The following is a 72,089-nucleotide window of genomic DNA, read 5'->3' as shown; positions in this document are numbered from 1 at the left end:
GTCACCGGGCTGCATGTGTGTTGAACGCGGAGGCACCGTTGTTAGGTGCTTAGATCGGATTCGGCCGCGATCTGAATCGCTTCGTGTACGACTCCACCAACCGCGTTCTTGCAACGCTTCCGCATCGCGATCTTCAAGGGTATGAAGATGCACTCCCCTCTCTCTCGTTGCTAGTTATTCCATAGATTGATCTTGGTGATGCGTAGAAAATTTTGAATTTCTGCTACGTTACCCAACAACAACGACACCCCTGGAGGGCCCCGTGCCGCCTGCGGGGGGCCCAGCTCTGTCTTTGGATCTGGCGACATGCGGCCGGTCGTCGGGCATGCGAACGACGCCGCTCTCCAGGCTCTGACTGCCAGGGTGATGCTAGTGCTCACGGACCGAGGCCCGGGTCCTGTCCGCGACCGGGCCGCTGTTCGCCCGTAGTGGTACGGGCCGTTCGGGCCCCGACGAGCCGATCGCCGTGGCCGTCTTCTTCTTGGCAGCCATGGCGATGAAGAAACGCTAGGCTAGCTACTAGACCAAATTCTCACAATTGCGCCCCCTACCTGGCGTGCCAAAGATGTCGGTGTGGAACGACACCTATGGGATCACAAGAATCCCTACTATGGTTGTCGGGGCGTAGGGTTGCAAGAAGAGCAGGATCAGTAGTCAGCACAAGGATCATTTACCCAGGTTCGGGCCGCGAGGATGCGTAAAACCCTAGTCCTGCGTTGGTGGGTGTATTTCAGGGAGTTCTTGAGCTCTCGAACTAGCTATGGTGAGTGCGTGGTTCGAAAGAGCCGGATCCTCCTCCAGTATGCCATGGGCCTCCTTTTATTGGCGAAAGGGGCTGCCACAGTGGCATACAGGAGGTGGAAAGGCGTACAGTATTGCGAGCTTATCGCTCGTATTACAGGACAAGTCGCATTTAATGCGCCGCTGAGGTGTCCCCTAGCTTTATCGGGGACGGGGGCGAGACCCGTCCCGTCCGCCGCCGCTCCTCCTTGCTTCGACACGCGCCCTGGCCAGCGATGCGTGCGGCGCCATGTAGGCAGGCAGCTGAGGTGGCGCGGTGGTAGGGTCTTCACGAAGATCTGCATGCCACCACGCAGGCGCCTGTTGAGTTGGCCTGGAAGCGGCATGTTGCCACACAGGTGCCTACCCAGCTGGTTTGGGCTGGCAGCTGCATGCGAACGGCGGTGGAGACTTGGCTGGTGCGGGCCTGGCAGTGGCCCTGCTGGCGTCTTCGGCGAGAGCCTTGCTGGGGGGCCCGGCAAGGGTCTTGCCGTGGGGCGCTGTCGTCCTCGGCAAGAATCTTGCCAGGGGTCTCGTGACTCTCCTCGGCAAGGATCTTGCCGAGGATCGTTGTCTTCTAATCCTCATCTGATCTTGAATATGTCTTCATAAAGATCTGCATGCCACCACAGAGGTGCCTCCCGAGCCCTGGCCCCACGTGGCTGATGGTGTTGGGGACGTGGGCTCAAGGGTGGCTCGCCCTGTTGGTGTTTGGGCGCGCTGCCCCGGCAAGGGTCTTGCCGGGGCTAATGCCAGGGGAAACTGCTCTGCCCCTCTGCTTCTTTGCGTTCTTGGTCTTGGCGTTGCTCTGGCTGTCTTGGGCCTCGGTTTTGCCTTGGTTCACCTCCCCTGCTCTGCTTGGTGTGGCCGCGGGTGCGGCTCCGACTGCCCGTGCATAGGTAAAGGGGTACAAAGGTGCGCCCCTTCTTTTGTACACCGACATATATGAATTGCAAAAGCAATGCATTGCCTGTATTTCAAACCGCTCTCACTCTATGGATCGATAATATGAAATAAACACATGCACATGTTAGAATTCAATAGAGTATGGGTGTCTGATAGACCAATTTTCGTTCATACGCAAATTACAAAATTCATGATCTCATCCAAAAATAATAATGCCATTTATATTTTAATTTAATGTGTAGAACCGCCTTTTACACGTAGATGCACTATGCCTCGGCCCGTTCTCACAAACATGCTATATATCTCTCTATCTAACGCATAAGTGCACACACTTTATATACATGGACATTTCTCTTTCACACATGCTCACAATCTCTCCCGGGGTGTCGGTGTGTCTCACGCACACACTCTCTTTGTATCTCTCTCTCTCTCTCTCTCTCTCTCTCTCTCTCTCTCTTTCTGACTACTATGTACCACTATTTTCACTAATCTCAGTTGGAAAACACTATTTCTCTCACATGCATATACACACACGCACGGTCTCTACTAGCCCTCTATACGCACATATATGTGCCTACGCGTCTCCCGCACGCACATTATCTTTAGGCCTCTCTCGCACACATCCCCCCACAGACACACCTCTCTCTTAGTAGTTGGCAGATATGATTCCATCAGATCATTCGGTAGGATATCCCTGACTGTTAGGCTGGATGGTAATATGAGGCAAGGTTTTACCCAAGTTCGGACCCTTGCAGTTGAGGAAATAGCCTACTCCTGGTACTGTATATTAGTGATAGGGGTGTGTACAAAGTACACGTGAATACCAGGCATTGTGCGTGTGTGTATACTATCGACGAACTAGTCCCCATGCTTTTATAACATACTCGGGGCCTAGGGTTACAAATCATATATAGTCGGCTTATCACTAGTGAGGATAGAGTCCTCCACGACTCTGGTAGCTTCATGTTTTACACCGACTCCTCCACATGGGTCTTCGTATAATGCGTCTCGGTCCAACCTATGTGGCGCAGGATGGAACCGACCCATGAGTCCTCATGTTGACCCACCACAACTAGAAATGATGTGCCCACCCCAACTAGAAATGATGTGCCCGCCACACCACACACGCAATCGGCCACTAATACATGAAAGTTAATTGCATGGTGCATCCAAAAATATTTGTTCTGCATTGTGAATGTTTGTATTTTCTCCTAAAATATTAGTCACGGGAAAGAGAAACGAAGGGCATATCTCTCCTTGTCTCCATTGGACACCCCCTCTTTCTACACCACTTTCACGTACGCACACAAACTATCTCTCGTCCCTCTAAAAGTATGCATGCACATGACACATTCACGCGTGATGGTCACTGTATTTCAGGCGAAAGCACTATACGGTCGGTGGGCTTCAGAATATGCTCATTACGGTCACCGTATATATTCTCATGGTGATCATATGGTATCTAACTCATGATACGTCTCCGTATTTTGTTGATGACACTGACGGACATTGTATTTGATGCGTGCTCCGTATTTTGTTGATGACACTTACGGTCATTGTATTTGAAGCGAAAGCATGATATGGTCACTGGACTTCAGAATAAGCTCATCACGGTCAGCACATACATTTTGTGGTGCTAACCAACAAGTGGCTGGATGGTTAGGAGGACAATGGTTTCTCGAGCCCACCAGGGTTAAAGTCCTGGTGCTCGCATTTATCCTGGGTTAATTTCAGTATTTTCTGGCGATATGCGTTCAGTGGGAGGAGACGTTCCACTCGACTACTAGGCACCTATGGCGACTTCGTAAAATCTCAAGATCATATGCTGGCTCACTCTCTCGAAGGTGCTCATAGGGGTAGGGTCTGCGTGTGTGCGCTTATAGCGGTGAGTGCTTGCGCGTATATATGAGCGCTTGCGTCTGTACCGTGTTAAAAAAATGCATGTCGTGATTATACGGTCACTGGCTCACCCGTACAACTCCGTATTTTGTTGATGACACAATCAATTGACCAGTCAAACATTCCACGTGGTGCAACTAGTGTTGCACCATCGGGGCGCGTAACCGTGGGGCCCACCTGTCAGTGCATATATGAAAGAAAGAAATGGTAGTTATAGTCTGTACTGTGTTAATAAAATACATTTTAAGGTGATCATACGGTCACTGGCTCACCATACAGCTCCGTAATTTGTTGATGACACAATCAATTGACCAGTCAAACGGTCCACATTCAGCAGCACACATTACCATAGGGCCCACCCGTCATCGCGTATATGAAGGATAGGAATGGTAATAAATTAGTGGTCAGTGGGGATTCGAAGTTGTGAGACCTCTGGTTGGCAGTCTCCGGCGGTGGGAGCGCGGTGATTGGGCGGTGGCGTGGGGATCGCCGGAGAAAAAGCTCGGCACGGCCGGGGGCCTAGAGGGATGGCCGGGGCGGCGGCGGACCGGCAGTGGGGAGTGGTTTCGGGGCGGGCGGGGCGGTGTGGTCGCGCGGGCCGGCCGCGGGTGGCGGCGGCCGGCGGTGGCTGGTGGCTCAGGGGGTGGAGGTTGAAGATAAACTGCAGGCCCTTGATTTCGTATCCAACGATTGGAAAATCTACTGACCAAAGATGAAAAAGTCAGTCGACCGAGGTGTAGCCTCACCCCGAACGTACACATGCACGCAGGCAACACTCGCACGAACACACGCACGCATGCATGCATGCAACACTGACACGTACACATAACGAACACACGCACGCATGCAGGCGTGCAACACTGACACGTACACATGCACTCACGAACGCACGCACGTACGCACACATGCATGCAACACTGAAACGTACACATGCGCGCACGCAACACTCGCACACCTGCATGCACACCGGCGACACCGCACACGACGCAAGACACACGCTCAACCTATACGTGCAAGCACCCTTTGTTAAGGACATGGATTGTTACGGGTATTAATCAATCTTATCTTTTTTTTGCAAGGTTTAATCAATCTTGTCTGTGATAAGCAGAACATTGATGTTTGCAGCGGTCTTTATGAATCACAATGTATCGAACGGGCTATCAACGTATATATGAAAAATTTAAAATTCTCTTACATTATATAGTAGGCTTATCTAGATGAAATAGATGACGTCACACTCAATGAACAATCATCGGTTTATGAAATGCCCGCTTCTGACCGCCCTGGCCCACCAAAAGTCCCTCTGCCGTGCGCTGCCTGCGTTGGGTCACTTACATGCAGGCCATGTACCCAAAGAGCCCACACGTCAATGGATACGTCAGAGTCGAGGGCGCCACTTGATGCACACCCGGTTGAACACGCCTCCTTGCTGCATTCAAACGCCTCCATGAAACCCGTGTGGAAGCCGAGAAACCCACTCTGGACACACGTCCGTTCATGACCGGGCCGGCACTAAACGCAACGCCGGCCAAGCTCCTCCCGTTCGCCGTCTATTCAATCTCCTATTTAAACGAGGCCAAACGCCGGCCAAGAATCGCACCCCTCCGCCGCTCCCCTATCTCCTCCTTCACCATTTTGTCCACTCTTACAATGGCTTACGAAGAGTAGTTATCCCGCATCCAAGCCGTCTGGGTAGCCCGCCGAGCCCGCTGGATACGAGCTATGCAGCTCGCTGACCCACCTCCCTCCCCTCGCCCGACGGAGTCAGTTGCCACCTCAAGTCGGCGTGCGGTTCAGCAAGTCGCCGCTCCAGGCCAGATCGATGAGGAGCCGCGCACGGGCGTCGTCGCTGTCGTCCATGCCGCCGCCTCGTACCGCGTTGATGTCTACTATGCAACCTTCTTCTTGTAGATGTTGTTGGGCCTCCAAGTGCAGAGGTTTGTAGGACAGTAGCAAATTTCCCTCAAGTGGATGACCTAAGGTTTATCAATCCGTGGGAGGCGTAGGATGAAGATGGTCTCTCTCAAACAACCCTGCAACCAAATAACAAAGAGTCTCTTGTGTCCCCAACACACCCAATACAATGGTAAATTGTATAGGTGCACTAGTTCGGCGAGGAGATGGTGATACAAGTGCAATATGGATGGTAGATATATGTTTTTGTAATCTGAAATTATAAAAACAGCAAGGTAACTAATGATAAAAGTGAGCACAAACGGTATTGCAATGCGTTGAAACAAGGCCTAAGGTTCATACTATCACTAGTGCACGTTCTCTCAACAATAATAACATAATTGGATCATATAACTATCCCTCAACATCCAACAAAGAGTCACTCCAAAGTCACTAATAGCGGAGTACAAACGAAGAGATTATTGTAGGGTATGAAACCACCTCAAAGTTATTCTTTCTGATCAATCTATTCAAGAGTCCGTAGTAAAATAACACGAAGCTATTCTTTCCGTTCGATCTATCATAGAGTTCGTACTAGCCTTAAGACACAAATCAACCAAAACCCTAATGTCACCTAGATACACCAATGTCACCTCAAGTATCCGTGGGTATGATTATACGATATGCATCACACAATCTCAGGTTCATCTATTCAACCAACACAAAGTACTTCAAAGAGTGCCCCAAAGTTTCTACAGGAGAGTCAAGACGAAAACCTGTGCCAAACCCTATGCATAAGTTCACAAGCGGAACCCGCAAGTTGATCACCAAAACATACATCAAGTGGATCACGTGAATATCCCATCGTCACCACAGATAAGCACATGCAAGACATACATAAAGTGTTCTCAAATCCTTAAAGACTCAATCCGATAAGATAACTTCAAAGGGAAAACTCAATCCATTACAAGAGAGTAGAGGGGGAGAAACATCATAAGATCCAACTATAATAGCAAAGCTCGCGATACATCAAGATCGTATCACCTCAAGAACACGAGAGAGAGAGAGAGAGAGAGATCAAACACATAGCTACTGGTACATACCCTCAGCCCCGAGGGTGAACTACTCCCTCCTCGTCATGGAGATCGCCGGGATATGAATATGGCCACCGGTGAGGGATCCCCCCTCCGGCAGGGTGCCGGAACAGGGTCCCGATTGGTTTTTGGTGGCTACAGAGGCTTGCGGCGGCGGAACTCCCGATCTATTCTGTTCTCCGATGTTTTTATGGTATATGGACATATATAGGCGAAAGAAGTCGGTCAGGGGAGCCACGAGGGGCCCATGAGGGTGGGGGGCACGCCCAGGGGGGCAGGCGCGCCTCCCTGCCTCGTGGCCACCTTGATGCTTCCCTGACGTCTACTCCAAGTCTCCTGGATTGCTTCTATTCCAAAAATAACTCTCCCGAAGGTTTCATTCCGTTTGGACTCCATTTGATATTCCTTTTCTTCGGAACACTGAAATAGGCAAGAAAACAACAATTTGGGCTGGGCCTCCGGTTAATAGGTTAGTCCCAAAAATAATATAAAAGTGTTTTAGTAAAGCCCATAAACATCCAAACAGATAATATAATAGCATGGAACAATAAAAAATTATAGATACGTTGGAGACGTATCAACATCCCCAAGCTTAATTCCTGCTCGTCCTCGAGTAGGTAAATGATAAAAACATAAATTTTGATGTGGAATGCTCCCTAACATAATTTTCAATGTAATCTTCTTTATTGTGGCAAGAATATTCAGATCCATAAGATTCAAGACAAAATTTTAATATTGACATAAAAATAATAATACTTCAAGCATACTAACAAAGTAATCATGTCTTCTCAAAATAACATGGCCAAAGAAAGCTATCCCTACAAAATCATATAGTCTGGCTATGCTCTATCTTCATCACATAAAATATTTAAATCATGCACAACCCTGATGACAAGCCAAGCAATTGTTTCATACTTTTGATGTTCTCAAACTTTTTCAATCTTCACGCAATACATGAGCGTGAGCCATGGACATAGCACTATATGTGGAATAGAATGGTGGTTGTGGAGAAGACAAAAAGGAGAAGATAGTCTCACATCAACTAGGCGTATCAACGGGCTATGGAGATGCCCATTAATAGATATCAATGTGAGTGAGTAGGGATTGCCATGCAACGGATGCACTAGAGCTATAAGTGTATGAAAGGTCAACAAAAGCAACTAAGTGGGTGTGCATCCAACTCGCTTGCTCACGAAGACCTAGGGCATTTTGAGGAAGCCCATCATTGGAATATACAAGCCAAGTTCTGTAATGTAAAATTCCCACTAGTATATGAAAGTGACAACATAGGATTCTCTCTATCATGAAGATCATGGTGCTACTTTGAAGCACAAGTGTGGTAAAAGGATAGTAGCATTGCCCCTTCTCTCTTTTTCTCTCATTTTTTTTGTTTTTTGGGCCTTGTCCTTTTTTTATGGCCTCTTTTTTCACTTCTTTTATTTTTCGTCCGGAGTCTCATCCCGACTTGTGGGGGAATCATAGTCTCCATCATCCTTTCCTCACTGGGACAATGCTCTAATAATGATGATCATCACACTTCTATTTACTTACAACTCAAGAATTACAACTCAATGCTGAGAACAAGATATGACTCTATATGAATGCCTCCGGCGGTGTACCGGGATGTGCAATGACTCATGAGTGACATGTATGAAAGAATTATGAACGGTGGCTTTGCCACAAATACGATGTCAACTACATGATCATGCAAAGCAATATGACAACGATGGAGCGTGTCATAATAAACGGAACGGTGGAAAGTTGCATGGCAATATATCTCGGAATGGCTATGGAAATGCCATAATAGGTAGGTATGGTGGCTGTTTTGAGGAAGGTATATGGTGGGTGTATGATACCGGCGAAAGTTGCACGACACAAGAGAGGCTAGTAATGGTGGAAGGGTGAGAGTGCGTATAATCCATGGACTCAACATTAGTCATAAAGAACTCACGTACTTATTGCAAAAATCTATTAGTTATCGTAACAAAGTACTACGCGCATGCTCCTAGGGGGTTAGATTGGTAGGAAAAGACCATCGCTCGTCCCCGACCGCCACTCATAAGAAAGACAATCAATAAATAAATCATGCTCCGACCTCATCACATAACGGTTCACCAAACGTGCATGCTACGGGAATCACAAACTTTAACACAAGTATTTCTCAAATTCACAACTACTCCACTAGCATGACTCTAATATCACCATCTTCATATCTCAAAACAATCATCAAGTATCAAACTTCTCATAGTATTCAATGCACTTTATATGAAAGTTTTTATTATACCCATCTTGGATGCCCATCCTATTAGGACTAAATTCATAACCAAAGCAAATTACCATGCTGTTCTAATGACTCTCAAAATAATATAAGTGAAGCATGAGAGTTCATATATTTCTTCAAAATAAAGCCACCGCCGTGCTCTAAAAGGATATAAGTGGAGCACTAGAGCAAACGACAAACTACTCCGAAAGATATAAGTGAAGATCAATGAGTAGTTTAATAATTATGCAACTATGTGAAGACCCTCTAACATTTAAGAATTTCAGATCTTGGTATTTTATTCAAACAGCAAGCAAAACAAAATAAAACAAAATGACGCTCCAAGCAAAACACATATCATGTAGTGAATAAAAATATAGCTCCCAGTAAAGTTACCGATGAGCAAAGACGAAAGAGGGGATGCCATCCGGGGCATCCCCAAGCTTAGGCTCTTGTTTGTCCATGAATATTACCTTGGGGTGCCTTGGGCATACCCAAGCTTAGGCTCTTGCCACTCCTTATTCCATAGTCCATCGAATCTTTACCCAAAACTTGAAAACTTCACAACACAAAACTCAACAGAAACTCGTAAGCTCCGTTAGTATAAGAAAATAAATCACCACTTAGGTACTGTTGTGAACTCATTCTAAATTCATATTGGTGTAATATATACTGTATTCAAACTTATCTATGGTTCATACCCTCCGATACTACACATAGATTCATCAAAATAAGCAAACAACACATAGAAAACAGAATCTGTCAAAAACAGAACAGTCTGTAGTAATCTGTATCAAACACAAACTTCTGGAACTCAGAAAAATCTGCCAAAATAGGAAGACCTAGATAATTTGATTATTGATCTACTGCAATTGTAATCAGTATTTTATCACTTTCTGGTGATTTTTAACAATTGTTTTCATGAGCAGAAAGTTTCTGTCTTTTTCAGCAAGATCAAATAACTATCATCCAAGAAGATCCTATAGGTTTTACTTGGCACAAACACTAATTAAAACATAAAACCACATCTAACCAGAGGTTGGATGATTTATTTATTTATTACTAAACAGGAACAAAAAGCAAAGAACAAAAATAAAATTGGGTTGCCTCCCAACAAGCGCTAACGTTTAATGCCCCTAGCTAGGCATGATGATTTCAATGATGCTCACCTAAAAGATAAGAATTGAAACATAAATAGAGCATCATGAAGAATATAACTAGCACATTTAAGTCTAACCCACTTCCTATGCATAGGGATTTTGTGAGCAAACAACTTATGGGAACAATAATCAACTAGCATAGGAAGGCAAAACAGGCATAACTTCAAAACTTTAAGCACATAGAGAGGAAACTTGATATTATTGCAATTCCTACAAGCATATATTCCTCCCTCATAATAATTTTCAGTAGCATCATGAATAAATTCAATAATATAGCCATCACATAAAGCATTATTTTCATGATCTACAAGCATGGAAAATTTACTACTCTCCACATAAGCAAATTTATTCTCATCAATAGTAGTGGGAGTAAACTCAACAAAATAACTATCATGTGAAGCATAATCCAATTGAAAATTAAAATCATGATGACAAGTTTCATGGTTATCTTTATTATTTATAGCATACGTGTCATCACAATAATCATCATATATAGGAGGCATGCTTTCATCATAATAAATTTGCTCATCAAAACTTGGGGGGTAAAACATATCATCTTCATCAAACATAGCATCCCCAAGCTTGTGGCTTTGCATACCATTAGCATCATGGGTATTCAAAGAATTCATACTAACAACATTACAACCATGCTCATCATTCACATATTTTATGCCAATCATTCTATGTAATTCTTCTTCTAATACTTGAGCACAATTTTCCTTCCAATCATTTTCACGAAAGATATTAAAAAGATGAAGCATATGAGGCACCCTTAATTCCATTTTTTTGTAGTTTTCTTTTATAGACTAACTAGTGATAAAACAAGAAACAAAAAATTCGATTGCAAGATCTAAAGATATACCTTCAAGCACTAACCTCCCCGGCAACGGCGCTAGAAAAGAGCTTGATGTCTACTATGCAACCTTCTTCTTGTAGACGTTGTTGGGCCTCCAAGTGCAGAGGTTTGTAGGACAGTAGCAAATTTCCCTCAAGTGGATGACCTAAGGTTTATCAATCCATGGGAGGCGTGGGATGAAGATGGTCTCTCTCAAACAACCCTGCAACCAAATAACAAAGAGTCTCTTGTGTCCCCAACACACCCAATACAATGGTAAATTGTATAGGTGCACTAGTTCGGCGAAGAGATGGTGATACAAGTGCAATATGGATGGTAGATATATGTTTTTGTAATCTGAAATTATAAAAACAGCAAGGTAACTAATGATAAAAGTGAGCAGAAACGGTATTGCAATGCGTTCAAACAAGGCCTAAGGTTCACACTTTCACTAGTGCACATTCTCTCAACAATAATAACATAATTGGATCATATAACTATCCCTCAACATGCAACAAAGAGTCACTCCAAAGTCACTAATAGCGGAGAACAAACGAAGAGATTATTGTAGGGTACGAAACCACCTCCAAGTTATTCTTTCTGATCAATCTATTCAAGAGTCCGTAGTAAAATAACACGAAGCTATTCTTTCCGTTCGATCTATCATAGAGTTCGTACTAGAATAACACCTTAAGACACAAATCAACCAAAACCCTAATGTCACCTATATACTCCAATGTCACCTCAAGTATCCGTGGGTATGATTATACGATATGCATCACACAATCTCAGATTCATCTATTCAACAAACACAAAGTACTTCAAAGAGTGCCCCAAAGTTTCTACCGGAGAGTCAAGATGAACGTGTGCCAACCCCAATGCATAAGTTCACAAGCGGAACCCGCAAGTTGATCACCAAAACATACATCAAGTGGATCACGTGAATATCCCATTGTCACCATAGATAAGCACATGCAAGACATGCATCAAGTGTTCTCAAATCCTTAAAGACTCAATCCGATAAGATAACTTCAAACGGAAAACTCAATCCATTACAAGAGAGTAGAGGGGGAGAAACACCATAAGATCCAACTATAATAGCAAAGCTCGCGATACATCAAGATCGTATCACCTCAAGAACACGAGAGAGAGAGAGAGAGAGATCAAACACATAGCTACTGGTACATACCCTCAGCCCCGAGGGTGAACTACCCCCTCCTCGTCATGGAGATCGCCGGGATGATGAAGATGGCCACCGGTGAGGGATCCCCCCTCCGGCAGGGTGCCGGAACAGGGTCCCGATTGGTTTTTGGTGGCTACAGAGGCTTGCAGCGGCGGAACTCCTGATCTAGTCTGTTCTCTGATGTTTTTAGGGTATATGGACATATACAGGCGAAAGAAGTCAGTCAGGGGAGCCATGAGGGGCCCACGAGGGTGGGGGCGCGCCCAGGGGGGCAGGCGCGCCTCCCTACCTCATGGCCACCTCGAAGCTTCCCTGACGTCCACTCCAAGTCTCCTGGATTGCTTCTGTTCCAAAAATAACTCTCCGAAGGTTTCATTCCGTTTGGACTCCGTTTGATATTCCTTTTCTTCAAAACACTGAAATAGGCAAGAAAACAACAATTTGGGCTGGCCTTCGGTTAATAGGTTAGTCCCAAAAATAATATAAAAGTGTTTTAGTAAAGCCCATAAACATCCAAAACAGATAATATAATAGGATGGAACAATCAAAAATTATAGATACGTTGGAGACGTATCACGCGTCTCCCATTTCTGTGGCCGACACTCCCATGCCGCCGGCGGTCGCGCCATGCAAGCAGAGACAGAAGCCGGGTGCGCAGAGAGCGATGAGTCGGTGGCCAGCGCCTCCGCGTCCGCCGCCATCATCGAGGAGAAGTAGACCATGGGAGGCCGCCGCTGCTTGGGTCCCATGAAGGCCACTGCGGAGGCGATGCCGGCGTACACAGCAGGTGTCTTGCCGGATCCTTTTGTTGCCAGGACCTTCGTCGACCCCGCATGGGCTCCACGGAAGCAGAGAAGCCCCCTTCCGCCATCATCTTGGGCATCAACCAACCATATCAGTTGGGCAGCGGGGAAGCGAGCGTCCTTTGCGCTAAAGCATATACCCCCGGGGCTCCCGGCAGTCCGGTGATCATGCTGCCGGACATGAGGAACACAAATGGATCGCGGGCGACCATTTAGGCCAGGAATTATATACCTATGCTGTCCAGAACTAGCACCGCTTAGTTGATTTAAATGTAATGAAATCCTTCATGTTTGTATGAAAATCCGTTATTTTATATGAATTCCGTCATTGTTTATGAGAAATATCGCCGTGTTTGCATGAATTTTGTCCGGTTGGTTGAGTTGCTGTCAGAATGTGTGCGGCTACGGTTGGATGGCGTAATATGCGGGTCACTGGTTGGTCTGCGGCCGGCTCGGGCGGGGTGGTGGGACAAAAAAAGCACAGCTCGTGCGAGCTCGTCTCCAACGTGCGCGCTGGAGGATGCATGAGCACCCGAGCCATTCTTCGTTCATCGGTGGCAAAGGCACCGGTGGACAAAAGGGTCGTCAATATTTTGGCTACCCCGGGCAAAATCCAAACAGCCCCTCCCAGCAGATTCAAATCCCTCGTTCGCCGTGAAATTTTGCCATGTGTTGTTTTCATGGACTAGCAAGATGCCCGTGCATTGCAGGGAACATCAATATGCTTTTTTCACAAAACACCTGTTGTGATTGACCCATGCAGGAGTAATCCCATGTGTAAAAACTAATGACATCTCGAGAATTTTATCAGAAAAATGGTATCTCGAGAATTTCATCAAAAAATGATATCTCTACTCCTATAAAAGACTCAGTTGGTGATGATGGTGTGTCTGCCATCCGTCATTTCTGACCATTAGATCTACATCTAATGGCTGCGAGGTAAGTTGTGGCAGTTTTGCAACAATAGCCCACTTCTCTGCTCCAATTTGAGGAAAACCCCTTATTATCTTGAAAGCAACCACATCCCTCCCCTGCCTCATCAAAACAAACTGAGAAATATATTTTGAGTGAAACGTAATATATTTTTAGTGGTATATATGTATATCAAAACAAGAGTGTTTTCTTTCAAGTTTGTGAACAAGTACTATTCTACTTTGGATCCATTGCTAGTCTCGAGAAAGATGAGAGATAAGGTGAGGAGGAGTGGGGCGTGGTGGTGACTGGTGGTCAGACTGGGCGGAGGCATGGGGATGGACGGCACATTATGTCTAGGTTTGTATCTCTCTCACACACACCCACGTAGGTGGGGGACGTGCACGAAGAGAAGAGGTGCACGCACGGCGCACGTACTCCCGTCTCTTTCCCAACCACACCCGCGCGGGTACACGGTGGAGCTCATTTCTGTACGAAAAGGCAGCCCACACGGTAATTTGACACGTGTACTGGTTGTCCACTTGATGGAGGATCGTCTACCACGGGTGAACAAACAAATTGCGACTTGATGCGTTATGTTAAAAAAGAGGCAAACCATGTGGGGCCTACCTTAGAGGCAAGGTTCTATACACTCGAGATGCTCTGTACGTATTACTTTTGATGTGTCCCGTAAACTCGCAGAACGAGGAGAAGCTTGCTTACTACGCCGTCTCCCCCGCCCACGGGCGCGGTGGCTTGCAGGACGAGGTGAAGCTTGCTTACAAGTACTACTCATTGTATATTGGTTTATTGGTCCCCATTGTATATTGTGTCAAATTTTGACTATAGATTAAACTAACAAGATGTTCGTGCATGTTACCAAAAATTATATCATTGAAAACTATGTTGAAATACGAATCCAACGATATAATTTTTGTTGACATGCATTAACATTTTGTTAGCTAAATATTTGGTAAAAATTTGGCACGAACTACAAAGGTGACCTATAAACCAGGACGGAGGTAGTAGTACTACGCCTTACGCCCGCTCCCTCGCCCACGCGTGTGGTGGCTCGTAGGACAAGGAGAAAATTTTACTACTCCCTCCGTTTACTCCTCGTCCCTACCTTGGTTAGAGAGATTATCATATTGTTTGGAATATATGTCCTTTAGTAGTACTCCCTCCTTTCCAGTTTATGGCTCAATTTCCTTGGAGTAGTATATAGGAGTAGTACTACTACTGCAATTTCCTTGGAGTCCGTGGTGCAGCAAGCTACCCTAGGCTATGTTACTACTCCCTCCTTTCTAGTTTATGGCTCAATTTCAAAATCTCTCCAACCAAGGTAGACGGTGAGTGGTGGAATTAATTTCGTAGTTTGCGCAAGTGATGTACGCTCGTTTTTCTCAAGAAGTTATGTTTACCGAGGCATTAATTAGAACAAATGCATGGATGACCACTAAATTTCCATGAACTTCTACATGCATTGGTGAGTTTTCTCTTGACAATGCTTGCATCGGGTGATTTAACGCACCTCGAAATCCAACATGTGATGGTACTACTACTAATAGTAGAATTGAGACTTATAAAATGGAAAAACGAATTTTTTTAGACGAGCCCTATAAACCGGAAAGGAGGGAGTAGTAAGTAGTATACTACCTCCATAGTGGGTACGTACTCCGTAAAATCAGATTTTCCCAAAACTAAGTCACTCAACCTTTATTTGCTTGTTTCCCTTCCTGCCTCGTTGCCTCGAACAGACTATGCCAAACTCCCCTGCCTGCCGCGCGGGAAAAGACCCGCCCTCGCCTTTTTTAGTCCGGGTTTGTATCGATGGATCGCGCAAAGCAGTAAAAACCAAGCCGTGTCTTGTACTCCTCCGTCGACGCTCGCTTTCATGAATTCTATACTTCCTCTCGCCAACATGTGGGACATATAGCAACCGGGTCGACGTGTCATACACCAACTAATAGTGCAGAATAGCAGGGGGACGCACCCCAGTCATACCGCCGCAGTAGTAGTAATGAGCAATGAGACGTCAAATCACAATGCCGCACCTTCCCAGACGGACAAAGCAACCATTATTTCACACTTCTCTTCGCCATCATCTCCTTCAAGAAAACCACGTAGTATTGCTTCTGCCATTGTTCTGCCTCAAGAGGGACACGTGCATCGCCTTGGTACATCATGACACATGGGACCGCATGACAGGCCATGCTCCCCTGCTGATCACTCGGTAAAATCACCTTATTTTTACTACTTCCTTCATATCGGTTTACAGGGCATGCATGTCGTTCTAGGTTGAGAATTTAACTGGCTATATATGTGATGGACAATATATGTTTAGAAAATACATCCGCTTAAGATTTGAATGATATACTTTTTGTGACATAGTAACTCATATTTAGTTAGTCAAATGGATGACCGAGAACTACGTGCGCACCCTATAAACCGAGACGGAGAGGGTAGTACAGTACGTATCTTTTTAGATCAATATAGTCAGGAATCACCGAGGAGAAAAACCAAGTGGTAGGCTGCTCCTGTCATGTTGGCGTAGATCAATATAGACGGTCCCGAAGATAATGCAGACCCCGTTGCGGCAACCTCCGAACAGGACGAACGGGAAGACGAGCAAGTTAGCCCTGATGAACAGGCCATAAACAAAGACTCGGAGGACAGTAATTATTTTCCGCTCTCTGAGGAGGAGGTGAGCCTCGGCAACGAGGATTTTATCGTGCCTGAGGAACCTCTCGAGCAGGAGCACTTTAAGCGCCAGTTAATAGCCACTGCAAGGAGCCTGAAAAAGAAGCAGCAGCAGCTTCAAGCTGATCAAGATCTGCTAAACGATAGATGGACTGATGTCCTGGGAGCCGAGGAATACGACCTCAAGCGCCCAGCCAAAAGCTACCCGAAGCGTAAATTGCTACCTCAGTTTGATGATGAGGCACTGGAGCCCGTACCATCATCACGCAATGCGGCTGACCGACCACCATGTGGACGGGACAATGAGGCAACTCAAGCCGAACACTAGCCCGCTCCACCTCACCGTAAAGGCAGAGATAAAACAGCTCGGGGACATACATATGACCTTCGGCAGAAACTGGACAACAGAGCAGGACATACCAGATCGATCTACGGATCATGAGGACGTGCCCCGACACGTGGCGACGGCTATCTATTCGGACGTGACAAGCCTAGTCACGCCCGGGCCGATAACCACAGACGGACTCCATCGGAGCTACGTCACGAGGTGGCCCGATATAGAGGCGCCACAAACCCTCTTTGCTTCACTGATGAAGTAATGGACCATGAATTCCTGGAAGGGTTTAAACCCGTTAACATCAAGTCATATGACGAGACAATGGATCCCGCGGTATGGATTGAGGATTTTCTTCTCCATATCCATATGGCCCGTGGTGATGATCTTCATGCCATTAAATACCTCCCACTAAAACTCAAAGGACTAGCTCGGTATTGGTTGAATAGTCTGCCTGAAAACTCCATTGGCAGCTGGGAAGACTTTGAGGAAGCCATCCTTGACAACTTCCAAGGAACATACGTCCGACCTCCGGATGCAGATGACTTAAGTCATATAGTCCAATAGCCCGAAGAGTCAGCCAGGAAATTCTGGACTAGATTCTTAACTAAAAAGAACCAGATCATCGACTGTCCGAATGCCGAAGCCCTAGCGGCCTTTAAGCATAGCATCCGCGACGAATGGCTCGCCCGACATCTCGGGCAGGAAAAGCCGAAGTCCATGGCAGCCCTTACGACACTTATGACCCGCTTTTGCGTGGGTGAAGAGAGTTGGCTAGCCCGTTGCAATAATAATGCAAGTGAACCTGGCACCTCCAAAGCCAAGGATAGCAACGGCAAGCCCGGATGCAACAGACGTAAGCGTCGAAACAATGGCAACCATATCGATGACACGACGGTCAGCGCCGGATTCAGTGGCTCCATGTTCGGTCAGCGGAAGAAGCCATACAATAAGATCAAATCGGGATCATCCAGCCTGGACCGCATACTCGATCGTCCGTGCCAGATATATGGCACCCCAGAAAAACCAGCCAACCACTCCAACAGAGATTGTTGGGTTTTCAAACAGGCCGGCAAGTTAAATGCCGAGAACAAGGAGAAGGGGTCGCAAAGCGAGGACGATGACGAGGAGCCTCGGCCACCGAACGCAGGGGGACAAAAGAAGTTTCCCCCTCAGGTCAAAACGGTGAACATGATATACGCTACCCACATTCCCAAGAGGGAACGCAAGCGCGCACTTAGGGACATCTATGCGATGGAGCCAGTCGCTCCAAAATTCAATCCATGGTCTTCCTGTCCGATCACCTTTGATCGCAGAGACCATCCGACCAGTATCCGTCATGGCGCCGCACTGGTTCTCAATCCAATCATTGATGGATTCCACCTCACGCGGGTCCTAATGGACAGAGGTAGCAGCCTGAACCTGCTTTATCAGGACACAACGCGCAAAATGGGCATTAATACCTCAAGGATCAAGCCCACCAAAACTACCTTTAAAGGAGTCATACCAGGTGTAGAGGCCCGCTGTACGGGCTCAATCACACTAGAGGTTGTCTTCGGATCTCCGAACAACTTCTGAAGCGAAGAGCTGATCTTCTACATCGTCCCCTTTTGCAGTGGCTATCACGCACTGCTGGGACGAACCGCATTTGCGCGCTTCAACGCGGTGCCACACGATGCTTATCTTAAGCTCAAGATGCCCGGACCACGTGGCGTCATAACAGTCAATCGAAATACGGAACGCTCCCTCCGTACAGAGGAGCACACCGCTACGTTAGCAACAGAAGTACAGAGCGGCCTTCTCAAGCAGAACCTTAATTCGCCGGCCGAACTCCCGGATACTGTCAAGAGAGTCCGGACTATTCTGTAGCAGGACAGCTCGGCTCGTCAAGAGCTCGACTAGCAATTCGGCCTCCGTTCCAGCCCCGATCAAGTGGCGGCATTCGTACCGCGCGTACATAACTACACACTCAAAATACCATGGGCATAGACGGAGGCATAACTAGTTCGTGATCCGCAATACGGCTCGACCGTCCCCGGACACACATACTTTCACTATTGCCCTTTTTTCCTTTTCAGGTTTCTTTTTCACAGGCCTTCCTCAATGGCCTGATCACAGGTCCTTTCGAAGGATAAACGCACCAAGACGACAGCTCTTTAATGATCACTCTACCTGTTTTCAGGACCCACACGCAGCTCTCCCTTGGTTGTGGCATGTTAAATGGCCTTTTGCTTATTGCACTATTTGTATGAATGTGCTTTGACGTATTACCAAATTATAATGGAAACAGTTTGCGGCCCAAATTCTATGGCTCTAGCTTACTACCCTTTATTCTTTTCCTTTTTGATAACTTTATCAAATAGCACCCGTACACTTTGGTACGTTTCAATTTGCCAGGGGCTTCATAGCGTCCCGCAATACGACAACAAAGTTCGAACACTTTCTATAGTATAGTTCGGCACCCCGAATTTAGCACTATATGCATTGGCTCCGAATCATGTCTTTGGTCAATAGTTGGGTTGCCCGGCTCCTGTGCTTACTACTTTACGTTCCGCTATATCGGCTAGGGTAGTAAAGGGAGAACTACTGTGATTGTATCCTGGTTTATCCGGATGAGCACCTCAGTAGAGAAAGCCAAAAACTGACTGTCATGATGCGGCGAGAGCCGGTCAGCTCTTCGGAGGCTTCAAATCGTTAGAGATTTTTTTCGCATTACGCGAGGGATCGATACTTACCCGATCAGGTGTTTATAGCACCCTAGTTGGGATACTAGGGGCTGCGCCTATATTTTTGTTGTCAAACTCCTATGGCTAAGTGAGGGTGCTAAAGCCGCATAGTCCGATTGCCTGGTTCGTCGCGCTAAACACTGTTGGGGAACGTAGTAATTTCAAAAAAATTCCTACGCACATGCAAGATCATGGTGATGCATAGCAACGAGAGGGGAGAGTGTGTCCACGTACTCTCGTAGACTGAAAGCGGAAGCGTTAGCACAATGCGGTTGATTCGTACGTCTTCACAATCCGACCGATCAAGTACCGAACGTACGACACCTCCGAGTTCAGCACACCTTCAGCTCGAGACGTCCCTCGAACTCCGATCCAGCCGAGCTTTAAGGGAGAGTTCTGTCAGCATGATGGCGTGGTGACGATGATGATGTTCTACCGACGCAGGGCTTCGCCTAAGCACTGCTACGATATTATCGAGGTGGACTATGGTGGAGGGGGGGCACCACACACGGCTAAGAGATCAATGATCAATTGTTGTGTCTATGGGGTGCCCCCTGCCCCCGTATATAAAGGAGCAAGGGGGGAGAGGCGGCCGGCCAGGAGGAGGCGCGCCAGGAGGAGTCCTACTCCCACTAGGAGTAGGACTCCCTCCCTTCCTAGTTGGAGTAGGAGAAGGGGGAAGGAGGAGGGAGAGAGGAAGGAAAGGGGGGCGCCGCCCCCCTCCTTTTCCAATTTGGACTAGAGGGGGAGGGGGCGCGCGGCCTGCCCTGGCCGCCCCTCCTCTTCTACACTAAGGCCCATGTAGGCCCATTAAACCCCGAGGGGGGGGGGGCGTTCCGGTAACCCCCGGTTCTCTGGTAAAATCCCGATTTCACCTAGAACACTTCCGATATCGAAATATAGGCTTCCAATATATCAATCTTTATGTCTCGACCATTTCGAGACTCCTCATCATGTCCTGATCATATCCGGGACTCCGAACTATCTTCGGTACATCAAAACACATAAACTCATAATATAACCGTCATCAAACTTTAAGTGTGTGGACCCTACGGGTTCGAGAACTATGTAGACATGACCGAGACACGTCTCCGGTCAATAACCAATAGAGGAACCTGGATGCTCATATTGGCTCCCACATATTCTACGAAGATCTTTATCGGTCAAACCGCATAACAACATACGTTGTTCCCTTTGTCATCGGTATGTTACTTGCCCGAGATTCGATCGTCGGTATCTCAATACCTATTTCAATCTCGTTACTGGCAAGTCTCTTTACTCGTTCTGTAATACATCATTCCGCAACTAACTTGCAATGCTTGCAAGGCTTATAGTGATGTGCATTACCAAGTGGGCCCAGAGATACCTCTCCGACAATCGGAGTGACAAATCCCAATCTCGAAACACGCCAACCCAACAAGTACCTTCGGAGACACCTGTAGAGCACCTTTATTATCACCCAGTTACGTTGTGACGTTTGGTAGCACACAAAGTGTTCCTCCGGTAAACGGGAGTTGCATAATCTCATAGTCATAGGAACATGTATAAGTCATGAAGAAAGCAATAGCAGAATACTAAACGATCGAGTGCTAAGCTAACGTAATGGGTCAAGTCAATCACATTATTCTCCTAATGATGTGATCCCGTTAATCAAATGACAACTCATGTCATGGTTAGGAAACATAACCATCTTTGATTAACGAGCTAGTCAAGTAGAGGCATACTAGTGACACTCTGTTTGTCTATGTATTCACACAAGTATTATGTTTCTGGTTAATACAATTCTAGCATGAATAATAAACATTTATCATGATATAAGGAAATAAATAATAACTTTATTATTGCCTCTAGGGCATATTTCCTTCAGTCTCCCACTTGCACTAGAGTCAATAATCTAGATTACACAGTAATGATTCTAACACCCATGGAGCCTTGGTGCTGATCATGTTTTGCTCGTGGAAGAGGCTTAGTCAACGGGTCTGCAACATTCAGATTCATATGTATCTTGCAAATTTCTATGTCTCCCACCTGGACTAGATCCCGGATGGAGTTGAAGCATCTCTTGATGTGCTTGGTTCTCTTGTGAAATCTGGATTCCTTTGCCAAGGCAATTGCACCAGTATTGTCACAAAAGATTTTCATTGGAGCCGATGCACTAGGTATGACACCTAGATCGGATATGAACTCCTTCATCCAGACTCCTTCATTTGCTGCTTCTGAAGCAACTATGTACTCCGCTTCACATGTAGATCCCGCCACAACGCTTTGTTTAGAACTGCACCAACTAACAGCTCCACCGTTCAATGTAAACACGTATCCAGTTTGCAATTTAGAATCATCCGGATCAGTGTCAAAGCTCGCATCGACGTAACCATTTACGACTAGCTCTTTGTCACCTCCATAAACGAGAAACATATCCTTAGTCCTTTTCAGGTATTTCAGGATGTTCTTGACCGATGTCCAGTGATCCACTCCTAGATTACTTTGGTACCTCCCTGCTAAACTTATAGCAAGACACACATCAGGTCTGGTACACAGCATTGCATACATGATAGAGCCTATGGCTGAAGCATAGGGAACATCTTTCATCTTCTCTCTATCTTCTGCAGTGGTCGGGCATTGATTCTTACTCAACTTCACACCTTGTAACACAAGCAAGAACCCTTTCTTTGCTTGATCCATTTTGAACTTCTTCAAACCTTTGTCAAGGTATGTGCTTTGTGAAAGTCCAATTAAGCGTCTTGATCTATCTCTATAGATCTTGATGCCCAATATGTAAGCAGCTTCACCGAGGTCCTTCATTAAAAACGCTCATTCAAGTATCCCTTTATGCTATCCAGAAATTCTATATCATTTCCAATCAGCAATATGTCATCCACATATAATATAAAAAATGCTACAGAGCTCCCACTCACTTTCTTGTAAAAACAGGCTTCTCCAAAAGTGTGTATGAAACCAAATGCTTTGATCACACTATCAAAGCATTTATTCCAACTCTGAGAGGCTTGCACCAGTCCATAAATGGATCGCTAGAGCTTGCACACTTTGTTAGCTCCCTTTGGATCGACAAAACCTTCCGGTTGCATCATATACAACTCTTGTTCTAGAAATCCATTCAGGAATGTAGTTTTGACATCCATTTGCCAAGTTCCATAATCATAAAATGCGGCAATTGCAAACATGATTCGGACAGACTTAAGCATCGCTACGGGTGAGAAGGTCTCATCGTAGTCAACCCCTTGAACTTGTCGAAAACCTTTTGCAACAAGTCAAGCTTTATAGACAGTAACATTACCGTTAGCGTCAGTCTTCTTCTTGAAGATCCATTTATTCTCAATGGCTTGCCGATCATTGGGAAAGTCAACCAAAGTCCACACTTTGTTCTCATACATGGATCCCATCTCAGATTTCATGGCCTCAAGCCATTTTGTGGAATCTGGGCTCACCATCGCTTCTTCATAGTTCGTAGGTTCGTCATGGTCTAGTAACATAACCTCCAGAACAGGATTACCGTACCACTCTGGTGCGGATCTTACTCTGGTTGATCTACGAGGTTCAGTAACAACTTGATCCGAAGTTTCATGATCATCATCATTAACTTCTTCACTAATTGGTGTAGGTGTCACAGGAACCGGTTTCTGTGATGAACTACTTTCCAATAAGGGAGTAGGTATAGTTACCTCATGAAGTTCTACTTTCCTCCCACTCACGTCTTTCGAGAGAAACTCCTTCTCTAGAAACGATCCAAATTTAGCAACAAAAGTCTTGCCTTCAGATCTGTGATAGAAGGTGTACCCAACAGTTTCCTTTGGGTATCCTATGAAGACACATTTCTCCAATTTGGGTTCAAGCTTATCAGGTTGAAGCTTTTTCACATAAGCATCGCAGCCCCAAACTTTAAGAAACGACAACTTTGGTTTCTTGCCAAACCATAGTTCATAAGGCGTCGTCTCAACGGGTTTCGATAGTGCCCTATTTAACATGAATGCAGCCATCTCTAAAGCATAACCCCAAAATGATAGCGGTAAATCAGTAAGAGACATCATAGATCGCACCATATCTAGTAAAGTACGATTACGACTTTCGGACACACCATTACGCTGTGGTGTTCCGGGTGGCGTGAGTTGCGAAACTATTCCACATTGTTTCAAATGAAGACCAAACTCGTAACTCAAATATTCTCCTCCACGATCAGATCGTAGAAACATTATTTTCTTGTTATGATGATTTTCAACTTCACTCTGAAATTCTTTGTTTCAGACTTATGTTTCATTAAGTAGATATAGCCATATCTGCTGAAATCATCTGTGAAGGTGAGAAAATAATGATACCCGCCGCGAGCCTCAACATTCATCGGACCACATACATCTGTATGTATGATTTCCAACAAATCTGTTGCTCGCTCCATAGTTCCGGAGAACGGCGTTTTAGTCATCTTGCCCATGAGGCACGGTTCGCAAGTACCAAGTGATTCATAATCAAGTGGTTCCAAAAGTCCATCAGTATGGAGTTTCTTCATGCGCTTTACACCAATATGACCTAAACGGCAGTGCCACAAATAAGTTGCACTATCATTATCAACTCTGCATCTTTTGGCTTCAATATTATGAATATGTGTATCACTACTATCGAGATTCAACAAAAATAGACCACTCTTCAAGGATGCATGACCATAAAAGATATTACTCATATAAATAGAACAACCATTATTCTCTGATTTAAATGAATAACCGTCTCGCATCAAACAAGATCCAGATATAATGTTCATGCTCAACGCTGGCACCAAATAACAATTATTCAGGTCTAAAACTAATCCCGAAGGTAGATGTAGAGGTAGCGTGCCGACCGCGATCACATCGACTTTGGAAGCATTTCCAAAGCGCATCGTCACCTCGTCCTTAGCCAATCTTCCCTTAATCTGTAGTCCCTGTTTCGAGTTGCAAATATTAGCAACAGAACCAGTATCAAATACCCAGGTGCTACTGCGAGCATTAGTAAGGTACACATCAATAACATGTATATCACATATACCTTTGTTCACCTTGCCATCCTTCTTATCCACCAAATACTTGGGGCAGTTCCGCTTCCAGTGACCAGTCTGTTTGCAGTAGAAGCACTCAGTCTTAGGTTTAGGTCCAGATTTGGGTTTCTTCTCCTGAGCAGCAACTTGTTTGCTGTTCTTCTTGAAGTTCCCCTTCTTCTTCCCTTTGCCCTTTTTCTTGAAACTGGTTGTCTTGTTGACCATCAACACTTGATGCTCTTTCTTGATTTATACCTCCACAGCCTTTAGCATTGCGAAGAGCTCGGGAATCGTCTTATCCATCCCTTGCATGTTATAGTTCATCACGAAGCTCTTGTAGCTTGGTGGCAGTGATTGAAGGATTCTGTCAATGACGCTATCATCCGGAAGATTAACTCCCAGTTGAATCAAGTGATTGTTATAGCCAGACATTTTGAGTATATCACTACAGGAATCAGCTATTTTGCCGTCTGCCATGGTGGACGGCAAAGGCACGAACGGCGGATGGCAAAGACCTTTGCCGTCAGCCGCGGACGGCAAAAGGCTCCGGCAAAGTAGGCTACGGTAAACAGCTACTTTGCCGTGTGCTTTCTGGCGGCTGACGGCAACGAGGGCGGACGACAATAATTGTGCTCTTAGTCCGTTAAGTGCCTAACGGCAGCCCTTTGCCGTCCGCCGCGGACGGCAAACTTTCTAGTGCCTTTGCCGTCTGCCATATGATGTCATCTACACGTCACTCCATGGCAGGCCTTTGCCGTCCGCCGCTGACGGCAAACTCTTTGCCGTCTGCCACTGTAGGCAAACTGACCAAATGGGTCAGCTCCCAGGAAGCACAGCTGGATGCCACGTGGCTTCTTTGCCGTCCGCGGCAGACGGCAAAGGGCCCGTTGCCATCGGTGGCAGACGGCAAAGAGCCTGCATATTGGGTCTTTTTCTGTTTTTTATTAAATCCAACAATTTTCACAGAAAATATATATGGCATATATAGATATATTTCACAAGGCAGAGTTCCATCACATAAGATATATATGACAACAATTTTCACAGCAAACATATAAGATACCAACATGCATAGTTCCATCATACATAGTTCCATCACATAACTTCATCACATATGTTCCATCCAACTACCAAGTTCCATCATACATAGCATAGTTCATCCAACTACCAAGATACATGCATAGTTCAACGATACAAAAGAAACAGAGAAAGGGATAAGGAGCACTCCATCTATGCAAGCTTTCATCAAGTGAATGAAATCTGCAAAATGAAAAATAAGAAAGTTAGAAATAGGTGACTAGAATAAGAAGACTAGAACAAGAAGAGTAGAACAAGAAGAAGACTAGAACAAGAAGAGTAGAACAAGAAGAAGACTAGAACAAGAAGAGTATGTCATTTATGAGCTAACTTACGTGAAATGGATCATATATGAGCTAACTAAGTTGAAATGGGTCGTTTATGAGCTAGCTAAGGTGAAATGGATCATTTATGAGCTAACTTAGTTGAAATGGGTCGTTCATGAGCTAACTAAGGTCAAATGGATCATTTTTAGGTAACTAAGGTGAAATGGATCGTTTTTTAGCTAACTAAGGTGAAATGGATCGTTTTTGAGCTAACTTAGGTGAAATGGATCATTTATGAGCTAATTTAGTTGAAATGGATCTTTTTGAGCTAACTTAGGTGAAATGGATCATTTAAGAGCTAATTTAGGTGAAATGGATCGTTTTTTAGCTAACTTGGTGAAATGGATCGTTTATGAGCTAAATTAGTTGAAATGGATCGTTTATGAGATAACCTAGGTAAGATGGGTCATTTTGGAGTTAACCTAGTTGAAATGGGTCATTTTAAAGCTAACGTAGGTAAAATGGATCATTTAGGAGCTAATCTAGGTAAAATGGGTCATTTTTGAGCTAACTTGGATGAACTGGATCATTTATAAGCTAACCTAGGTAAAATGGGTCATTTTAGAGCTAACTTAAGTAAAATGGATCGTCTATGAGCTAACTAAGCTAATTAAAGCTAAGTCTAGGTCTTTATGCATGTGTTAAGCAAAACACTAGATAAACTTACCAAGATCCAGGAGGTGTAGGAGCGGGGTGGCTCGTGTCGGTAGCTGGAGAAGGATCGTGCGATGCTTGTCTGGAGTTACGCTGCACCAAAGATCATTTCCAATGTCTTGTTAGCATGATGACACTCAAATGTTAAGACTAGCAAGTAATGTCCATTCAAATAAAACTCACCGTGGTCCCAGGAGCAATCACTGGCATCGGCGGAGCGGTCTGACCTGTCTTCTCGCACACAGACTGCACATTTGGTTTCGACGACTCAGTCATACTAGTTAGTAATGAGACAAACACTACATGAATGTTTTGGCTAATCTGCAGAAGAAACTTACCACAAGGAGCTCGTACATGGCCCTTGCCTGCATGTCATTCCGTGCCCTCTCCTCCTCCATCATCTTTGTCGTCCTCTCCTCCAACTCCCGCTGCCTCTCCGCCGCCTCCGCCAGAAGTTTCTCCGTTCGATCTCTCTCACTCTGTATAGCAGCCTGCAACACCACTCACATGACCATTTGTAATCATTGATGGAAGCGCACACAATGTAAAGGAGAAAGATAACTGAGTACGTATCACTAACCTTGATGGCGAGTTGCACTGGCCGTTCACGAGGCCTTATCTCAGGAGCTGAGCTCGACTGGCGCGCCTTGATCTCCGGGAGAGTGCTAGGACAACGGGTAAGTCCATCTCCAATGGCTATGGAGCCATGGGACCTCCCGCCACCAGATATCATCACCAGCTCTGGATCAATGGGACCCTGGCTCGGGTTAAAGTCCTCCCCTTTCCTCGCCTTCCCCTCATCTCTATATCTCACGAGCTTGTTGTGGGAGGAGATGTTGGTGAAGTTGTTTGCATCATCGAGGTCAGACTGAGAGAAAGCCTTGACTTTCTTGAAAGAGGCAGTGTGGGCCATGGCATACAGGTCGTACACCTCTGGCACCTTATCCACCTTATTGTGGCGTGCCTGAAAGAGAGAAACAATGTAAATTAGTAATTAAAGGGCTCAAGCTAGCATGATGAATGAATTGCATGAATCATGAAGCAAACCACATACCCAGTTGCGCCCGAACTGATATAAGTTGGAGCTGCCTTGATGGTGTGGCACACCTTCCATTTGGGCACGTTTGTCCTTGGCCTCGTTGTGGAGGGCTAGCCATTCTTTTGAGCACCACTCATCGACCAACACCTCCCAACAATCCATCCGATCCGCACACCATCTCGGAGGCGCCTAAGTTAGCAAATAGAAACTTGAGCGCTACGGCTAAGAATTACTAAATGAAGGAACTTACGTAGAAGGCCTTAAGAATTACCTTCATGTACTGCTCCTTACTCAGGAACTTATCGCGGCACGCCGGCTTGGTCTTCTTGATACCACGCAAGGCGTAGTAGTCTCGAACAGCCTGCACCCGAGCCTCGTGCTGTAAGTTCTGGAGTAGGCACTTGCAGACGTTCTCGATAACATGTGCCGCGTCCTCCTCGTATCCCTCCTCACACCTGTAGAATGTCTGCAATCAAATGAGACAATATTGATTAGTACAATTAATAACTAGATAGTTGAAGATTTTTAAATGTGTAAAGGAGAAATTACCCAGAACGTCCTGATCACCATGTCTGCCCTCGTGTCGCACACGACACCGTCGATAATGACATCCGGCGGGGCCGGGGCAGCCACGTAGTGCTCCCAGCTCAATCCAAGCTCTGGAAGCCGACCCTCACCAGGCAACGTGACAAACCCCGGGAAGTTTTGCCGGCAAAGAACTCCAAGGACGGAGTTGGGCCGGCGGACACTATGATGGTGGTCCCAACCCCTGCAGCATGACAAGGCCAACGCATTAGTTATTTGAAGAAACGTGAATGCACAAGGTACAAAAATATTAAATGCACTTACGTACCTCTCCCCATCAGGGAAAATCAACCACCTCTGCTCGCGGGTCGCCGGCACGGACGGGATCCGTGTAGCACCACGCTGGTAGAGGGTGCCCCCCTCCTCCTCAAGATCAGTCGGCTCCCCGCCATCATCAGCATGGCCACTCGGCTCCTCGGGCTGATCCGACCAGGTACCCCATCCGGACGTGTGCTCCTCCGGGGTCTCGTGGGCCGAAGGCCAGTCGACCCGAGGCTCGTGGGCCCAAGACCCGTGGACCGGAGGCTCGTGGACCGGAGTCCGTGTAGCCTCCTCCTCGGACGAGTCCACCCTAGCAGTCACGTGCTCGGGTGAAACAGCTGGGGGTGGCAGCGAGGAAGGCGCCGTAGCAGTCACCCTACCTCCTCTCCCGCGACCACGTGCCCCACCTCCTCCCTTCCTACCTCGTCCCCTGCTGGGCACCGCGGTCGACGAAGAAGGGCCCGGCGGTGTGGCCATACTGTCCAGCAACGCTCAGCGGAGAGGTGCGTCTGGAATGGAAGACCTCAGACCACGCGCCGACGAAGAAGGGGCCTTGGCGCGCTCCCGACCAGCGCCCACCATCTTTCAACACCTGCCATGACAAACAGTAAACGAAATTAGTACAACATAAAAAAAAGACCGACATGAATAATAATATGTGTATCACTTAAGTGTATCATCATCAAGTACAACATTAAAAAATTTAATACCTGACACTACTAATAATCTCGATCAGTATCATCAATAAATGCATAATCATCATCATCACTATCATCATCACTTAAGTTCTTCTTGTCTTTCCTGAACTTATGGAGAGGATTCAGGAACTGTCTATGCATGTCGAAGCAAGAAAACTTGCGACCGGCCTGAAGCCAACGAAACTCAAGAGCTCCCTTGCATGTGGGGCACGGGAACCTTCCATGCACACACCAGCCAACGAATAGCGCATACGCCGGCAAGTCATGCGTCGAGTACATGTACCAGACACGCATTATGAAGTTCCGTTTGCTATAGGCGTCGTATGTCTTGAACCCATTATCCCAGGCTTCTTGCAATTCGTCCTTAAGCGGTTGCATGTACACATTCATATTTTTCCCCGGATAGTTGGCCCCTGGAATTATCAACGTCAGGAAAATGTTCTTTCTTTGCAGAATCTGTCAGGGGGGAGATTGAGTGGAAGGACAAATACGGGCCAACAACTGTATTGGGCTGCTGTCATACCAAACATACTGAACCCATCCGTGCTGATGCCGACTCGAGGATGCCTCGGATCCGCCGCTTTGTCACCATGTAATTCATCCAACTTTTTCCACGCAACACCATCCGATGTGTGTACAATCATCAGATTCCCATCTGCATCTAGTTCGGTTCTTTTGCCCGTTTTGTGCCATGTCATCTGTCTGGCCGTCTCTTTGACCATGAAAAGACGTTGAAGTCTTGGTACGATTGGCATATACCGAAGAACACTAACGGGGATTTTGGTCTGTGTCATAACGGGGATTTTGGTCTGTGTCTTCTCACCCATACCGTTGTCTACCACAACATACCTGGAAGGCTTGCAAATGGGACAATAGTTCAAGTCGCATAGTCAAGCCTAAACAAGACACATCCTTTCTCACATGCATGTATCTTATCATAGGGCATCTTCAGTGCACGGAGGATTTTGTCCGACTGGTACAGGTTTGCAGGCATTACATGGCCTTTGGGTAGAAAGCGTCCAAATACTGTCACCATTGCATCGTAGCATTCTCTGCCCAAGTTGAACTGAGCCTTCAGAGCCATTACTTGTGAGATGGCATCCAACTGACAAAGCTCAGTGTGCTCATGGAGCGGACGTTTTGAAGACTCCAACATTTCATTGAAGGCCTTTGCAGATTCCTCCATCTCCTCGTCCGAATCCCAAGCATCATCGAAGTCTTGCACCATGTTTTCCATCCCGGTACCATGCTCGTCGGTGCGACGACGATCCACCTCAGCTCGGTCATGTTGGGCAGACTCACCATGAAATGTCCACACCGTATAATCGGGCGTAAAACCACTCTTCTGCAGGTGTTTGCCCATTTCAGCCTCTGTCTTCTTTTCCCAATTGCCCCACCGTAAACAGGGGCACCAGGTTTTCCTCTGGCCATTTGCAAATGCGGCTCGCACAAACCCCTTGGTTTTGGTGAACCATTCAGTGCTCCATTTGTTCTGACCAGTGTGACCGGTGTACATCCACGCACGATCACTCATCTTGACTTTCAGAGCTACTAGACACACAACAAATATATATATATATATATATATAAAATTCACCATGTATATATTCATCAGTTGATCTACTTTGTCAATTTTATTACGTCCATGCAACCTACACTCTAATAGGTAATGATAGGTCCTAAACCCACCCGAGTATGTTTAGATTGGGTTCATTTTCCCATGCTATGCTCCGGATCCTACGCAAAATTTCGGCAGCACCTACCCGCTGTTCTCCTGATACACGTCTCTGCAATAAACAGAGAGGATGTGTACCCGGAGAACAACAGGGGAGGCACTGACAAAATTTATGCATCGGATCCGGAGCAAAGCATATGGGAAAACGAACCCAATCTAAACATACTCGGGCTGTCCATGGATAGCGTTGGACAATTCGAAAGAATCAAGGTTATAAATATGCAAATGCATGCATATTTATAACTATGACGCTTTCGAACGGGAGACACATATTGGTTACGCATACTGATGATTCAAGACACATATATAGCTAGCTATCAAGTTTCATCGGAATAGATCAAATAATTAATGGGGGAGGAGGACATGTCATTTATGCTCACCCACGAACGAAGGGGCAGAGCTCGTCAAACGCACGGCGAGGTCGTCGAACACCAAACCTCGCAGCGATGAAACAACTGCACATTTAAAACTACCCGATCAACACAATTATATATGATGTTTTTCATAACAAAATCGAAAGATATATGACCTAACTAATAATTCACAAATATATGACCCCGTCGGCTTCTAGAAGGCTAAAGAACACCTTTTCGGGAGGTGTCGGGGGTCGGGGTGTCGTGTCGGTCTCGGGGTGCTGTGTCGGGGTCGGGGTGTCGGGTCGGGGTGCTGGGTCGGGGTGTCGGGTCGGGGTGTCGGGTCGGGGTGCCGGGTCGGGGTCGGGGTGCCGTGTCGGTGTCGGGGTAAGGGTGGGTGTGGTGTCAGGGTGTCGGTGTCGGGGTGTCGTGTCGGTGTCGGGGTCGGGGTCTCGGGGTCGGGGTGTCGGGTCGGGGTGCCGGGTCGGGGTCGGGGTGCCGTGTCGGTGTCGGGGTCGGGGTGTCGGGTCAGGCTCGGGGTCGGGGTGTCGGGGTCGGGGTCGGGGTCGGGGTGCCGGGTCGGGGTCGGGGTGCCGTGTCGGTGTCGGGGTCGGGGTGTCGGGTCAGGCTCGGGGTCGGGGTGTCGGGGTCGGGGTCGGGGTCGGGGTCGGGGTGTCGGGGTCGGGGTGTCGTGTCGGGGTGTCGTGTCGGGGTGCCGGGTCGGGGTGCCGGGTCGGGGTCGGGGTGCCGTGTCGGGTCGGGGTGCCATGTCGGGTCGGGTTTTTTTTCCTCTTTTTTCCTTTTCTTCTTCTTCCTATTCTTCCTTTTCTTCCTTTTTTTCCTTCTTCTTCTTCTTCTTCTTCTTATTCTTCTTCTTCTTCTTCTTCTTCTTCTTCTTCTTCCTCCTTTCCTTTTTCCTCTTCTTCTTCTCCTCCTCTCCTCTTTTTTCTTCTTCTTCTTCCTCTTCTTGTTTTTTCGTCTCCTCCTCCTCTTCTTCTTCTTCTTCCTTTCCTTGTTCCTCTTCTTCTCCTCCTCCTCTCCTCTTTTTTCTTCTTCTTCCTCTTCTTCTTTTTCTTCTCCTCCTCCTCTTCTTCTTCTTCCTTTCCTTTTTCCTCTTCTTCTCCTCCTCCTCTCCTCTTTTTCTCTTCTTCTTCTTCTTTCCTCAAACTAAACTAAACCTAAAACTAAACCTAAAACTAAAACTAAACTAAAACTAAACCTAAAACTAAAACTAAAACTAAAAAGGAAAAAAACAGAAAAAAGGAGGGGGGCTCACCTGGGGCAGGGCCGGTGGAGGAGGAGGCCGGTGGAGGAGGGGGCGGGGCGGTGGAGGAGGTGGCCGGTGGAGGAGGTGGCCGGGGCGCGGGGGCGGCCTGGGGCGGTGGGGCACGGGGCGGCGGGGGGCCGGGGCGGGGGGCGACATGGCGGTGGGGCGGCGGGGGGCCGGTGCGATGGGGCGACGGGGCGGCGGGGGCGACGGCGCCGGGCGGCAGTGGCGACGGGGCGGGGGGCCGGTGGGGCGGCGGGGTGGTGGGGCGACCGGGCGGCGGCGAGTGGTGGGGGCGGCGGCGCGCGGCGGGCGGCGGCGGCGGCGGTGGGGTGGGAAGTGGTGGCGGGGCTCGGCGAGGAGAGAACAGAGTAACGGGCGGGGGGGGGGGGGGGGGGTACGGGCCGTTAGGTAGTGTCCTCTTTGCCGTCCGCCACTGTTTGTCGTCCGCCCTTTTGCCTCTTTGCCGTCTGCTGGCAGACGGCAAAGAGGTGTGCCGTTAAGTATTTTCCAAACGGGCGGGGGGTGGGGGCCACCTCTCTCTTTGCCGTCTGCCAGCGGACGGCAAAGAGCTAGCAGATGGCAAAGAGCTTCTTTGTCGTCTGCCATTTCTTTGTCGTCTTCTTTTGGGTAGCTGATGGCAAAGAGCTTCTTTGCCGTCAGCTAGCAGACGGCAAAGAGCTGGCAGATGGCAAATTAGCTGATTCCAGTAGTGTATGCTCACTGACAGAACTATTCTCCTCCATCTTGCAGCTGTAGAATTTATTGGAGACTTCATATCTCTCAATCTCGGCATTTGCTTGAAATATTAACTTCAACTCCTGGAACATCTCATATGCTCCATGACGTTCAACACGTCGTTGAAGTCCCGGTTCTAAGCCGTAAAGCATGGCACACTGAACTATCGAGTAGTCATCAGCTTTGCTCTGCCAGACGTTCATAACAACTGGTGTTGCTCCTGCAGCAGGTCTGGTACCTAGCAGTGCTTCCAGGACGTAATTCTTCTGTGCAGCAATGAGGATAATCCTCAAGTTACGGACCCAGTCCGTGTAATTGCTACCATCATCTTTCAACTTTGCTTTCTCAAGGAATGCATTAAAATTTAACGGAACAACAGCACGGGCCATCTATCTACAATCAACATAAACAAGCAAAATACTATCAGGTACTAAGTTCATGATAAATTTAAGTTCAATTAATCATATTACTTAAGAACTCCCACTTAGATAGACATCCCTCTAATCCTCTAAGTGATCACGTGATCCAAATCAACTAAACCATGTCCGATCATCACGTGAGATGGAGTAGTTTCAATGGTGAACATCACTATGTTGATCATATCTACTATATGTTTCACGCTCGACCTTTCGGTCTCAGTGTTCCGAGGCCATATCTGCACATGCTAGGCTCATCAAGTTTAACCTGAGTATTCCGCGTGTGCAACTGTTTTGCACCCGTTGTATTTGAACGTAGAGCCTATCACACCCGATCATCACGTGGTGTCTCAGCACGAAGAACTTTCGCAACGGTGCATACTCAGGGAGAACACTTATACCTTGATAATTTAGTGAGAGCTCATCTTATAATGCTACCGTCAAACAAAGCAAGATAAGATGCATAAAAGATAAACATCACATGCAATCAATATCAGTGATATGATATGGCCATCATCATCTTGTGCTTGTGATCTCCATCTTCGAAGCACTGTCATGATCACCATCGTCACCGGCGCGACACCTTGATCTCCATCGTAGCATCATCGTCGCCTCGCCAACTTATGCTTCTACGACTATCGCTACCGCTTAGTGATAAAGTAAAGCATTACAGGGCGATTGCATTGCATACAATAAAGCGAGGACCATATGGCTCCTGCCAGTTGCCGATAACTCGGTTACTAAACATGATCATCTCATACAATAAAAATTTAGCATCATGCCTTGACCATATCACATCACAACATGCCCTGCAAAAACAAGTTAGACGTCCTCTACTTTGTTGTTGCAAGTTTTACGTGGCTGCTACGGGCTAAGCAAGAACCATTCTTACCTACGCATCAAAACCACAACGATAGTTTGTCAAGTTAGTGCTGTTTTAACCTTCTCAAGGACCGGGCGTAGCCACACTCGGTTCAACTAAAGTTGGAGAAACTGACACCCGCCAGCCACCTGTGTGCAAAGCACGTCGGTAGAACCAGTCCCGCGTAAGCGTACGCGTAATGTCGGTCCGGGCCGCTTCATCCAACAATACCGCCGAACCAAAGTATGACATGCTGGTAAGCAGTATGACTTATATCGCCCACAACTCACTTGTGTTCAACTCGTGCATATAACATATACGCATAAAACCAGGCTCGGATGCCACTATTGGGGAACGTAGTAATTTCAAAAAGTTTCCTACGCACACGCAAGATCATGGTGATGCATAGCAACGAGAGGGGAGAGTGTGTCCACATATCCTCGTAGACTGAAAGCGGAAGCGTTAGCACAACGCGGTTGATGTAGTCGTACGTCTTCACGATCTGACCGATCAAGTACCGAACGTACGGCACCTACAAGTTTAGCACACGTTCAGCTCGATGACGTCCCTTGAACTCCTATACAGCCGAGCTTTAAGGGAGAGTTCCGTCAGCACGGCGGCGTGGTGACAATGTTGATGTTCTACCGACGCAGGGCTTCGCCTAAGCACCGCTACGATATTATCGAGGTGGACTATGGTGCAGGGGGGCACCGCACACGGCTAAGATATCAATGATCAATTGTTGTGTCTATGGGGTGCCCCCTGCCCCCGTATATAAAGGAGCAAGGGGGGAGAGGCGGCCGGCCAGGAGGAGCCACGCCAGGAGGAGTCCTACTCCCACTAGGAGTAGGACTCCCTCCCTTCCTAGTTGGAGTAGGAGAAGGGGGAAGGAGGAGGGAGAGAGGAAGGAAAGGGGGGCGCCCCCCCTCCTTTTCCAATTTGGACTAGAGGGGGAGGGGGCGCGCGGCCTGCCCTGGCCGCCCCTCCTCTTCTCCACTAAGGCCCATGTAGGCCCATTAAACCCCCCCCCCCGGGGGGGGGGGTTCCGGTAACCCCCGGTTCTCTCGTAAAATCCCGATTTCACCTAGAACACTTCCGACATCCAAATATAGGCTTCCAATATATCAATCTTTATGTCTCGACCATTTCGAGACTCCTCGTCATGTCCGTGATCATATCCGGGACTCCGAACTATCTTAGGTACATCAAAACACATAAACTCATAATATAACCGTCATCAAACTTTAAGCGTGCGGACCCTACGGGTTCGAGAACTATGTAGACATGACCGAGACATGTCTCCGGTCAATAACCAATAGCGGAACCTGGATGCTCATATTGGCTCCCACATATTCTACGAAGATCTTTATCGGTCAAACCGCATAACAACATAGGTTGTTCCCTTTGTCATCAGTATGTTACTTGCCCGAGATTCGATCATCGGTATCTCAATAACTATTTCAATCTCGTTACTGGCAAGTCTCTTTACTCGTTCTGTAATACATCATTCCGCAACTAACTCACTAGTTGCAATGCTTGCAAGGCTTATAGTGATGTGCATTACCGAGTGGGCCCAGAGATACCTCTCCGACAATCGGAGTGACAAATCCTAATCTCGAAATACGCCAACCCAACAAGTACCTTCAGAGACACCTGTAGAGCACCTTTATAATCACCCAGTTACGTTGTGACGTTCACAAAGTGTTCCTCCGGTAAACGGGAGTTGCATAATATCATAGTCATAGGAACATGTATAAGTCATGAAGAAAGCAATAGCAGAATACTAAACGATCGAGTGCTAACCTAACGGAATGGGTCAAGTCAATCACATTATTCTCCTAATGATGTGATCCCGTTAATCAAATGAACTCATGTCAATGGTTAGGAAACATAACCATCTTTGATTAACGAGCTAGTCAAGTAGAGGCATACTAGTGACACTCTGTTTGTCTATGTATTCACACAAGTATTATGTTTCCGGTTAATACAATTCTAGCATGAATAATAAACATTTATCATGATATAAGGAAATAAATAATAACTTTATTATTGCCTCTAGGGCATATTTCCTTCAAACACCTCCTTCAAGGACCAAACAATTGGATCAAGAGTGTTTAGATTACATCCCGAACAGCCTCGTACTACGTACGTGGGGGCAAAAGCCGACGACTGGCCAACTCTCATATTTCACACAAAACGGCCGCACAGGAGGTGAATTAAAAAAACATTATATTACGTAACGACTTTGTTTCATCATACAAGGCAGAGAGAACACGAATGTATTCATTCGAAAATAATGTCTTGCACACATTGCGTCGCCACAATACGAGACCCCTCCAGGACGTCTTCAAAATACCGCTCGGGTGTGCGGTGCTCCTTGCCCTCAGGCGGTCCCTCGGTCACAAGCTTGACGGCGTCCATCTTCGCCCACCACACCTTGACCCGGGTGAAGGCCATGTGCGCGCCCTCGATGCAGACCGACCGCTTGACGACGGCCAGCCAAGGGAAGGCATTCACCAGCCGCTTCACGAGCCACAGCTGGGTATAGCTTCGGCAGGCCACAGCTGGATTATTAAATCCTTCATGGCCAGTTCGGCCACCCTCACTACAAAAAAAGACACATCCGTGACATTTTGGGCCGAACGAATTTTTTTTCTCTCATACATATGACACTTCTATGACGATAATTGTGACAAAACCCGATATCATCATAGATGTGGTGGGCTCCTACTTCTATGACAAAAAATCATGACAAAAATGGGCTTTTTGTCCTGGGCGGGCCGGAGACGCAGCTACATGACATTCTTTGGGCCGTCCATGACAGAAAAAACCGTGGTAGAAGCGAGGGGGAGGAAAATTTTGGGGAGTTCCCGGTGACGGTGGGAGGTCGGGGGCCGAGCGATGCGCGTTTCTCTCGTACACGTACGCGTGTTTGTGCGAGGCGGTGGCTCTAACTGAACCCGAGCGAGGCGTTGGGCTCTAACTGAACCCGAGTGATTGCACTACAGGCTACGCGTTACTGAACCCGATCGATCGATCGATGGCTGTTAACTGAACCCGATCGAGCGATTCCTTCGCTACTGCTGCTAACCGAAGCCGATCGATTGGATGAACATTGAGCGTTGTGGGGGGGGTTGGATGAACAGTGAGCGGTGGCGTTGCCTCTGGATGAACAGGACCCCGTGGTGTGGAGGGCTGGATGAACAGTAGACGGTGGAGGGGTGCCCGTGGAGGGGTGGTTGAACAGTAGCCGGTGGAGTAGCGCGCGGTGGAGGCTGGATGAACAGGAGCCCGTGGAGGCTGGAGGAGGTCGACGGTAGCCCGTGGATGCTGGAGGAGGTCGACGGTGGAGATGAACAGTATCCCGTGCAGTCCCGTTTTGCGATACGCCACACCCCTCCCGATGAACAGGACCCCCGTTTCGACCGTAGGAGGTCCGTTTCGTCCGTTTTGCGGTACGCCACACCCCTCCCGATCAACAGGACCCCCGTTTCGACCGTAGGAGGTCCGTTTGGTCCGTTTTGCGGTACGCCAGACCCCTCCCGATGAACAGGATCCCGTTTTGAACGTGGCCGGTCGAACACAAGGCCGTTTCCTCCGTTCTGCGGTACCCCAGGCCTCGTTTCCATCGCCTGTTCCGTCCAAGCCCTCCCGATGAACACAACCACGCATTCCGTTCCGACCCAGCCGGTTGGCTCCCACGCGTTCCGTTGCCTCCTGATGAACACGACGCATTCCGTTGCCTCCCCATGAACACGACGCATTCCGTTGCCTCCCCATGAACACGACGACGACACTGTTTCTCCGTTGACGACGTTGACAATGCAAGAGGGCGGTGCACCGCGCACGGCGAGCGAACCAAGGCCGCAAGACGGAGGACGACGGCGAGGCCTCGGACGGAACGAACAGGAGCCGTTGAAGATGCGCCGGTCCAGTCGCAGGCGGAGGGGAGTACGAGGGTTGACTGGTTCGGGCGCGGGTGCGTGTTGGGGCTGACGTCGCCGGAGAATAACAGGACGTGTGGGGGAATAGAGGGAGGGACTAGCCAACGTTGGAGGGTACGTACGGTAGGGCGGCGGAGGCACAGCCAGCCATGGGAGGCGGGAGCAGGCGGAGCCGACGGGGTGATTTGGTTTGGGCGGCTGGAGGAAGAAGACAAGAGATAGAAGATACACGACAGATGTTGGATGTCAATCCAACGGCTGGTAGGCAGAATCGTTTGTTGACTGGCTAGTAAGTCGACACCACCTTGGATAGGCTATTTCCTCGCGGGTCCCAAATGTCAGAATCCAAATCTGTCACGGTTATGCAACCTTTCCTATGAAAATTTACAGCCCATTTGATGTGCTAGTTCGAAATAAGTTTGTGGGTGCTGGTGGGGGCTAATCACTTGGCTTCTGTAATGCACAGTGAGCTCAAGCAGCCGGCGAGAGTGATGTTATTTCGCTTGGTTGGGATTTGTTAGAATATTTCACTCTAAATTAAACGAATGGCAAGCCATTTGCCTTGTTTCAAAGAATATATGACAGTCACAACCGAGTTGAAAAGGGCAGGAACATCTAACTCCAGCTTACAAACTGTACAAAATCACGAGGGTTAATTGTTCATCAGGTTAAAAAAACAGATTGAAAAGGGCAACAACATCTAACTCCAGCACTGTTTTCGGCAGTCACAGTCAAATGGATCAGTCAGGTCCATAGAATGAACATCCTGGGTCGTAAAATTTACTGGATTATGACCACAATATGTTGTAAATAGAAGCCCGACACGTTCAGAAGCTCTTTTGCCCACCTAAAACTCCTTTTTTTGCTCTTCGACATACCCATCCGTCAAAACCATGCTGCTGATAAACTTAAGCCTGATGGACAATAGTAACCTCGCATTCAGCAGGAAGAATGTGACAAATCTTGTGTTTGCACGGTTGGCTACATATCGTTCTAGCGTTATTGTCTTCAATCGAATCTCATGAGAAGTGAGAAAATCCCGATGCTTACGAATCCACCGATTGGTTATAACTTTCTTACCCCGTCCTGTTGCCTAAATAGACATGAAGATTGAAAACAGTTAAGGTCTAAAAGAAGAGTGTCGAAAGAGCAACAGCTGAACGGTTAATTCTAGTACACTATATGCGGGCTTCCAATGTGCGTGAAATTATCACCTTTATATACAACTTCTCCAGACATGGAAAGCATTGCAGCAAGCCAATAATCTTGTTCAGATCAAAACTATTCATTTGGATATATAAGATCTTGACAGAATCCAGCACCATTGATAGGCCATCCATGGAGAAACTCTTCATTGAGCATATAACATAATATTAGTACAAAATGTGTACTCCAAGATGATATATAAATTATGCGCAGAAATTTAAAATGCAGCTTATGGTTACAAGTGTAGATGATAATATAAAGTACCTGAAGAACTGTGGAGCCAAACACCATATTGAAATGAGCACAGAGATCATGTATTACACCCAAGGTCTGTAGTTTGGGCGCAGAGAGGACGGTTATTTGCAACGGTGAATAACTAGAATCAAGGATCAACCTTTGAAGTGAAGGGGCATCTTGGATGATGAGCTTCCTTCCGTCAAAAGAAATTCCAATTGTTACAAGGTTAGGCGACTTTATTTGCAGACAACCGACTCTAACTGTGAAAACAAGCACCAAGCACTCCAGCGCAGGGCAACTGGAGTGGATGATGCTGTGCAATGAGGCCTCCGATATACGAACCCGCACAAGTGAAAGTTTCTTGAGAAATGGGAGTCGAAGGTTTAGTACCAGATTGTCTGGTTGGTAGCACAGCGCAAAGGTGGCGGTGTGGAGAGAGGACGAAAACCGCGAGATGGACATCTGTGCTGAGGGCACAAGTTCATGGCGTTCGGTATGTGGTATGTGATTTCCAGAGGAATAGTAGAACTCAAGCAGCTGTAGTTCTGCGAATTCAGGGGATTTTAGCCAGGCGTCCACCGTGCAGGGCATGGTATGCTTGCTCAGGTAGCATGACGGGATGCAGAGGCTTTGAACGAAGCCCTGGTGGGAGGAGATCATGGCTCTGGGGATTTCAAAATCATTGAAGGGAGATAGCTAACGACAGTCGAGATTAAGGGGCACGGCGTGCCATAGAGGGCGCCACCAAATTGAGAGGACTTGGGTGCGGCAGTAATCCTTGGTGGGGAGAAGCGAGATGATCTCCCCAAGGACGGCGGGAGATTGCTGATGCGGTCCACCCGAGATTCTACGGGTTCCTGGGATCCGGTGGGGGCGGGGTCGCCACTTCTCCCCGCGCTGCCGGGTGCGGGATCTACAACAGGCGTCGCCGCTGGCGGGAGCCTCATCTTCTTGGCGCTGGGGTCAGCCGATTCCATTTTCCTCGAGGGCGTCGCGTCGCGCTCACGGATTTGAGCAGAGTAACGAATGACGAGCCTAGTTGTAGTGCGAGCAAAGAAGAAGGGGAGCTGGGGGTTTTCTGTAGGAGTGAGGAAGAAGGGGAGCTGGGGTTTTCTATAGGAGTGAGGTGAGGAATTTGGGGGTACAAGTGGAGCGAGCTGACGTGAGGTGGGTGGGAGCGAGGAGGAAGAAGAGCACCCAGTGTGGATGGGCTTTTGAATTGATTTTAGTATTTACTAGTGTGGATGGGCTGTTTTGTCTTGGGCCCAGAGAAACAATTACTACTAGTACAGCGGAGACACTCTACAGCTACCCAGAAAAGCAATTACTACTAGTACAGTGGAGACACTCTACCGCTTCTGGCTCCTCCTAGGTCATTGAAACGTCTCCCTCTACCGAATGCCATCCACCAAATTAGAAGGCAGTATGCAGGCGGAGAGTCACCCCTGTCGTAGCGCGGCAGTAACGAGCCGTCGTATCACAAAACCCCACCTTCCCGCAGTCTAAGTTTGATGGACGAAGCAACCATCATTTCACTCTTCGATGAATCCCCTTCTCCCTTGGACTATCCTTCTCCCTCACCGTCTTCAAGAAAGGCAACAATCACATCTGCCACTGTTCTTCTCTCCGAACGAAGGGAAGGTAAGCGGATCCGTGATGTTGGTATATTTTGTTCAGAGAAAAAAAAGAACTTTTGCAAAGCAGTAACCGATCCTCACTCTCTTTTTTGTTTAATTGTCATTGTGATTGTGTTTTCCTTTAGTGGTCTCCTAGTATTCGTCAGTTTCATGATGGACCAAGGAGAACCAGGCAGAGATCTGCCGATATTGGAGCAGATGCGGGAGGCTGATCCCCACGAGATAGAGAGCTCCAAGAAGATGGAGGCAACCACCAAGCTGACCCCAGATACGCTCACGGCCACTGCTGAGATGGTCAACGTCACGTTTGAGGTTACAGCCCCCGTGGCACTACAGGAGCAGTTTGCCCCCTTCGAGGATGTGTCCCCCCCCTGCTGAGCTGCCCAAGGTGATTTCCTTCTTTGCCGATCTCGATTGTGGTTTTTCATCTAAGTATGTGGTGATTTTTTTAGAAAAGGAAGTATGTGGTGATTAATAATGCAAAATTTTATTAGCTTCGATGCCATGCTATACATAGTGGTTTAAATAACTTGTGTTTCTTATACTGAAAAGTAATTAAGAATTTGTTTCTGTTTCAATTAGAGCCCTGATGCAGACAAGGATTGTGTGGTTGTACATGTCACTCGCTATGAGGCGGACGACCTGAATATACGCACTAGGAAACAGAGTTCTTAGGCTGTTGGATCCTGGAAGCCATTTGCGGTTATACCAATGAAGAGTTGTATTCCAGCCTCACTGTTGTCCAGGGTGTACTGAAGCACAAGAAGTTCAAAGCTACTCCTTCGTTTGTGAGGCATACTGTTCTTGTCAAGCTTACGCAGGAAGATGACGTGGCATGCCTCCACAAAGAAGTTTATCAGTGGCAAGGCCACAAGGTTGTCTTCATGAAGGTTCACAGGATTGAGCTGCTGCGGGACGTCCTCGATGATGTTCATGGCAAGGTCCGTCTTGTGTCCAACCCAAATTAGATTGAGGCATGAAATAGTTGCCCCAGCTAGTGTTTAATAGTAGTTTGGATTGTGTCTAATTATCGGAACCTTGCCTGTTATCGACCCCTCTGGGGCTAGTACTCTATTTGAATCCGTCTATGGGAGCTGCTGCTACTATTGTGTGCTCGTGAATCATGTGACAACCATCGTAATTGTTGCCGAAACAGATGCGTCCTCACTAGTTTTTTCATGAATATGGCATGGTAAGACATAAGTTGTCACCATTTATCATACGAGCAGTGTGTGTTTTGATGAAATAGAGCACTCGTTCGAGAACCGTGCGCTGACGTATACATAAGTACTTGTGAACACTGTTGGTGCTACCCAACTTGTAAGCAGTTGTGCAAAAGACGGCACATTGGCTCAGCTCGCTTCAACACTAGGCTATCGACCAGCTAACAATCAACAATCTGTTGTCTGACATATAATAAACTAGGTATCTTGTTACAGTGGTTCATGCAGTTAATTGAGGCCACAATGTAATAAATTCCAAACGTTCACACGCTAGTCCAGCGCTCATGTGGAACACTCACATTAAACTCGTCTTCATAAAAAACTTGAAAAGCATAAGTTACGAAATTTTATACATCTCAATGATTCATAGAACATAACAAATATATACTAGTTCACAACAAAAGACAAAGTTGTGAGAAGGTTTACAAATCAGGAAAAAACAAGCAAGGCTTCTCTGAGCAAAGGGCCTCCCGGCAGGCTTAAATTTCCTGGAGTTCACTCTGGTTTTTTCTTATTGCCACCATTCGGGGTTAGGTTCTCTCATTCCAGAATAACCAATTATAATTGTGGTCTCAGCTGGAATGCTGAACTGAACCATGCAGTGTACTGACCAGCTGAAATGCTTGTGCATTCCACTAAATTTAAGCACTGCTATTTGCAGAAATAAGCAGACCACAATGCCTCTTGCCCGCGCACCTGTCCAGAAAACCGCTGTGCAGCCGTGCCAGCTAGTCCTCGGTCCATGGATGAACTGGTAGAAAGTGCATTCCGGACTAGGATGCAGTTGTTTTCGCTCGTCCCTGCACTGCAATCAGGAAGTAAAACATATGAATCAGCTTCTTTTAGATTGCGTTGGTCATTCTACCTTAGTTACTAGTAGCAATGTAGGGATGCCTTGAAGACGGGAGGTTAGACGATGGCAACGAGGGATAGCCATCTCATTTTGCGCAGTTGTACTAAAACTGAGGTGTGTGCTTTTGATTGCGCGGATAGAAACTATACAGAGACAGACATCCCTGTTTGCGCAAATACGAATACGGTTATTTAAAAAGTGACAAATATTACTACTTTCCCCCGTTTCCTCTTAGAACCAAGTCCTAGATTCATGCTACAGCTTTCCCACTTTCTTCCCTGTTTGAACCAACGCTTTGAGTCGACTGTATGAACTATCTTTACTTCTAATAATAGTAGAAGTCTAGGTGGCTTTGGAACAGCGGACAGAAGTAGAAAAGGATCCACACGAAGGGAGCTGGGGCAGTAGAGCAAGGCAGGTTTCGAAGGAATATATACCTGAGGGTCGTCGGCATGTGGCAAAGACGGCGTCGGGAGGCCGCATCTTGGCCACAATATCGCAGGGAGGAAGAAGGGGTCGGAGGCCCTCCCGAGCCGGCGCTCTCTCGGAGAGAACGGCATGGCCGCCGATCGGGACGCGCGGGCAGCCGTTGGTCTCCTCCCTTGCCGCCGACGACAGCGTGAATGATGCACCTACACCCCTGCCCCGGTCGAGGTTGTCCGGTCGGATTTGTGACCAGCCGTGAGCTGAGAGAGAGTGTGGCTGCCTATGTGTTGCTTAGATCTGGAGAGCATGAGAGAGTGAACGAGAGGAACCCTCGTAAAGCAAGCACTAAGGCTCCTGCTTTTATATATAGCGGAGTGATTTTGTTGTACCAACTTCAAAAAAATGCGCTCCTACGTGTACCCGCGAGTGGGTGTGAGAGAACTAGTGCGTGCGTGCACCGCTTCTCTTCGTGAGATACAATATACTATGCCCAAAGAACATTCGCCGTAAGAGTAATAGTATAAGTGTGTGACGTGTGAGCTAAAATAAAATGTGCGCGCCGTCTTTTGTTTTTTAGAAGTTCTGAGGGTAGGGTGTGAAGAGCACATATGTGCGTGACGTCTACCTGCAGATAGACGGTGGGTGCGACGTGCGAGTCTGCGAGAGGACTCGGGAGAGTCGTGACTCATGAGGGTGCGTGTGCGTGAGAGAGAGGGGGCACGTATCAATGCAATGCATGTGTCCGTAAATCATTATCCGACAAACGTTCGCCACAAGCCTTTTCCTGACGAACGCCGTAAGAACCGTTAGGTCGGCATCCGACAGTGTCGGTTTTGCCATGTCATTTAACAGAACAGCCACTCCTCCTACACACAAATCTTCCACGTGAGTGTTAGCAACTACCGTATGCTCCCTCCGTTCCAAAATGCAGTGCATATAGCTTTATTGAAAATTCGAACCTCGAAACTTTTACCGAGTTTTCGTGTACCAAATTGCACATGTAGAATACCATGTATATATCATTTCATTCATCTTCGAGAGGTAACTATAAAGGTGGGTGAGGAGTCTACAAAGAAAGACCATCGTATCACCCGCAGCAATTTCAAGCATCCTTTAGTGTCGAGGAATATCATAGGAACTCTATATGATCTGATTTTTATAGGATTTTTGCCTTTAGAGCCAATTGGTTCATAGGAGTAGATTCATATACTCCACATTTCAAAGGAAATAAACATGATATCATTTCTATAGCTTTAGAGCCACTTGGTTCATATGAATGGATTCCTATACTCCCTTAATTTCAAAGGAAAATAAACATTAGCGTATATTCAATAGAAAAGTTCCTATGATATGAACCAAATTACATCTCTTTTCTAATCCATCCTCATAGGAATTGAGATACATGTCATCTCTAGATTCAATAGAAAAGTTCCTATGATGTGAACCAAATGACATCTCTTTTCCAATCCCTACTCATAGGAATTGAGATGCTCCATGTCATCTCTTTCCCTACAACTTCCATATATACATATTCTATTCCTAAATAGATAGTACAACCCACTAGTAGCTTTTCTCCAAAACATGCAACTATGGCACAAGAACTATATAGTGTGCCAATAACTTTGAAAGATGGTCGCTGGATGAAGCTAACCCGACAGTGCAGAGATAGGAAAATCCGAGCACTACTGGCCGTTGGATATCATCAACATTCCACCAGATCTGCCACATGTACAATTTAGAAGACTCCATGGTTGAACTTAAGCATAATGCACAAACCTCAAAACACAAGAACTTCTCCTTTGTTCTAGAATCTTCTGTATCATAATTGATTATTATTTTTAAATGAATTGCCATTATTTGTTTTTTACTTTATGATTTACAATGCATAACCCCATGAATCTTAACATTTTTATAAAACTAATTGATTTTGAATGAGATGAACTATAAGAACTAAACGAACATCTACATCATGCATATATGACTCAAAGCTTTACATGCTATAGTGTGTATTTATTCGTAATTTGGTTTCGAAATCTCATGCGTTCAATACATGTGTACCTTACTAGTTTTGAGTAGAGTAGCAAATTTCACGCGGCCCCGGGTATATCAAAATGCAGGGCCCATGCATCATTGCCTTTCGGTCGAACCTATGTCCACAATTTTTTGTACGTACTATATCTCCACTGGTCCCCGAACCCAAAATGCTGCCTCGTTCCCCTAAAACCAAGCGGCCCACACATATTTAAGGCGTCGACTCGAACCCGTTTACTACGACGTGGCCCCGCACGCCGTAGTACTCCTACAAACCCTACTGTCGCACTCATCATCGGTTTTCTTCAAGAGGACGAGGGAGAAGCCGATTTGTAGTGGAGGCGCTTTCAAAAAAAGGATCTGTAGTGGAGACCCCTACCCTAGGGTGCCCTAGGTAGCTGCCGCACGCATCATTGTTTTCTCTTTTCTTTATGCTCTTGCACCCTAGAGTGAAATGATGGTTGCTTCGTCCGTCCAGCTTAATGCGGCAAAGGTGGGGCTTTGTGATTTGACCCCTCATCGCTCATTTTCTACTACTGCGGCGCTAAGACCGGGGTGCCTCCAATTCCAACTGCTGCTCCGAACTGTAATTTGGTGCATCGCACGTGGAACAAGACGGTGGATGAGCCACATGTCGGCCAAAGTGGTCCTGTTCAGTGTGTCGCCATTTCGTGTGCGGACAGACCCTGTTTGAGTTGCTACGCCAACACGACAGGAGCAGCCTACCACTTGGTTTTGCTCCTTGGTGAATCCCGACTATATTGATCTAAAAAGATACGTGCTGAACTACCCTCTCCGTCTCGGTTTTTTTATTTTTAGGCGTCTCGGTTTATAGGGCCTGCACGTAGTTCTAGGTCATCCATTTGACTAACTAAATATGAGTTACTATGTCACAAAAAGTATATCATTGGATTCTTAAGCGGATGTAGTTGTATTTAAAAGTCGAGGGCGGGGCTTTTCCTGCGCGGTAGGCGGGGCAGTTTCGCCTAGTCGGTTCAACAGAGACATGAGAAGACAAGGGAGTAGGCTGCTGCAAACGTAGGGCTGTGTGATTTGACAGCGAGTTACTGCTGGATAGGTGGGGCCCCGTGATTTGACTTGCCATTATCATTTTAACTGCAGCGCTACGACCGGCGTGAGTCTCCCGATTCCTGACCACCTCCATACAGGTGCCTCTCCCAATGCTCCACCATGTAGTAGAGGCTGGCTCTTGCATGAGAGCCCACTTCTCCACTTTTTCCTTGCCTCTCTTTCCTCCACATATGCAAAAATTCCATGTAAAGCGCACTATTGTACTTACTTTTACTTGCTCCTACAGGTGCTTAAGCTTGCCACATAGGCATAAAGTCTGATGTGGCAAGTTAATCAAGAAGAGAGAGACTAGTTTGGTGACCCAAGGAAGAAACAGTGCTAAGCACGTGTACCTAGGTGAAAAGACAATTTTGAGTCTATAGCTAATTAAATGAAGCAAACTTAGCAACACCATTTCATTGGAAGAGGTCACTCCTTGGCAAATGCAATAAATACTAGTACTCCCTGTGTCCCATAATATAAGAACGTTTTTGGCACTACACTAGTGCCAAAAACGTTCTTATATTATGGGACGGAGGGAGTACGAAGAAAGAGATAGAGAGGAGTAAAAAAAATTACACTTATAGCCAACCTTGTTGTAGTATGAGTGACTAAGTGATGACTATGTATGACATGCCAACATCAGATAGCCTAACGCACCGTGAAAAATCTCCAAGGGCGCGACCGCGCGAGCGACGCGACGGTCGTGGTAGGCGCGACCATGATACGGGCTGCTGGCAGCCCTTGGATCTGAGATCAAACGGTCGCATGCTAAGTTGCTGAAAATTTGCAGAATAACCCTCCAGGATAGGATATTCACCCATAGGTCTAGAATCACGCCATGCGACCGTTCGATCTCAGATCCAAGGGCTCTCGGAAGCCCGTATCATGGGAGAATGGAAATCCACTACCCTGCCGTTCGCACGCTGGCAGTTCGCTCCTACTCGTCCCTGCACGTCCTTCAATACTACAACGGTTCACTCCTAGTCGTCCCGTCCATTCACATTACGGCAGTTCCACTAATCCTAACCCTCCTCCCAAATCCATGGCGTCCCAAATCTCCACGATCGGCGGTGAGTACAAGGTTAGAACCATCACCAGCGATGAGTACAAGGTTAGAACCATCCCGTTCTCCCGCGATGGTGAAAGGATGCCTTTCTCGCTTCAGACGCATGTTCGAAAACTCAGATGATGAGTGGGTCGCTGGGCTAGATGTTGAGTACACCACAGTCCTGGGACGAGAGAAGGATCTAAAGGACGAAGAGAGGAAGAAGCCCGCCGTGATCCAGGTTTGTGTACATAACGTTTGCTTGGTCTACCACATATGCCATGCCGACATTGAGTGCCAGGATTTTAAGAACTTCCTCAAGGACAAAATAGTGAAATTCGTTACTGTAGACTTTAAGAATGACAAAGAAGTCCTGGGTCGGATAGGCCTCGTTGTAGGCGACCCCTTCGACCTCCAGAAGAATCGGCTGGTGCCCTCTCGTCAGCCTTCAATGCTGACCCTGGCAGGAGCCATGGTTCATCCTTCGTACCGTAAACTGGAGAAACCTCATTACACGTTTCATCGTCATGCATGGCAGCGGAATGTACTAGATATAGACCACATCCACTACGCTGCAATGGATGGCTACCTTTGTTTCAATATCTACAAGGGTTGGATGAAGAGCAATAGCCAAGTGTGCGGTTCAAGCAAAGAAGTATCGGCCAAGAGGAAGAGGGACAAGGGCGAAGTCGAGGACGTGGACGAGGACTCCGAGTAAGGTGGCAGTGTCGTTGCTCATGGTGGTTCTAAACTTCTAATGTAGTGTCTACCGGATTAGTTGCATAGTTTAATTTCAGGTGTGCTTAGTTTAATTTGAGGGGTGTGTTGTGCTGAGCCCCCAGCAGAACTATGTTATGTTTCTTCTCGTTACTTTAACTCTTTAGTATGTACATACTACTAGTATTTCTTTAATAGAATTTAGCACCCCAATTAAGCACGTACTGGCTTTTTTAATAGTACTATATGCATAATTTGGCGACGAGCGCTCTCTATATGTACCACCTTTTTTTAATTTCAATTTTTGCTCCATGGCGCAATCCATCGATAGTACTACTGTACAAAAGTATACATTTTTAAAAGGCTAGAGTACTGTTCATCACATATATAGCCAGTTAAATTCTCAGCCTAGAACGACGTGCATGCCATGTAGTAAACCGATACGGAGGAAGTATAGTAAAAATGAGATGATTTTACCGAGCGATCGGCGGGGGAGCATGGCCTGTCATGCGTTCCCACGTGTCATGATGTACCAAGGCGATGCGCGTGTCCCTCTTGAGGCAGAAGCAATACTACGTGGTTTGAGATGATGGCGAACCGAAGTGTGAAATAATGGTTGCTTCGTCCGTCTGGGAAGGTGCGGCATTGTGATTTGACGTCTCATTGCTCATTACTACTACTGGGCCGGTACGAGTGGGGCGCGTCCCCCTGCTGTTCTGCACTATTATTTGGTGCTTGACACGTCGACCCGGTTGCTATATGTCCCACATGTCGGCGACAGGAAGTACAGAATTCATGAAAGGGAGCGTCGACGGAGGAGTATACTACAGAATTCATGAAAGGGAGCGACTTAGTTTTGGAAAAATCTGTTTTTACAGAGTACGTACCCACTAGGGTTTATAGGGCTCATCTAAAAAACATTTGTTTTTCCGTTTGATAAGTCTCAGTTCTACTATACTAGTAGTAGTACCATTACATGTTGGATTTCGAGGTGCGTTAGCTCACCCGACACAAGCAGTGTCAAGAGGAAACTAACCAATGCATGTACAAGTTCATGGAAATTTAGTGGCCATTCATGCATTCGTTCTATTTAATGCCTCGGTAAACATAACTTCTTGAGAAAAACGAGCGTAGTAATTACTTGTGCAAACTACGAAATTAATTCGACCACTCACCGTCTACCTTGGTTGGAGAGATTTTGAAATTGAGCCATAAACTGGAAAGGAGGGAGTAGTAACTTTTGTCTCAATTACTATTTGTGGCCTTGTATAGATGCAAAATGTATTTTTTTATAGTGGGCTTGTATAAGTAAATGGAGGGAGTACTAACCAAAGTACGTAGTAGGGACGAGGAGTAAACGGAGGGAGTAGTAAAATTTTCTCCTCGTGCTGCGAGCCACCGCGCGCGTGGACGAGGGAGCGGACGTAAAGGCGTACAGTAGTAGTAGTACTAATACTACTACTCGTAAGCAAGCTTCACCTCATCCTGCGAGCCACTGTGCCCGTGGGCGGGGGAGATGGCGTACTAAGCAAGCTTCTCCTCGTTCTGCGAGTTGACGGGACACATCAAAAGTACTCCAGTGTATAGAGCCTTGCCTCTAAGGTAGGCCCCACATGGTTTGCCTCTTTTTTTAATTTAACATAACGCGTCAAGTCGCAATTTGTTTGTTCACCCGTGGTAGACGATCCTCCCTCCACCAAGTGGACAACCAGTACACGTGCCAAATTACCACGTGGGCTGCCTTTTTCGTACAGAAATGAGCTCCACCATGTACCCACGCGGGTGTGGTTGGGAAAGAGACGGGAGTACGTGCGCCGTGCGTGCACCTCTTCTCTTCATGCACGTCCCCCACTTACGTGGGTGTGTGTGAGAGAGATACAAACCTAGACATAATGCGCCGTCCATCCCCATGCCTCCGCCCAGTCCGACCACCAGTCACCACCACGCCCCACTCCTCCTCACCTTATCTCTCATCTTTCTCCCTCCATTTTTATATACAAGGGGCCACTATCAAAATTACAATTTGCAGATATACAAGGCCACTAACACTAATCGATGCAATATTAATGGTGTTTGCCTCGTGGTACTAGCAAAGGAGGACATTAATTATCCCTTGCATGCATGCGGGAGTTTGTAAAAAAATGCATCTTGATGTTCCGTGCAATGCACGGGCATCTTGCTAGTCCATGAAAACAACACATGGCAAAATTCCACGGCGAACAACTCGCTTCCCCAGTGCCCAACTGATATCATTGGCTGGTGCCGAAGATGATGGTGGCCGGCACCGGTTCGAGTTCATCACCGGCCACTACTTCGCCATGGCCGACACCGGCTCGAGTTCATCCTAACATTCCCCTCTTCCGTGGAGCCCATGCGTGGTCGACGAAGGTCCTCGCAACAAAGGAATCCGGCAAGACACCTGCTGTGTACGCCGGCGTCGCCTCCGCGGTGGCCTTCATGGGACCCAAGCGGCGGCGGCCTCCCGTGTTCTACTTCTCCTTGATGATGGCGGCGGACGCGGAGGCGCTGGCCACCGACTCGTCGCTCTCCGCGCACCCGGCTTCTGTCGCTGCTTGCATGGCGCGGCCGCCGGCATGGGAGTCTCGGCCACAGAAACGGGAGACGTGGTACGAGGCGGCGGCGTGGATGGCAGCAACGACGCCTGTGCGCCGTTCCTCGTCGAGCTGGCCTGGATCGGCGAGTTGCTAAACCGCGCGCCGGCTTGGGGCGGCAACTGGCTCCGTCAGGCGAGGGGAGGGAGGTGGATCAGCGAGCTACATAGCTCGTATCCGGCGGGCTAGCCAGCCGGCTTGGATGCGGAATAACTACTCGTCGTAAGCCATTGTAAGAGTGGACAAAATGGTGGAGGAGATAGGGGAGCAGCGGAGGTGTGCGATTCTTGGCCGGTGTTTGGCCTCGTTTAAATAGGAGATTAAATAGACGGCGGACGGGAGGAGCTCGGCCGGCGTTGCGTTTAACGCCGGCCCGGTCATGAATGGACGTGTGTCCAGAGTGGGTTTCTCGGCTTCCACACGGGCGGGTTTCATGGAGGCGTTTGAATGCGCCACGGAGGCGTGTTCAGCCGGGCGTGCCGCGAGTGGCGCCCTCGACTCTGACCTAGGACACCGCGCCGTTCTTCCACTGACGTGTGGGCTCTTTGGGTGCATGGCCTGCATGTCAGTGACCCAACGCAGGCAGCGCACACCAGAGGAACCTTTGGTGCGCCAGGGCGATCAGAAGTGGGCATTTCATAAACTGATGATTGTTCATTGAGTGTGACGTCATCTTTTTCATGTAGATAAGCCTACTATGTTGATAGCCCGTTCGATACGTTGTGATTCATAAAGACCGCTGCAAACATCAATGTTCTGCTTATCACAGATAAGATTGATTAATACCCGTAACAATCCATGTCCTTAACAAAGGGTGCATGCACGTATAGGTTGAGCGTGTGTCTTGCGTCGTGTGCTGTGTGCATGCAAGCGTGCGAGTGTTGCGTGCGTGCAAGGGTAAGTTTCAGTGTTGCATGGATGGGTGCGTACGTGCGTGTGTTCGTGAGTGCATGTGTACGTGTCAGTGTTGCACGCCAGCATGTGTGCGTGTGTACGTGTCAGTGTTTCATGCCTACATGCGTGCGTGTCTTGCGTGCGTGCATGTGTACGTGCGGGGTGAGGCTACACGTCAGTCGACTGACTTTTTCATCTCTGATCATTAGATTTTCCAGCCGCTGGATACGAAACCAAGGGCCTCCAGTTTATCATCAAACTCCACCCCCCCTAAGCCGCCAGCCACCACCGGCTGAACCGCCAGCCCCCGCCGCCCGCGGCTGGCCTGCCCTCCCCGAAACCACTCCCCACCGCCGGTCCGCCACCGCACCGGCCATCTCTCTAGCCCCCCCCCCCCCCGCCGAGCTTTTTCTCCGGGGATCCCCACCCCACCGCCCAATGACTGCCAACCAGAGGTCTCACGACTTCGAATACCCACCGACCACTAATTTATTACCATTTCTGTCCTTCATATACGCACTGACGGGTGGGCCCTATGGTAGTGTGCGCTGCTGAATGTGGACCGTTTGACTGGTCAATTGATCGTGTTATCAACAAATTACGGAGCTCTATGGTGAGCCAGTGACCGTATGATCACCCTAAAATGTACTCCTATTTTATTAACATAGTACAGACTCAAACTACCATTTCTTTCTTTCATATACGGGCTGATAGGTGGGCCCCACGGTTACGTGCCCCGATGGTGCAACACTGGTTGCGCCGCGTGAAACGTTTGACTGGGCAATTGATTGTATCATCAACAAAATACGGAGTTGTACGGGTGAGCCAGTGACCGTATAATCATGATATGTATTTGTTTAACACGGTACAGACGCAAGGGCTCATATATACGCGCAAGCGCTCACCGCTATAAGCGCACACACGCGAACCCTACCCCTATGAGCACCTTCGAGAGAGTGGGCCAGCATATATGATCTTGAGATTTTACGAAGTCACCATAGGTGCCTTGTAGTCGAGTGGAACGTCTATTCCCACTGAACGTACATCGCCAGAAAATACTGAAATTAACACAAGATAAATGCGAGCACCGGGACTTTGACCTTGGTGGGCTCGAGAAACCACTGTCCTCTAACGATCCAACCACATGTTGGTTAGCACGACAAAATGTATGTGGTGACCGTGATGAGCTTATTCTGAAGTCCAGTGACCATATCGTGCTTTCGCTTCAAATACAATGACCGTAAGTGTCGTCAACAAAATACGGAGCACGCATCAAATGCAAGGTCCGTCAGTGTCATCAACAAAATATGGAGACGTATCATGAGCTAGATACCGTTGTACTATTGTATATGCTTATTTTCTTAGTGGCCGATTGCGTGTGTGGTGTGGTGGGCACATCATTTCTAGTTGTGGTGGGTCAACATGAAGACTCATGGGTCGGTTCCATCCTGCGCCACATATAGGTTGGACCGAGACGTGTTATACGAAGACCCATGTGGAGGACTCGGCGTACAACACGAAGCTACCAGAGTCGCGGAGGACTCTATCCCCACTGGTGATAAGCCGACTATATATGATTTGTAACCCTAGGCCCTTAGTATGTTATACAAGCTTGGGGGCAAGTTCATCGATAGTATACACACACACGCAAAATGCCTGGTATTCACGTGTACTTTGTACACAACCCTATCACTAATATACAGTACCAGGAGTAGGCTCTTTCTTCAACTGCAAGGGTCCGATCCAAACTAGGGTAAAACTTTGCCTCGTATTATGATCCAGCCTAACAGCCAGGGGTATCCTACCGAATGATATGATGAAATCATATCTGCCAACTACTAAGAGAGAGGTGTGTCGGGGGGGGGCAATGTGTACGAGAGAGGCCTAAAGATAATGTGCGTGCGGGAGACACGTAGGCACATATATGTGCGTATAGAGGGCTAGTAGAGACCGTGCATGTGTATATATGCATGTGAGAGAAATAGTGTTTTCCAACTGAGATTAGTGAAAAGAGTGGTACATAGTAGTCAGAAAGAGAGAGAGAAACAGAGAGAGCATGTGCGTGTGACACCCCGACACCCTGAGAGAGATTGTGAGCATGTGTGAAAGAGAAATGCCGATGCATATAAAGTGTGTGCACTTATGCGTTAGATAGAGAGATATATAACACGTTTGTGAGAACGGGGAGAGGCATAGTGCATCTACGTGTAAAAGGCGGTTCTACGCATTAAATTAAAATATAAATGGCATTATTATTTCTGGATGAGATCATGAATTTTGCAAATTGCGTATGGACGAAAATCGGTCTATCAGACACCCATACTCTATTGAATTGTAGCATGTGCATGTGTTTATTTCATATTACCGATCCATAGAGTGAGAGCGGTTTGAAATACTGGCAATGGATGCTTTTGCAATTCATATATAAACATTAATTAGTGCACTCCATGTTGTTAGTGTGAAGCACTTTATACATTTGTCACTTGCATGGATACATTCCAAATTGCTAGCTACGAAATAGAATACATGTCGAATTCAACATAAAGGGGGTTTCGAAGATTCGAATTCATAGGAAGTGCATTCATCTATTTGAACCCGAGAAAATGGCATTTGTAAATCAGATGTAAAAGGGGGCATCAATCTTTGTTGTGAGTTGAACATGCTATATATATTCATACGCATATCTAACTTTTTTTTGCAACCAAGGAGATTATATCTGGAACCATGCATGAACTGAGGTAAGTTGCATATTTTTTAATATATACTCGTGTACAATGTATATTCAAATGTACCCCCTCCATTCCAAAATAATCATAGCTTTAGGATTTTCAAGAGTAAAGATTTGTGAAGTTTGACAAATCCTGAAAGTTCAATTCAAGAGAACCGAAAACGTTAATGCTTCTGCTCCCAAATATTGAACGAAGCGCCAAATAGGCCTCTGGTCACCCGAAACCGCGCGAGACTAATGTTTTGGTGGTAGGAAATTACTGTCCTGACTCTGGCCCGTGTAGCCTATCGGCCCGATGTCCAAAGGTCTAAACCGGGGTAGGTTTGTAACTTCACCAAGACGCCAGTCTCAACCGCCTCCGAGAAGCATTCATACGCCGTGGGCGCCTACCCATGCGCTCGGCCGAAATCTATCCCGCCCACATTTGGGACACCTGACATGACTGTCCAACCCCCAACCCGCAATATGTCCGAAATTTTAGATGGGGGCAAAGTTTGTAACTTTCCCCAAATTTCAAACAAGCGCGTCTCAAACCGAAACATTGTTCCCCCTTAGTTCCCCGCCTCCCTCCGTTTCCCCATTCATACTCCGTGGGCGCGAAAACGCCCTCTCCACCAGCCACGAAACCCCAGCCTCCTCCGTCCTCCACCCCATAGCAGCCAATCCACCGCCTCCCTCCTCCATCACGCCGGAGCCGGTACCCCGACGTCCTCGTCCAACGCAACCGCAAACCGCAACGCCCTCAAGGACTTAGCAGCTGAAGCCGAGGCAGAGCTGCCTCCACTACGCCGACGCCGACGTGCGCCATACCAGAACCACTCCGACCACGCCGTCTTGCGCCTCACTGCTGCGGCTCCACTGTCGCAACCGTCCACCGCACCGGAGCTGTTCCCGCTACGCCGTCGTTTGCCGCCTCGGATATGCTTCCCCGCCGCCGACAGACGGCCACTGCACCACACTCAACAACTTGGCCATGGGTTCGTCCAAGGCTGCACCGTCCTCCACAACTTCTGGTTTTCGGTGAACAACAAGAAGATCATCGAAAAAACAGAAGGAGGACACAACACTGCAAGCAGAAAGAGGTACTCCTCTTCCCTTATTCGTGCAAATCTTACGTCTCCGCTCACACCGTATTCATCCCACGAAAGAAACTAGTTGAGCGCTTCTTACTACATCTTTTTCGTGATACTAAATGTACAAGGTTTCCTCCCTTTTACTATTTCACCTTTGCTAGAGGTCAGTAGCCTGCTTGGATTTCAATTCAGGGTCAGTCGAGCCGCAATTAAAAGAAGCAGCACCCGCTTAGGCACGCGGAGCACCTAGTCCGCCTGTTCCCCGGGGAAGCGGCGCATCGGTGTCTATCATAGGGGTGTGGGGCGCAGGAGCTGCTTGCGCCCGATCTGGAGGTCGGCGGGGCTTGAATGGAGGGACGGGGGGGTGCCAAGCATGGCGGTGCGGTGAGGTCGAGGGGAGGGCGCAGGTAGGGGAGGAATACTGGGCCGATGGTCGCTGCCGTTTCGAGGAAGATCATCAACACTGACTGGCTGGAGGTAGATGAAGGCGATCTGCCCGTTCTTTGTACATTGGACGGTGCAGAAAAAATGGACTGACCTATTTGCTTTCAGTCGACTGTTATTTTCATAGAATCCTGTAGTAATTTAGTGTGCCATGCATGTTGTAGAGCTATCATATGTCTCCAGTCATTTATTTCTCACCGACCTGCTATCTGCTACCTTTACACTGTACTAATTGTGCACACACTTCACCCATACTCACACTATTGTTTTTTTATGCATAGGTATTTCAGACTCTGACGCAGTGTTGATGAATGCAGAAAAGAAAAGACAGAAGTCGCTCCAGTGTAATTCGAAGATAAGCACTAAGTGTTTCAGCGCTCTAATGGTTGCAGTGTCAGCAGTTGGAGACAGTAAACGTAGCTCTGCAGTTGATGATCCCAATTGCCACACACAACCATCCCAGGTGCTTGCTTTAACTTCACGCTGTCAAATGTGGTTGCATGTTGCATATGGTGTCTAGCTTGTATTGCTTCCAATTTGGTTAAATTGCATCTGCTTACTTTACACATTATACCTTTGATAATGACATGCCTTCTTGTTTTTGATACATACTACATATGTCTATTAACCATGTCCGTACATCAAACTAATGTCTTTTGTATCCCTCGTCAATCACTTATGATGAGACAGTCACCCGAGTGGGTTACTGTGAGACTCCCTACTCGTTTAAGGAGTGCAGTGTCATCCTCCCCACATGATTCTCAAGAAACAACAAGGCTAAATGAAGATAGTCAACGTAGCTCTCTAGTTGATCACCGCAATTCCCCCACGCCACCATCGCAGGTGCTTGTTCTTACTTGGCAGTGTGATATGTGGTTGCATGTTGCATATGGTGTCTACCTTGTAATGCTTCTAATTAGGGTAAATTGCATCTGCTTAGTTAACACATTATACCTGTGAATATGACATGCCTTCCTGTTTTTGGTACATACTACGTCTTTCTATTAACCATGTTCTTACATCAAACTACTTTTCTTGTGTATCCCTCATCAATGCTCCTAATTTGTTAAATTGCATCTCCTTAGCTTACACATTATACATGTGAATATGACACGCCTTCCTGTTTTTGGTACATACTACATCTTTCTATCACACCATGTTCTTACATCAAACTACTGTTCTTGTGTATCCTGCGTCTATCGCTTATGATGAGACAGTCACGCGCGTGGGTTAATATGAGACGCAATACTCTTATAAAGAATGCAATTTCATCCTCTACACATGATTCTCAAGAAACAGCAAGCCTAAATGAAGATATTGAACGTAGCTCTGTACCTGAAGACCGCACTTCCCCTACACCACCATCATAGGTGCTTGCTCTAACTTCGCAGTGTGATATGTGGTTGCATGTTGCATATGGTGTCTAGCTTGTAATGCTTCTAATTAGGGTAAATTGCATCTGCTTAGTTTACACACTATACCTGTGAATATGACACGCCTTCCTATTTTTGGTACACACTACATCTATGTGTTAACCTTGTTCTTACATGAAACTACCTCTCTTTTGTATCCTGCATCAATCACTTACGATGAGTCACCTTTATTCGTTGCATATTGCATATTATTTCTAGCCTGTTGCCATGTATTGCTTCTAATTTGGTCAAATACATTTGTTAGGGCACCCTTTTAATTTGGCAGAGTGATATTGGTTTCATCTTTCATATGGTTTCTAGCTTGCATCGATTCTAACAAGTTCAAGCACCTTGTGCTTAGTTTACACTTTATACATCATACTGTCAATATGTCACGCCGTCCTGTTTTTCATACATATTCCATCCTCCTATCATGCGGCTGCCTTACATGAAAGTAGTGTTCGTCAGTATCATGCATCAATGAGTTCTGAAGAGCAAATTTTATTCCTTTTTCTTGTGGGTTTGACTTGACAAGGCAAAATCAAGAAAGAGGAAGGAAAAGAGTAAGGAAGGCGATGATGGTGGTCCTCTGCAGAAACATAAACGGAGCATCTGTACCGATTCTCCTTGTACTGATAGTGCATTAAAAGGTCCAAGTCTCCGCTCCCCTACTCCACCATCCAAGGTGCTTGCTCTAACTTGGCAGTGTGATATCTGGTTGCATGTTGCATATGGTGTCTAGCTCGTATTGCTCCTAATTAGTGTAAACTGCATCTGCTTAGCTTACACATGATACATGTGAATATGACACGCTTTTCTGTTTTTGGTACATACTATATCTGTCTATCACACCATGTTCTTACATGAAACTACTATTCTTGTGTATCCTGCATCAGTCACATATGCTGGGACACCTTTAAGTTGGCAGTGTGATATTGGTTTGCGTCTTGAATATGATTTCTAGCATGTATTGCTTCTAGTTTGATGAACGCCACCTATGACGAGACAGTTTTAACTTGGCAGAGTGATATTGATTGCACCTTCCATATGGTGTCTTGCAGTGTTTCTAATTTGTTGAAGTTCCTTCTGCTTAGTTACCACATCATAGGTGTGAATATGTCAAGCCGTCCATTTTTTGTACATATTCCATCCTCGTATCATGACTTTGCCTTTCATCAGAGTAGTGTTCGTCAGTATCATGCATGAATGAGTTCTGAAGAGCGAATGATATTCCTTTTTCTTGTCGGTATGACCTCACAATGCAAAATCAATAAAGCTGAAGGAAATTGGCAAGGCATTGGATGATGGTGGTCCTTCCGAGCAACTGAAACGGAGGTTCTCTACAGATTCTACTCTACCATCCTCCCAACAAGATTCGCAAGACAACGCAAGGCTAGACAGTTAACGTAGCTGTGTAGATGATGAGCACATCTCCCCTACTCCACCATCAAAGGTGCTTGCTCTAACTTGGCACTATTATATGTGGTTGCATGTTGCGTATGATGTCTAGCTTGTATTGCTTCTAACTTTGTTGAATTGCATCTGCCTACTTTACACATAATGCCTGTGAATATGACATGTGTTCCTGTTTCTACATGAGACTACTATTCTTGCATATCCCGCATCAGTCACTTAGGATAAGGCACCTTTAAGTCGCCACTGTGATATTGGTTGTGTCTTGCATATGATTTCTAGCATGTACTGCTTCTAATTTGTTGAAACACCATACAGTTCGAACTTGGCAGAGTGATATTGGTTGCATCTTTCATATGGTGTCTAGCTTGCAGTGCTTCTAATTTGTTGAAATGCCTTCTGCTTAGTTACCACATCATAGGTGTGAATATGTCACACCATCCTGTTTTTCATACATATTCCATCCTCGCATCATGTGTTTGCGTTTCATCCGAGTAGTGTTCGTCAGTATCATGCATGAATGAGTTCTGAAGTGCGAATTTTATTCCTTTTTCTTATCGGTTTGACTTCACAATGCAAAATCATTACAGCTGAAGGAAATTAGTCCGGCAGTGGATGATGGTGGTCCTTCGGAGCAACTCAAACAGGGGGTCTCTACAGATTCTACTCCGCCATCCTCCCAACAAGATTTGCAAGACAACACAAGGCTGGACAGTCAACGTAGCTGTGTAGATGATGAGCACATCTCCCCTACTCCACCATCACAGGTGCTTGCTCTAACTTGACACTATTATATGTGGTTGCATGTTGCGTATGATGTCTAGCTTGTATTGCTTCTAACTTGAATCGCATCTGCTTACTTTACACATAATGCCTGTGAATATGACACGTGTTCCTGTTTCTAGAACATACGTGTACATGATGAGCACAACTCCCCTACTCCACCATCACAGGTGCTTGCTCTTACTTGGAACTTTTATACGTGGTTGCGTTTTCCGTATGATGTCTAGTTTGTATTGCTTCTGATTATGTCGAATTGCATCTGCGTAGCTTACAACTTATACCTGCAACGATCACTTACCCATAAAACACATTTAACTTGGGACTGTGATGTAGGTTGCATCTTGCATAGTCTTCTAGCTTGTACTGCTTCTAATTTCTTGAAATGGCACTTACGACGAGACACTTTTTACCTGATAGAGTTATATTGGTTGCATGTTCATATGGTGCCTAGCTTTCATTTCTTCTAATTTTGTTAAAATGCCTTCCGCTTACTGTTTTTTCATACATATTCCATCTTCCTATCGTACGTGTGAATATGAAACGCTGTCTTTTTTTGTATATATTCCGTCCTCCTATCCTGCGCTTGCCTTACATCAAAGTAGTGTTCGTCTGTATCATGCATCAACCAGTTATGCAGAGCTAATTTTATTCATCTTCTTGTGGTTTTGACTTCATAAGGCAATATCAGAAAATAGGAAGGAAGAGTAAGTTAGGGGATGTTGGTGGTCCTCTGGACCGACGCAAACAGAGACTCTCTAGATTTGCCACTGCTACTGCTAATGAAGTTGAAGTCCCAAGTCTACATGATGAGTTCATCTCCCATACTCCACCATCGCAGGTGCTTGCTCTAAGTTGACAGTGTGATAATTGGTTTCATGTTGCATATGTTGTCTAGCCTGTATTTCTTCTATTTTGATTAAGTTGCACGTGCTGAGTTCATACGTTATACATGTGCATATGACATGGCTTTCTGTGTCTAGAATACACTTCATCTATCTATCATACCATGTTCTTACATCAAAGTACTGCTGTTGTGTATCCCGCATCAGTCACTCATGATTGGACGCTTTTAACATGGCAGTTTGATAGTGGTTGCATCTTGCATTGATTTCTATGTTGTACTGCTTCTAATTTTTCGAATTGCCACTTATGACAAGACACTTTTAACTTGGCAGAGTAATATTGGTTGCATCTTTCATATGGTGTCTAGCTTGCATTACTTCTATTTTCTTGAAAATCCTTCTGCTTAGTTTGCACATCGTAGTTGTGAATATGTCATGCCGTCCTGTTTTTCTTACATATTCCATCCTCATACGGTTGTCTTACATCAAAGTATTTCTTGTCTGTATCATGCATCAATGAGTTCTGAAGAGTGATTTTATTCTTTGTGTTGTGGGTACAGCTTGACATGGCAAAGTCAAAAAAGAGCAAGGAAAATAATATAGTAGGGAGTGCTGTTACTCGTCGAGTGAAACGGAAAAGGTTCTGCCGTCGAGATTCTGCTGGTACTTATAGTGCAGTAGAAGGTCCAAGTCCACCGGCTAAATCTACAAACACAGCATCACCTGCTCCACCAGCTGCAACATCCGCTTCAACTGTACCAGCATCTCAACCAGTTACTCGTTCGTTTGCTCCGGAACTGGCCAGTTCCCAAGCTACCTTCACACCTAACACTACTTCCGAAGCACTGCTGACACAACAGGACTTGGCAAGATCAGATGAACCTCATGAGCATCAACACCAAGACGGTACCTGACCGAGTCATGTTGCAGTTGCATGCTCCTTTATATGTACTCTCACAGTTTGATGTACACTAACACTTTCCATATTTGTTGTTGAACTAGCACCACGGCGCAAGCGGAAATAGACATCAGGGATAATGCTTGAAAGATTAACAAAATCTAAAGGAGGAAGAATGGAGATCCATTTTGAGGCAGGTTTAAAAAGGCCACGTGATGCTACAGAGTCAGCCAAGTTATTATCAGAGGCAGCCATTGCCGTTAGGTGTCATGCACGTATCCTCCCAACGTCGATCCAGTACAGGAATGAGAAATACAATACCCAGTTTAACACCTTCCTTGACCATTTATCCGTAAGTAATGTTATTCATTGCAATTAGTAATATTGTCTTGCTCTGTCCCATACTTTCTAGCTTCCTCCTAATAAGACTCACATTCTTTTTTCAACAGATGAGGTTCAAGTTGGATCCGGAAGATGATGCAACTAGACAAGCATGCACTCATGTTTTTCAGTCTGCTCTATGACAGTATCGGTACCACCTTAGAAAATCTCACTTTGAAGGCAAGGCTAACAATGAAATCGCCCAAACATCTCCAGTGGAATATATTACAGATGAAGACTGGTCAGCCCTCGTTAAACACTGGTCTGATCCAAAGTATCAGGTAGGCTATATGTATTTGATCATACCACATATTGAACTTGTATTTATGTATGTGCCTTACAAGTGTATCTTCTTCTAGGCTAACTGTTTGAAGAACAAAACCAACCGTTCCAAAGTGAAATTCCAACAGACAACAGGATCTCGTAGCTATATTGCACACTGCGAGGCTCTTGTAAATAGCTGCTACTTCCTTCTTTTTTTGTGCCATATTATCGTATCTATATTGACTTGTTCCAAATACAGAGGAAAGCCTGTGCGGACCAAAAAGAACCTGAACCGAATGCAGTGCAAATCTTCAAGGATTGCCACACCAGCAAGATGAAGGGCATGAGCACACCAGTTCAAGCCGCTGTTGTAAGTCCTTACTCCTCCTGCCTTGAACTGATTGGTACTGTGATGTGTTCATTTAACTACTTGGTTTGCAGCCAATGTCAGTTACTCTGTTCACTTTTATTCACAGTTGTCTTAACGTATCATTTCACCTTACATGGTTTAAAAGAGATGAAGGATATTCTTTTGGTCTTGATCTGTAATCTAGTTGTTATGTTCACGTGCGCACACAATGATAAAATAGCCTGTTTGTTTTATATCTGTTTGCCCATGATACGAATGATGTCATACTATGTTCATCCTACTTTAAACCATGTCTCTTTATCCTTAGATGTCAACGAATGTGAGGAAATAGACAATACAGTAGGCATGCTACATGGACATATGTTCCAAAAGTGATTTTATTATGTAGTTGGCACTACAATACATGCTAATGTATTACAGTAGTTCACCAAAATAAGTTATGTATAAACGTTTAACCTACTTTGTTTGTTTTTGTCTCATTAGTAACTTATCTGGTACACTAATCTACAAGTTCAAACTTTCAGGAAGCTATGGAACAAATGATTGAACAGCCACAACCACCTGAAGGTGACGAGGCTACTACATGCACAATGTCACCTCTTGCTGCAGTGCGTCGGTATCTCTCCACTAACAGTGCAAAAAGCACCTTCCTGCGTAATTCTGGGTTGGTTGTCAAGGTAACCTCGTCCAAACCGCCTACTGAACAAAATCTTCCTGCTAGACAGAGTGATATATCTGTGCTCGAGACACAAGTCCAATCCCTAATGGACGTTTTTTCGGAAACAAGAATAGTGGTTGAGAAATGTCGTCAAGATATGAATGGTTTTGAAACCAGACTATCAGACATTCGCTTCGTTGTTCAAGAGCAATGGCGGAAAAAGGTGGAGATCGTGCTGCTCCCTCAGATTCTACAGCCTGAAACATTAGCACTCAGGTCAAATGATCTGTGCTTCTATACATCTGATGGTGCTTTTATCTGGAAGGACTGTAAACTTTATGCCAATAGGCCTTTTGTTGTATGGTTGGAATTTATTTTGTTGTGATACAACATTTATGATGCTGCCTCAGGCTGCAGTAATTACGACGCTATTTTTGTATAGTGTAGGTTTATCTTAGTAATGTATTCGGCCGAAAGCTTCGTAGGAGCCCAACATGCCAACATTCGTCGGGCCCATTCCAATTGGGCTAAAAACAATTACGGGCCGAAATTGGCATGTAGCCCACTAAAAAATCTGGGCCTAAATCGGCATAAGCTTTCATATTTTTCTAGTAGGCCTGTGCCCATAGTGGGCCTTTAACAGGCCTAAACATAACTTGGGCCCTCAGTAAAAATTTGCCGTTTACAGGTGTAAATATCTCGAGCTCATAAAAAACATGGGCCTTTAATAGACCGAAAGTGAGATTGGGCCCTGATTGTGCCAAATAACCCACTGGACTTAGCAGGCCAAAATGGTGGCCCATTTACGATGCGGATCTTTGACAGGCCGAAATTCGGTCGGGCTGTAAATGCGCCGACCTAATACACGGGCCTTTAACAGGCCGGAACTTCGGTCGGGCTAGATTATCGTCATTTTTATATGGGCCGTTAATGGGCCCGATATGACATTGGGCCACATATGGCCCAAGGTTTACGTCCGGCGTTAATAGGCCGAAAATGACAACAGGTCAAAAGTGGCCCAAAGCTATAGTGGGCCTCTAACAGGCCGAATGTCAGACATGGCCGAATATAACGCAAATCCTTCACGGTCGTTTATGGGCCGAAAGTTTTGATGGCCTGTAAATGGGCCCAAATGAAGTCGGACCTTTAACAAGCCAGAAATACACCGGGCCGTAATTCGGTCCAATTACTTAGCAGAGTGTTAACGGGCCAGAAGTGACCATGGGCCGCGTTGATGACAAGTTTAGGACAGGCCGTTGACGGGCCGATTTGACAGAGAATTTTTTTCCTTTAGCTGGGCCGGCCCATTATGGTCTGCAGAATCTTGTGGGCCTTTAGCTGGGCCGGCCCATTGTGCTCCGCAAAATCTTGTGGGCCTTTAGCTGGGCCGGCCCATTATGTCTGCAAAATCGTGTGGGCCTTTAGCTGGGCCGGCCCATTATGGTCCGCTAAATTTTGTGGGCCTTTAGCTGGGCCGGCCCATTATGGTCCGCTAAATCTTATTGGCCTTCGGTTGGGCCGGCCCATTTAAACTTTGTGGGCCACTTTTGGGCCGGTCCACGTGTCAACATATCATAGGCCCATCTCGACCGTTGGATGAGTGACACCTGTGCCAACGCGGAGCTGACGCGTGGATCCATCAGCCAATGAGAATTTTACACGTGGAAAATCGGCATTGGTCGTGGCTGTTAACGGGTTATCGGATCCAAAATCCGACCCGATAGCTTAACGGCGTTCTGTTACGGTGGATGCCACGTGTCGGTCACCCTTGACGAAAGCACTTCTGTGACGCGCGATTTATCGTCATGGAAGTGGACACTTCCGTGATGATAAAATTGGCAATGTCATGGAACACTTCTACGACAGCATAGGTATGACTACCTTGATTCTGTCATAAATTTGTCATGGATGTACATGCATGACAGAAAACGCGACCTACTGTGACAAAGACGTATCATCACGGAAGTGTATTTTTTTGTAGTGCCTGTGCAGCTCGACCAGCTGTTTTAGCTGATCGCTAAAGGGCACCGGATGTTCTAGCGCAAGGGATTGTGACCAGAACAGCTTCTTCGTTGAGCTCCCCTCTTTGGCTCGGAAGAATTCCGCAGCGTCAGAAACGCTGCACTGCAGATCCGCAAACGCCCCTAGAGAACTCCAAATCCGGGTTAGTAAGAGATACTTCTTCTCCACATACTTGCTTTGCATACTAAACGCCTTACCCGCTGCGATCTTCTTGTCCTCCTGGATCTCCTGGAGGGCGCCCTGGGCTTCAACCCGGGTCTCTTCCGCGCTTTGGCGAGCCTTAGCAAGTTCGGTCTCTCGAGCCGAAACTTCGCGCTCCAAGGATTCGCATTTCTTCACGTCATTTTAGAGCTCTTGCTGGACCTCATCAAGCCTGGCGTCGTGCTTCTCACGAGTGGCTTGTTCCTTGGCAGCTTCCTCCTTGGCCTCAGCCAGTGCCTTCTTAAGGACCTCGACCTCGATCGCTGCTCCTACAAATGGCACTTCCATCAATACACATCATTCATTCTTCCTGAATATACATCAAGTCGCAACTTACCTTGTTTGTCCTCTAGCTGCCTTTTTACAAGGCCGAGCTCTTCTTCGGCCCGCTCCAGACTCTGCATTAGTCCGGTGACCTCCGCAGCATGAGAGGTTGCGGCCAGCAACGACGCCTGTTTATTCATATAAGACATCTTTTAGTTAGTTCCCCGCGAAAATAAATTGATCCTCTGTCCGGCTTTTCTTTCCGAACACCGGACAGTGTCTTAGGGGCTACTATCTATACTATGACTTTTTCTTTTGCGCCGCTTACCTCAAAGCCTGTTAGCAGGCTGCTGCAGGCTTCAGTCAGTCTGCTCTTGACGGACTGAACCCTCTCAATCACCGTACCCATAAGGATACGGTGTTCCTCCGCAATGGAAGCGCCTCGAAGCGCTTCCAACAGATTATCTTGTGCCTCTGGTTGGACAGAGGTCACTGGCGGGATAGTCACACCTCCTTCTCTCAAAGGAGGCTGCTCGCCGGATTCCGGAGCCGTATAGGTCTCCGGAATCGTATTCGGTTGGGGGCCGAACTGAAGATGGCCCCCATTGCCAGTCTCCATGGGGATCTGTTCCCCCATGTGTCCGGCGGCCGAGGTTTCGCCCTCTGGCACCACTCTGATGGCCTCCTGAACCTCCCCCTAGCCAGGGAAGGTCCTTTGGGACAGCACCTCGTCGTCACCCTTGGCCGCGGGAGAGTGAGCGGTCGGTGGTGACTCGCTGGCCATCGCCTTTGAATCCAACGAACCTCCTAATGAGGATCACATGGAGTTGTCGTGGGCCGGACTGCAATTACATAATTGAACATGTTAATACCATGAAGAGGAGAGGCCGGATACATGGACGTATACGGGTCTTTAGTACTTACGATGCGGCCAGGGGCTTGCTTCGGGGGGGGGGGTCGCTCTGGGCTGCTGTCGACGTCCCATACGAAGTTATCTGCGAGGGGGCCCTTCCCCCTCTTGGGCGCCTCCGCCTCCAGATTTGTGGAGGCTGCCCTCTTCTTCCTTCACCCATCAGGGGGGAGTTGCTTTCTTCTTCCTTCACCCATCAGGGGGGAGTTCCTTGTCGTCTTCGGCGGCAGAGGAGTGTGTCTTGTCTTCGGACGACACGTCTGAAGCTCCCTTGCGGCGGGGGCCACTCCGGACCCCCTTGGCCTTCTTCTCCGGTGCCGGAACCAGCATCTTTGCCAGGAGCGGGATGACTGGTTCTTCGGGCAGCGGAGCCGGGCACCGTATCCGCTCCGCTTTCTCTGTCCATGCCTGAAAAAAATAAAAGGTGAAGTTTTAGACATCTTCCTTGAACAAACAAGTAGAGGATGCACCTCGATGTGAAGGACTTACCACACTGGCAGGATGGGCTAGATCGTGCCCGCGGTCCGAGTCTATGGCCGGCGGCGTCTTGTTGCCTTTGAAGAGCAACTTCCAGACATCTTCGTGAGTGGTTCCGAAGAGCCTCTCCAAGGCCTGGTGCTTCTCCGGATCAAATTCCCATAAAGGGCATGTTCGGCTCTGGCATGGAAGGATCCGGTGAACTAACATCACCTGGATCACGTTGACGAGCTTGATGTTTTTATCCACCATGGTTTGGATGCGCGTTTGCAGCGCTATCAGTTCGTCCGACGAAGACCAATTCGGGCCCTTGTCTATCCAGGAGGTGAGCCGCATTGGAGCTCCGGACTTGAATTCGGGAGCCGCGGCCCAAGTGGTGTCACGAGGCTCTGTGATATAGAACCACAGTTTCTGCCACTCCTTGACGGTCTCCACAAATGTGCCATTGGGCCATGTGACATTGGGCATCTTGCTCACCATGGCACCTCCGCACTCCGCATGCTGGCCATCCACCACCTTCGGCTTTACATTGAAGATCTTGAGCCATAATCCGAAGTGGGGAGAAATGCGGAGGAAGGCCTCGCACACGACAATAAATGCCGAGATGTTGAGGAAGGAGTTTGGGGCTAGATCATGGAAATATAGCCCGTAATAGAACATAAGTCCGCGGACGAAAGGGTGGAGAGGAAACCCTAACCTGCGGACGAAGTGGGGGATGAACACCACCCTCTCATTGGGCTTCGGGGTGGGGACGATTTGCCCCTTGGCTGGAAGCCGGTGGTCGATTTCTTTCGCCACATACCCGGCCTCCCGAAGCTTGGTGATGTCCTTCTCCTTTACGGAGGAGGCCATCCATTTGCCTTGCCCTCCAGATCCGGACATGGTTGAGTGCTTCCTTGAAGTGGAAAAGATGAGGACTTGGGCGCTGGAGCTCGAGAATGGAAGGGCAGAGAGAGAAGGCGTGGGTGAAGAAAGGGAATCCTTATCTCCTTATATAGGTAGTGAATATCAAGCGCCTCCCCACTCGCCTTAAAACTTGCCTATTCCCAAGGGCTGTGTAAACGGCATGGTTAGATTACCCATGCCCGTATTGATGAGAATCCCGCAATAAGGGGACACGATCTCTGCTTTGACAAGACGTGCCAATGAAAACTGCATCTCGAAACATGGAACGACAGATGAAAACGGTTCAAAATAATGGCGGGGCAGACATGATGTCGCCTTACAAAAAGTTGTCAGCGGATGGGACTCGTGAAATATTATACTCTTTGCGGTTGTGTGTGGTACTTGTGTTGTAGATCCGGACATGTTCATTGCGTCCGAAGACTATCTTGGAGTATTCGGGAAAGGGAACCCGCCTTGCAATGTCGAAGACAATCTGCGTGCCGGACACCTCGTCATTGAACCTGGTTCAGGGGCAACTGAGGGTGTCGGGTGGTTGGTGCGACATATGCCAAGGGATGGCTTATCATTGTGGGAGCCAATAAAACGTCGCCGGTGCCCGGAAACGGGATGAGGCAAAGACATGCACGCCGGCGAATCTTACCCAGGTTCGGGGCTCTCCGAGGAGATAACACCCCTAGTCCTGCTCTGCGGGGTCTCCGCATGATCACTAGATCGATAAAGGGTAGCTACAATCGCTCCTAGAGCTGTTGAGATCAAGGGAGAAGAAGAACAAGGCTAGCTCTTGCTTCTCTCTATCTATGGTGTGTGTGCTATGCTTAGAAGGCAACTCTATGCTCAGAGGCCAACTATGCTTAGGTGCCAACCCTTTGCATGGGTGCTCCGGGGGGTTTATATAGGCCTACCCCCCGGGGGTACAATGGTAATCCGGCTGGACTCTGGTCCCAGCCGTCAGTGTCTACGCTCGCCGGCTTCTCCGCCAGCTGCTGGCTCTTCGGTCGACAGGCCGGCCCCACCGCCTAGGGTCTTGTCGGCGGCTGCTTACTGTAGCCTCGCCTGTGATGACGAGGGCTTTGTCGAGGTATGCGTGGCTACTGTGGGCCGCCTCGGGGGCTATCACTGTAGCCTTACCTCGTCTTGTCTCCTTAATGGGGCTCCTGCTTCGAGGAAGGGAGTAGCCGGCTTCTGGAGGCCGGCTACGCTCTTGGCCGACTGGGAAAGGCCGGGCCGCCTTCGTGCCGCTCTCTGGCTGAAGGGGCCCGCCGCCCGTGGGCCGTACGGGAGTCTGTCGTGGGTGACGTCGTGGCTAGCATGGCTAAGTGCCGAGCCGCATGGGAGACGGCCGTCCCGTACGGCCTCCTGTAGCCATGCCCGCCTCGGGCTTCGGGGGTAGTGGGCCGCACTGTGGCCACACCCCGTCGTGTCGCCGTTATGTGGGAACAGCTTTGGTGGTTGTGGTCTCGGCCGGCTGCTAGGAGCCGGCGTCCTTCTTGGCCGGCTTCTTGGAGTCGGCCACCCCGTAGTCGTCCTGGGGAGAGGTTGCTTGAGGCTGGGTCGCCTTCCGGGAGTCGGCTTCAGAGGTAGCCGGCCAGGGAAGGCGGCCCAAATGCTTGGAGTGCTTGAAGGCCCAAAGGCCTGATAATTTTTCTGAAGAACCAGGGGTAGTCGGTTGGGCTACCCGTGGCCATTTACTCTGACAGTAGTCCCCGAAGCTGATTGGGCTTCGAGGTGGAGTAGGGGTTGATAAGCTCGATCAGCTTCCTATCTTGACAAGTCGGCAGCTGGGAGCCGGCCTTGGTCAGGCGCGCCGCCTGAGTCGAAATCTTCTGGGGTCGGAGGGCGGGAACCCGCTGGCACGTGCACCGGGCCGCGGGCCGGCCACGGGCCGTCGGCGAACCACGTGGCCGGAAAGCCTGCCAGCCCACGCGCGTGACGGGACGTCGCCGCAGGTAGGGGGCCCGCCACGTCCGCGCCCTGGCCCAGGCACGGATCCTTTGTATCCCGAAACCGACCGCACGTTCCGTGCGGCAGTTTTGGCTCGCACTTATGCGCAATAATCGCGAGACGTGGGGGGAGTGGGCGCAGTTAATCCCACGTCTCCCCCACGTCCGGCCTCTTCGGCCTCGTGAGGCTATAAGTAGGGGGAGGTGGAGGGCGGCAGGCCCTCGCACGCTCCTCCTACTTCCATCGTCTTCTTCCCTCGCTCGTTCTCGCGACAGCGCCTCGCCGCCGCGCTCTTCCACCGCACGCTCCTCTGCCGCCGTGCTAGCTTTCGCCATGCCTCCCACCGTAGAGCAGCTTGGCGGGGATTGGGACGGCTGCATCATCCATGACGACCACGTCGACTTCCTCCGCGACACGCGGCGGCTGCCCAGCGCGGACAAAGTGGAGGTCCGCCTCGCGCCGGCGAAGGAAATCTCGCCGAGGCCGCAGGAGGGCGAGCGGGTGGTCTTCCGCTCGCACATCTTGCGCGGCTTCGGCCTGCCAGTGAGCGCCTTCTTCCGCTCCTGGCTCGAATTCTATCAGCTCCAGCCGCACCATCTCACCCCCAACGCGGTGGTGCTGCTGTCTGCCTTCGTCACCCTGTGCGAGGGCTATCTCGGCGTCCTCCCCACCCTTGATCTCTGGGGGAGCTTTTCCAGTCGAAGCTGGGCACGCGCAGCAAGGGCGTGCCGGCTCATATTGGCGCCTTCATCGCGTCGCGGAGATCGGGAGCCGACAACCCCTTCCCCGTCATCACGCTGATCCAATCGGTGAAGAAGTGGCAGAAGTCGTACTTCTACGTGCGGAACATCGCTCCACGGGGCGACTACATCAACTTGCCGGCTTACGTAGCCGGCCCACCGGCGGGCAGGCTGCCCCAGTGGTCCTTCCGGGCCGTGACGCTGTCGCAGGCGGGAAACGCCGCCATCGCCCGACTGCGGGTGATGGTCCAGTCGGAGGGCCTGACGGGGCCCGACCTCCTGGCTGCGTTTGTCACGCGCCGGGTTCTTCCGCTCCAGAGCTGGCCTCATCTGATCTGTCACATGAGGGCCAGCTCGATCCGAGCCGAATGTGCACCAAGGAGATGCCGCGCCATGAGGTCGCCTACATGGTGAACTACCTTGCAAACTGCCAACTCTCTGAAGAGTGGCAGTTTGGCAAGGAGCCATATAGCCGAGCCAATCCTCCGCCTACGGTATGCTCCCCTTGTCTCTTCTTTTCTCTCTCTCAACCTTGTTGCCGAGCATCTCTTGGCCGACTCTGACTTAGTCGGCTTGTTCTTCGACAGAGCCCTCTGCTTCGGCCGGCCAGCGGGTCAGACGCGGAGCGCTGCTTCGTCCCCGACCGGACCGAACACGACCTGGAGGACCCCGACCTGGGGGCGGTCCATATGGACGACGCCGTCGAGCCGGGCGGTGGCCAAGCCGGCGGCGAAGCAGGCGGCTCCGGGTTCACTGCTACCTTCGACGACTGGCCGGACGAGGATGAAGCCGAAGCCGTCCCGCGCCGCCAGCCGTCATCTGGACACGGCGCGGGCTCCTCCGCCGCGCAGCCTTCTCGGGGTGGAGGGCAGAAGCGTCGCGCCGCCCAGGGTCTATTCGGCAGCCGAATGAAGAAGCCCAGGGGCGGGGCGGCAGCCACCAAGCGG

The 72,089-nt window shown here is 47.8% G+C and overlaps 1 protein-coding gene across 1 annotated transcript; it reads right to left on the bottom strand.

Annotated features, from left to right (window-relative positions):
- Positions 1-26,079: 26,079 nt before the first annotated feature.
- On the bottom strand, positions 26,080-66,952 carry LOC141040823 (uncharacterized). The gene is made up of 9 exons (XM_073506938.1): positions 66,896-66,952; positions 66,242-66,356; positions 66,067-66,173; positions 28,455-28,549; positions 28,151-28,370; positions 27,938-28,067; positions 27,143-27,303; positions 26,901-27,053; positions 26,080-26,808 (listed from the first exon to the last, which is right to left on the bottom strand). Exons 1-9 carry the CDS (start codon positions 66,950-66,952, stop codon positions 26,731-26,733), a joined length of 1,116 nt encoding a protein of 371 aa, XP_073363039.1. The 3' UTR covers positions 26,080-26,730.
- Between the last annotated feature and the right edge of the window lie 5,137 nt (positions 66,953-72,089).

The sequence above is a fragment of the Aegilops tauschii genome, chromosome 2 (genome assembly GCF_002575655.3).
Source record: "Aegilops tauschii subsp. strangulata cultivar AL8/78 chromosome 2, Aet v6.0, whole genome shotgun sequence".
Taxonomy (NCBI): domain Eukaryota; kingdom Viridiplantae; phylum Streptophyta; class Magnoliopsida; order Poales; family Poaceae; genus Aegilops; species Aegilops tauschii.
Note: the sequence above shows the minus strand (reverse complement) of the source record. Positions and strands in the feature narration are given on the sequence as shown.

Bases quoted from the DNA above. Each gene is read 5' to 3' on its own strand.
- LOC141040823 (XM_073506938.1), bottom strand. From the start codon at position 66,952: ATGGCCAGCGAGTCACCACCGACCGCTCACTCTCCCGCGGCCAAGGGT. The intron at 27,304-27,937 runs GTGGTATCAAGA...CCATTGATCCAG, and splicing joins TCGAGACTACTACGCCTTGC to AGCTGGTGATGATATCTGGT. The intron at 27,054-27,142 runs GTTAGTGATACG...GTGGTGTTGCAG, and splicing joins CAGTGCAACTCGCCATCAAG to GCTGCTATACAGAGTGAGAG.